We start from the raw sequence: 72,089 nt of genomic DNA, 5'->3' as shown, positions 1-72,089 counted from the left end.
CAATAGTAATGCATAAAGTGCATCACTGTGTGCTTTTTCTTTAAAAATAGGAATGTAATGATCTTGATGTTGCCGGAGTTCAAAGGGGCTTTATTCATTAGGCTAAGTAGATGACCAGAGCACTGATTCCCAATTAGAAGAAGACAGAGATAAAGCTGCTGTATAGTATTGGAGGCAGATGGTGAAACACAGCCACTGTGTACAGACCCTTACAAAGCTGAGTAACGTTATGTTTTTTGTACATAGGAACAGGAGGTGGCCATTCAGCCCCTTGAGCCTGTTCCCCCATTCAATGAGATCATGGCGGATCTGTGTTGTTTCTCCATCCAACTGCCTTGGGCTCCATATCTCTTTATACCTTTGTCTAGCAAAATTCTATCGATCTCAGATTTAAAATGATCAATTGATTAGGTAATATTATTACCTGAAACAATACAGCAATTTGATAGTTGACAGAAAAATGGTAGAATCAGAGAAATCACAGCACAGAAGGAAACTATTTTCACACTGGGCCTACTTTGATGCTAACTCGTAAGCTGAAACCATAATTTCTAGTCCCATTTCTGTGCCCTTTCTTACATGACCTTAATCACACTTGCATCAGTACGCTGTTTGCACATTTTGAGGTATATATGGTTTTGTTGTGGATTGTTAATGGATGCTTAATAATGCAAGTTACAGGGCAAAAAGGTGCAGAGGTTTCAACTAGAATTCAACACAGCTGTAACAGAATATTAAAATTTAAACCTAACAGAATTTTAGTGCTGTGAAAATCTTAATATTTAATACTTTTTCAATATGATGCCTTTTTTATTGTCAAACCATTCCTTATCTTTATTTGTTAAATTATGAATCTCTTTTTTTTTGCCACTTTCTCACCTCCCTTTTTTGAAGATCTTGAATTCTCACATTGCCAACCACCCTCTGGTGTCTTGAGAAAGAGGCCATTTTTCATGTGAGAGTCTTGCCATTGAGTATTATAGGAACCCATCCAGGAGAGGGATCACTGACAAGTCTGATCCTACTGTTGCCCATTGTCCACGCATACACAAGGGTTGCTGAGCAATTATGAGTTGGAATGCTCACCTGTATATCCTTCCACAACCCATCAGGGCTGAGGCCAACTGTCATATTTTAAGGTTGCCCTCGCTCAGGTCATCATAGAATTGAGGCTGTGATTTTCCTGCTGCATTCAGGTCACCTATGTGCTGGATAAACTGGCTGTGCTGTTGAGGAAACCTAAAGGTCGACTTTCTTTCCAGGGCACTTGTGTTCAAGCAGGCTGTGTACTGGCAGTCAGACATGTTGTACCCGGTAGATGGCACTTACTATCTTTAAACATATAACGATGCCTGTAGGACACAAGGTAGGTTCTGGGAATCTCTCAACCCAGTGTATTGTCAGTCTGACTGCTTAGTTTTGGCAGGAGGAGTGATGGATCATTGTCACTTTCTTTTTCTTACAATGGCCCGGATTATGCGGTCAACTGCGAATGAACGGCACTCGCCGTTCATTGTGGGCTTTTGTGCAGCAACTTACAGTCATTGGAAGTCTGATACAGTGCGGCATCCTCTACAGGGGATCTGGAACCTGTGTTAGCAGGGCAAGCCACGGTGTGTCTCCTTAACCGATCAGATTGAAGAATCTTTACTGATTTACTGCACGCAGAGTCTAAACCAGGAAGTGTCAGTTAGAGTAGTTAATTCAATGTAATATCCATGTACAGAAAGCAAATAGAGAGGGAAAGAAAGATGGAATTAAGAGAGAGAGATAAAAGGGACAAAGAAAAAGTTTTTAAAAATTGAATTTTTTAAATCTCCAACAATAATTAAAATCTGAAGGAATGAGACTCCACACTTGTAAAAGTACATTTTCAGTGCCAGAGTGTCTGGTAGTAATTAAGATTTATCATGCTGTTAAAAATTCACTTATGCTTGAATGGACAAGCCCTAACTTTTTCTGGCATGTTTCGTGGGTATCTAATGGGTCAGTACCTCAACTTCACGTCCTCATGTGTTTGAATGCCGAGTCTCTCGGTGAGGTACCGGTGTGGCAAAGTGTGGAGGAGCAGGGTAACTCAGACGGTAACTTCCTGATTTCCGTGATTAACTGCGCAAGTGCGGATGCCGGAATTTGCTGTCTGATTTATTCCATAATAACGGTGCGTGCTGATAGCTTCACCATTACTCCTACCAAAAAGCCAGGCCAATGTTTTTTTGTTCTCCATTGTTTTTGGGAATTCTTTTGTTTGTGTGTGAATTTTTTTTTTGTTTTCTTCCTCTCCTTCTGTTCCTTTATGTCATGCTTCTTACTTCCACTCCGCCTCCTTTTGTTCCTTCAATTTTGTTCAAATGTGCAGGAACTCCAGTGGTGTTGCAAAATTACCTGTAAACTAATGGAATCTGATGCACTTCATAGAGCATTTTTGAAGTATAGTCTCCATATAGGCGCAACACTAGAAGCGGACTTAGAATAATGTCGTAAAAATAGAAGATTATTCCAGAATCATCATTTAAAAGCCATTGACTCAGGATGGTTATTGAGCTTTTAACTCATCAAATGGAGATGGTATTTAAAATTCCTGCAAAAATGAAGCAGGCATTATCTGCCAATATCCACACCGACTTTGTTTTTTACACTTCTATATTTCTATGTATTTATTTATTCCCCATGAAATACTAACCTCTGCAGTGCTAAGCTTTCTCAAGTAGCCAAGAAGGTGCAAGTGTCTGTGGCACTGACCTATTGTACCCACCCACCTTCTGTGCCTTCAGGAGCTGTATTTCTATTGGCTGGTATTTTCTTTTTGTTCCCAGGGCTAGCGCATGCATCCAATGAACTGTCCCATGATCTTACATGTAAAGGAAGTAGGGAGCTGATCTGCCCCAGAACAATACATTCGGTTACCATCGATATATACATTGGAAACCGTAACTCCAACAGATGAACAAATTACGCTACAGCTATTTCAGACCACGACTGCAAATTTTCTAAATCAGGTTTATTAAGAAATAGCAACAAAACTTGCATTTATGTATAGTGCCTTTATCATAGTAAAACATCCTGAGGCACTTCAGAGGATGATAATTAGACAAAATTTGACACTGAGCCCAAGCAGGAGATATTATGACAGGTGACTAAATGCTTGGATAAAAAGATAGGTTTTAAGGAGCATCTTAAGGGAGCAGAGAGAGCTGGAGAGACGGGAGAGGGTTAGGGAGGGATTTCCAGGGAGGGAATAGTTTAATCTGGAGGTAACAAAGGCACCAATAAGGATTTCAGCAGCAGATGGACTGAGGCAGTATGGAGACGGGCAATATTACAGAGGTGGAAATAAAATTAAGTGACTTAAAAATAAAATTGAGGGAAGCAAGAGTCGAATGACAGCTAACTTACAAAATCTGTTACACAACAGTAAAAGTCAAGAACATGTAACAGGCACGAGGAGCTGAATGTTCTCCTCCCATTCCTAATGTCACAGGCACGAGGGGCGAAATGGCCTGCTCCTGTTCCTAATGCTATAGGCTCGATGGACTGAAAGGCTCACTCCTGTCCCTAGTGATAAAGGCTCGAGGGGCTGAATGGCCTCCTCCTGTTCCTAATGAAACAGGCATGAGGAGCTGAATGTTCTCTTCCCGTTCCTAATGTAACAGGCATGAGGGGCGAAATGGCCTGCTCCTGTTCCTAATGTTATAGGCTCGATGGACTGAAAGGCTTACTCTTGTCCCTAGTGATAAAGGCTCGAGGGACTGAATGGCCTCCTCCTGTTCATAATGAAACAGGCATGAGGAGCTGAATGTTCTCTTCCCGTTCCTAATGTAACAGGCACAAGGGGCGAAATCAGATCAGCCATGATCTTATTGAATGGTGGAGCAGGCTCAAGGGGCCGAATGACCTACTCCTGCTCCTGTTTCTTATGTTCTTAAGAAGGCTTTTACAGTTCTCTGCGGTACCCAAACCAATTTCTGTCCTTGGCGAAATGCTTTTAGGGGAGAAGGAAAAGCTCATGGCAACTTCTGGTTTCCTTTACCTGTGTGGCACTGCAGAGAAAAGGGAATTAGTGACCTGAGGAAAGACTCTGGTAATTATCTTACTGTAGGGCAGGATCTTAGCATGAATCCATTGATCAACATGAACAGCAAAACCCCTGCTGCAGCAAACACTCAACACCTTTTAGGCCAGCTGTGAAAGAGCCAATTTAAAAAGACGACCAAATGCAAACTCTCCAAATAATAGTTAAACATCGAGGCCTAGAAATTCAGTTAAGGCCCGCCAGCAGGCTAACGCCCAAAAGTTAGCGCTGCGCGCGGAGCCAGGTGCGCCCGTCAGATATTCGGCTTTTGCGCCCCAAGTCGGAACCGGGCGCTATTCCAGGGTGTGCCCGCCCCCGCTTGGGGCGCTGAAACTGAATTTCTGCGCTGTAGGCCCCGCTGCGCCACCCGCTGCGGAGCGGCAGGCTGCGGTTAGCAGGCCTCCTCCTTCTCTTAAGGGGGAGGTGCCTGCAACAGTGAGATCGCCGCTGGATTATGCCGGCAAATGAGCCCAGCACCACGGAGAAGTGCCGGGCTCGCGGAAAGCAGCCGGCAATGCCGCGGGGGGGGGGTGGAGGAGGCCGTGGAAGGAGGTGCGGGCAGGCGGCCGCCGAAAAAGCGGCCCGCCCCAGTAGCGCAGCAGTATGGCCCCGTTTTTCAATCGCTGTTTGCGGCCGCTGCAGAAGAGGCGGCCGCAACTAAATATGGGGTTTGGGCCGGAAGCGGGGCGGAACCGGGGCACTGCGCACACCGATGACGTCATCGGTGTCGGCGCAGCGCTACTGGCTACCGCCGCCATTACCGCAGCGCTGAATATCAGCGCACCCTCTTACACTGGCGCAGAAACCCTATTTGGGCGGTAACTGGGCGCAAAGCCCACTGAATTTCTAGCCCCGAGAGTCTTTGGAGCTTTAAAATATGACAAACCTCCAATTTGTTACATGGAAATTCTGTTTCTTAGGATGGGGGTGTTCCAGTAACAAGACCACAATCTTACGAGGAGATAAAAGTTATAGGCCCAGATTTTGCACCGATAATAACAGTGAGACTAACAGCGCGCACCGTTAGAAGTAAATCGGACAGCAACTTCCGAAGTATGCGCGTGCGCATTTAAACGCGGAAATCCGGAATTTGCAGTCAGAGGTACCCTCCGCCTGCACAGTCTACACTGTAACAGTCCTCGCCGATAGACTCGCCACTAAAATCAATGTAATGGCGTGAACTTGGGGCAGTTGCCCACTATTTCCCCGCTAAAGATGCTAGAAAAAGTTAGGGCAGGTGCATTCAGGAGTAAGTGAATTTTTAACAGTGTGATAATTACTGCCAATCATCCTCTATGGCCCTGTTAATATACTTTTACAAGTCTGGAGTCTCATTCCTTTAAGTTAATTGGTATTGAAGATTTTTTTTAAAAGCTAAGGGCATAATTTGTAGATAATGTAAAAAAAAAGTTTTACTTTTTCTGTCTGTCTCTTTTATCTCTCTCTTGATCCCATCTTTCTTTGCTAATCTTTATTTTGCTTTCTGTACATGATTTAAATCGAATTTATACTTTCGGCTTCATGCTTCCTGGTTTAGACTCTGCGTGCCTGTGAGGACTCTTCAGTCTGATTGGTTGAAGAACCTCGCTGTTTCTTGACCTGCTCACAGATGCCACACACGCCCTGTAGAGGGCACTGTGCTGGATCAGATGCCGGATTAGAGCAAGTCTCCGCTGCTGACTGCAAAAGCCATAATGTTTCTTCCTCAAACATAAATTGCTGACTCCAAAATGTAGATATGTTAATTTATTTCAGTATTATTTAAGATAAATCTCCATGATGACATTAGAGTAGCAGTAATACAACATTGACTATTGCTCATTCAAGAGGGCAATATCCAGTAACATCCTTTTCAAAACCATAACTCTAACTTAAAATTTTGGAATGTTTCTTCAAGGTTTCCAAGAAAAATTGAAGACACAAGCTAAGGGCATAATTTGTAGATAATGCATTTCAAAATGTTATTAAGTTCTTTAGAAGCCTGGTCCTGCAGATGGTGTTTCTTAAACTGCAAGTAGAAGTCACGTGTTAAATAATCTCTGTTACACTGATTGCTGCTTTTATGACTGATCTTCAGTTTGTATATTGTCTTCTGAGTTTGTAGTATGTGGGCCTCTGATTAACTAGCCGATATCTTGAATGACCTGTGTTTCTGTTGGAGGACTATCCCTGCCGCAGTTTGATTAGCTCCTGGCTGTTTTCCAAGGAACGTATTCACTTTTGGACCGCAGTAGCTGTTTTGCAAACTTTGGAGTTAGGCACTCCTTTTTCATTGGAATAATCTTTCGATGAGTAATAATGACCGTGAAAACTCCTCCGGTATAAGAATGGAAACGTAGCTCACTGTTTGAAGGTTGAAGTGAGGAACCATCTTGCAAGTGAGCATAAAACCTGAAGAAACATGTCAGAAGGAAGAATAGACATTAACCTTTTAGTACTGTATTTTAGAATGTATTCACACTGTGGCTGGGACTTATCTTTGGTCCCCTTCAGTGTGAAAGTTGTCTCCTGTCCTTGTGATGCTACAGCTAGGCTGTGTGTTCAGTCATGCTTTCATTTTAAGACAAACACAATTGAACAGGAGATGAACATTTTACATGGCAGAGTACTTCCTCTACAAAGTACTTCCTGAGCCTGTGATTACAGATACATACTTTACTCCATTCACAGCAGTACTGGTCTCCTGCTTCACTATGTATTGAATTAAGCTGTTCCCTGCATTGGGATGGGTGGATTCGGTCGATTGTTGGGGCTGCTGTACACAATGTTAGAGATCTGAATCTCTTTACATTTGAAGGTAGGGCTGTTTCTGGCACCGACATCTGTATTTAAAAAAAAATACTACATTGGCTGGAAAATGGTAGGGTTGTTTCATGTGTGGCTTCCCTTTATATGCAAATAATAAAATACAGCACTTCATTTGGCTATAACTCATGTCACAGGAAATGCCATTTGGACATCTAAGTGAATAAAATATTCCTTGTTCCTAGATGTTTTATGCATTGGTTCCCGATAGCCTCAATGGACATTTCTTTAAATATCTTGATATGCGGGTGAACCTGCTTGTTACAAACTTGGGGCAGGTAGACAATCAGAACTTTGACTTATTGAGCTCCACAATGTTCCCCTGTGATGATGGGCATTTTACCTAAACCACCGTGTAACTGCTGAGTTTGTTACAATGAGGTTTCTAAGTGACCCGTCTCCTGGCCAAGTTTCAACCCAACTGGTCACTTAAGCCAGTGCGCCACCGCTAGGAGCAAGCTTAGCCACCTCTCAGTTGGTCAGACACTTCCACTTGTGGGAAGGCGAAGGCCACTGTTACTGACTTATCTGCAATGTTGTCTGATCAAATCACGAGTTATTCATTAATTTTTTTTCCAGTGAAGGGAGTATTCCTCTCACTACTTAGCGTATAAAATAACTTGAAGATCTCCAATAATTCTCTGTGCCCAGCTGTAGCTGGAGTCATCTTCTCTGTGAGGTCCTAATATAATGCAGCCTTCTTGCAGCTCTATGTTGCTCAATAATTACATCCTTCATGAATTCAGTGAAAGGATTATCACTGCTACAATAATGTGAAGTGGGTCAATAACATTCCATAGAATATGTTGATAATGATCACCAAGGATCTTCAAAATATATCAGTGATTCATGCCAAATCACTCTCTTAAAAGCCGCTGGGAATTATAAATATTTAAATAGTAACTCCATCTAATTTTTTTAAAATCCTAAATTTTGATAGTTAATTCAAGATTCCCTGTTAAGTGTTCAGCCAGACTCATTGATTACTTTCCAGCAATCTGCTGTGTTTTCTTTGTAATGAGAATGTACTACACAAAAAAACCTGTCCAGCTTCACTGTTAAGAGCTGAATTTCTCCATAGCTCAGTGCAGTTGAGAGGATGTAGGTCTGTGAGTGACCTACAGAAAGCAAAGACATTTCATGCATCAGTACTGAACCTATGAGATTTGGCTGCTCTCACCTGGTTCCCTTAGCAACCAGGATGTCTGTATATGTTAAGAATCTGTAAATGTTGGAGTGAGCGACATGGCAGAAGAAATTATTCAGAGGCCGATGGGTTGAAATAATGTGTCTCGGCAGTGAAAACATTCTATTGTGAAAGGGTTGCTCAGAAACATTCCTAATGTCAATTTAAACAAGCTAATCTGAGATCAGCCTCCCCAAAATGCAAAATTTCCCCCCCTTTGTTCCTTCTTTGCAGTCCTTTCACTTAATTATTAGATCAGAAATATTAAAGTAGTCTGTGTGTTTCAGGCAGTTTTATGTTCAGTTTGTAGCTACTGTATATGAATATGTAGGACTGGAAAAGACCATTCCCATCTATCTGGCTGTTATATGTTGAAAAATGCTGCCTGCTCCCTTTACTAATGTTGTGGGAGTTCTATACTCAGCTAGCAAGAGAAGCAACATTTACACAGCAAATCAACAAGAATCAGCAGTGTTACGTGGCATTGGAGGAGCCTGAGACTAGCTCAAACTATACCAAAAGTGGCACTACATTGGCACCATACTACCTATTCTTTTGAGCAATGAAAGAATCTGTGGCCAGGAGTTATTGCTTCTGCATTCATCTGCGGCCAAGAAAATTGAATAGGCAGAGAATCGTGGCAGGCAAACACAGAAGTGTAAATTCCCAGTCCTTATCCCCATTTGTCTTTTATAGATCAGTGCGAAGGAGAAAGCAGAATAACAGTTTTAGCAATTCGTGTGATAATACTTCCTTGGCACTTGAGTGGGGCAGAAATATGTGGCAAGAATATTTCAATTTAATTTGGTTACCGGCTCGCAGCAGAAGCAGAGTGCATCGTTCAGAGTAATTTGACTGCACAGTTACATGGAGCTGTGTGTGCAGAACTAATCTGGAAACCTTTTGGTTTATTTCATGGCCAAGCCTGCAGCATTTAGCTGGCAAGAGGAGGACGGTATTCACACTCAGGGTAAAGGTCTTAAATAAAATACGTAGAATATGGAACATACGGCACAGAAACAGGCCATTTGGCCCAACCAGCCTATGCCGGCATTTATGCTCCACTCGAGCCTCCTCCCATCCTTCCTATCAGCATAACCCTCTATTCCCCTCTCCCTCATATGCTTATCTAGCTTCCCCTTAAATATATCTATACTATTCGCCTTAAGTTCTCCCTGTGGTAGCGAGTTCCACATTCTTACCACTTTCTGGGTAAAGAAGTTTCTTCCGAATTCCCTATTGGATTTCTTGGTGACTATCTTATATTGATGGCCTCCAGTTTTGCTCTTCCCCACAAGTGGAAACATTCTCTCTGTGTCGATTCAATCAAAACATTTCATAATTTTAAAGACCTCTATTAGGTCACCCCTCAGCCTTCTCTTTTCAAGAGAAAAGAGACCCAGCCTGTTCATCCTTTCCTGATGGGTATAACCTCGCAGTTCTGGTATCATCCTTGTAAATCTTTTTTGCACCCTCTCCAGAGCCTCTATATCCTTTTTATAATATGATGATTTCTTCTTGGGATGTGGGTGACACAGGCGAGAAAGTGTTTATTACTCATTCCATTGAATTGAGAATATAGAATGGCCTGGACATAGCAGTATATTGATATAGGGAAAGTAGATAAAACTAGAAGAGAGGCTGATTAAAAGTATACATTAGAACTGACTGCAAAGAAGTACACGACAATGAGCCACTTTTGCACTGATGTTTCCCTTCCCCTTTCGGTGATGCCATTTTCCAATTTCTGTCTCTCCACAGAAATGTAACTGAATATGGTGCTGACTCGTAATAGATGTCATATATTCTCTGGTAACTCACCCAAGTGGCTGTTCTATCTGTGTGAGCCTTGGCATTAAGTGTCAGTAGGCTGCCTGACTGCGGAGAGAATCACAGTTGATCCCACATCCTGTCTTCACCTGACATCCATACATGAACATATTCCAGCAGTGACAAGCCAGGCTTTTTTCCCCCCCCTCATTTCTAGTCTAGAGACATTTAGGCCAACTATAGTCGATGCACTGCTGCCCTAGTTAATGTCAGCCAACAAAGCAGATTTTCCTGGTTTGTATGACTTAGCGCTGCATCACACATTGCATCTACCACGAAGCCATCAATGGAGTCTGACATTCTCAAATGAAATTTCAGTGAAGAGGTATGTCTTTTTATTGTACCATGATGCTTTACATCATTACTGAAGGTACCAGGGATGGTTTCACTCAAAGACACATAAGAAACCTGGGCTTTCGAGATTTGTAGCTAGATTTTCGTGCTCTGACCTTGATCTTTTGTGATAAACTCAATGAAAGTGAAAAAGGACATTTGGGTGGCCTTAATGTCTAGAATCTTGAAAGCAACTTATTGAGGCAGGAAAAAGCAACCCGTCTCCTGAAGCAGTCATTAGTTAACTGTGCTTGAGTGGTTGTTGACTGTTATTGACTAGTTAGTCCTTGAGATGCCAAAACAGAGAATTTCAAGCATTAATCATTCATTATTTTGGAATAGATTTATCGACTGCCTTTGTTGTGGTTCTACACATTGGATACAGACAAAAGTGATTTTATTTTCCCTCGAACGGGAACACCTTGACAGATTAGATTTGAAATTAAAGGCAATATGCTTTCTTTTTTATCACTGCTAATACAAAAGAGTAACACCTCTGTTGCTAGCACTTCCTAATGCACACAGGCCAGATAATTTTCCTGGAATGATCAGCAAATGACTTTTTAATGAACTTGCAGCAACAAGGATATCATTATTAATTCAGCAGTGAGAATGTGATGACATATGCAGCATACTGGCAGTCAGTGTCCACAAACACAGCCAATGGAGTCACAAAGGTGTACTCAACACTGAAATGCTCCTCTTCTACTCTCCCACTCTCTGCCCCCTCCCAGCATAAAAGCACTTGGATTATATAATAACCATCCAATCTCATATAACCCAGCAGATATGGGCATGGTGTGGTGTTACGGGGGCGATTTTGCCAGCCCTGGGGATGCAGATATGAAGGCAGGACTGCCGGGAAAATGGCAGAATCTGGGGGCGGGTATCCATCCCGCCTCCGTGCCATCTTCCCAGGAGGCGGGTAGCCGACCCGTGCTGGGAGCTGCCTCCTCAAGGCGGGAAGCAGATTAGTGCCAATTAACTGCCTGTTAACAGGCAGTTTTTTTTGATAATCCCTATTTTGCCACCTAAAGTGTGGGCTTCCCGACGGCTCCGAACCTCGCCAAACTGCCGGGCGGGCTTAACAAGGTCAATCAAGGGAAAATAGTGTGGCTTGGCCGGACGTCGATGGGGGCGGGACTAAAACCCGACAAGCAGCAGTCCCGCCTCCATCACGTCCCCATTGGCAAAATCACCCCCCTTGTGTTTATGGGGCTGAACTAGCAACCCAGAAGTCCTGAGTTTAAATTCCAGCATTTTAATAAAATTGGTGGTAGTTTATGGGCAAGCACCAGTGGAACAAGCAAGCAAAAAAGCTGCCAGATTGCCATAAAAACTCAAGTGGTTCATTAATGTCCTTCAGGGAAGGGACCCTGCCATCACTACCCAGTCTGGACCATCTCACTCTTGATGCCTTCAGGGCGAATAGAGATGGGCAATAATTGCTACCTTGTTTCCATATCCCAAGAACAAATTTTTAAAAAGCTCAATGTTTTTTTTCAGATCTTCGCATCAGAAATTTGGATTTGAACTGCTTAGTTAATTTTATCTAGCTGAAACATCTGTTGCATGTTTATTTTGTTTTAAAATGGAGCACAAAACTCATCCTTAGCTTAATTTGACCCCAGCTAGTCAGAGATGCAAACTGTCCCAGTTCAGATTGATTTAATTTACTTTGTAGTGGATTCTTCAAATCCAGGGCTTCTCGGGGTGCCAGTGGGGCAGGCAGGTCAGCAAAATCAAGCTTATTTGTTGACCTTTGAGATGGACTTCCTGGCCAGTGATAGACATATTGCATATTAGATTTGATAATACTGGAGGGAGATATCGTGGTATTGGTAATGTTCTCAGAGCAGTTGATATTAAAATCACCAAAGAAGATATTACAACTCTTGGTTCACAACTTTCCTCTCAACTTTTGAAGTTTTGAAAATTATTTCTGTGCTTAATAAATCATTGAAAATTATGGTAACAAATAACACCATTCGGCCCATCAAGTTTGTGCCAGTGTTTTTCTCCATATGTCATTTATTATAAATCCACTCTCTTTGCTCACTGCATCATTTAACATGCATATTTTTCAAGCAACTCTCTAATTACCTTTTACAAAGTGTATGGACTCTGCTTCATCTCTGTTTTGCAGCAGAGAATTCAATGCTCTAACAACCCTCTGGGTAAATCATTTTGTCCCACCTTCCCCTTTAATTCACTTTGTGCACTAGTGCCCATTTTATTGACCAGTGGGCTCCATCTATCACTATTTGCCTGATCCACTTTGGTGGCAAAACAGGAAGGAAGATTATTATCTGAACGGCAATAGATTGGGAAAAGGGGAAGTGCAACGAGACCTGGATGTCCTTGTGCACCAGTCGCTGAAGGTAAGCATGCAGGTGCAGCAGGTGGTTAAGAAGGCAAATGGTATGTTGGCCTTCATAGCGAGAGGGTTTGAGTACAGGAACAAGGATATCTTGCTGCAGTTGTACAGGGCCTTGGTGAGACCACACCTTGAGTATTGTATGCAGTTTTGGTTGCCTTATCTGAGGAAGGATGTTCTTGCCATGGAGGGAGTGCAGCGAAGATTCACCAGACTGATACCTGTGATGGCAGGAATGACGTATGAGGAGAGATTGGGTCAATTGGGCTTATACTCGCTGGAGTTTAGAAGAATGAGAGGGGATCTCATTGAAACTTATAAAATTCTAACAGGGCTAGACAGACTAGATGTAGGAAGGATGTTCCCGATGGTGGGGGAGTCCAGAACCAGGGATCACAGTCTAAAGGTAAGGGGTAAGCCATTTAGGACTGAGATGAGGAGGAATTTCTTCACCCAGAGAGTGGTGAACCTGTGGAATTCTCTACCACAGAAAGCAGTTGAGGCCAATTCATTAAATATATTCAAGAAGGAGTTAGATATATTTCTTAAGGTTAAAGGGATCAAGGGGTATGGGGAGAAGGCAGGGACAGGGTACTGAATTTGGATGATCAGCCATGATCTCATTGAATGGCAGAACAGGCTCGAGGGGCCGAATGGCCTACTCCTGCTCCTATCTTCTGTGTTTCTATCATAACCCTTAATAATTATGAAGACCTCCATCCTGACCTCTAACCTTCTTAGATCTGCTGAAAAAGATTCTCAAATTTCTCTCCAACATGGTAATCCCTTATTAATTTCTGAGTGAATCTGCACTGCATCTTACTATTACTTTTATATCTTTTCTATAATGGGGTGGCCAGAACTGCACTGCCTTCCTCCAGTATTATCAAATCTAATATGCAATATGTCTATCACTGGCCAGGAAATCCATCTATAAGGTCAACGAATACGCTTGATGTAACTGTCATCTAGGATTAATATTAACTCCTTGATTTTTAATGCTGTGCCTCTAGATACAAAACCAAGGATTCTATTTTTTTTATGGCTTTATCTACTTGTGCTCCCACTTCTAACAGCCTGTATAGCTGCACACCAAGGTCTCTGTGCTCCAAGTGGACTTTATGCATAGGAAGTTAAAGAAGTGGCTCGGAAAATGATTCCCATTCTTACCAGTATCTTTTGGGAATTATTAGAAACAGGCGTAGCGCCCAAGGATTGGAAAGTAACTAGCGTAATGCCAATTTGTAAAAAGGGGCTTGGGGACAACATAGGAAACTACAGGCAAGTGATCCCTTGGTCCATTTTAGGTAAAGTATCAGAAGGCATCCTGAAAGAGGGAATAATGAAACCTAAACAGTTATGGTATGTTAAGAGGGAGTCTTCCTGAACAAATTTATTGGAGTTCTCTGAGCAAATGATGGATCTTGTTGACAATGGGAGCTCGATTTAGATTTCAGCAAGGCTTTTGCAACCATACTTCACAAGTCCACAGGGCTAGTCCACAGGTAGGACAGTGTGGATTAGGAGACAAGCTTCGCACAGGAGACAAGTTTGAACATTTGCTCAACTGAAGAAAGCAAAGTGTGATTGTGAATGGAGTTATGTTAACATGACACTAATTGAGTATCACAGGCATCAGTGCTGGGACCAAAGTAACTTTGTTGGGCAATATCTCCCTTCCATAAATCCATGCTGACTCCTACTTGCCATTCCATAACTATTTAGGTGCCATATGGATCAGTGCTGAGGCAATTGCTATTTACAGTGCATATAAATGAGGTGGAGCTGGGGCCAGAAAACAAAACTGTCCAAGTTTGTAGATGACGTCCAAATTTGGAGGGTAGATTCAAACAATAGGGTAGAGGAAAGACAAATACAAAGGGATCTGGATAGGTTGAGAAATTGGGCAGATGATTGGATAATGGATATAATAATTATAATGTGAATAATTGAGATGAAAAAGGGAAATTAACAGTAAAAATAAAAACTAAACGGAAATATTTAAGGGCGAACCAGATACATATTGAGGGAGTGGGAAATCGAGATGTATTACTTTTTGGGACACATCCGGTACATTGTATAACCTTTACTAGTCTTGTATTTTCCTATGATCACATTTTTTTGTGTATTGGACTGTGATACAAAACAAAAAGAAGGGATGGTACTGCTGAAAAAGAGAACAGACTTTCACTATGGGCACCCTATCATCAAGCACTCTGTGTCATGTATGACTGGACAAAAGCAGATTAGAATTTCCTCGATTTGCCTCAACAATGCACCTAACTCCAAGGTTAGAAGAGCATTCCCTGCTGTATTTTTCCAATTCCCAACCTTATGTGCAAGGATACAAAATTTCCATGGCTCATTTTCTTATTTGTTTTTATGGGATGTGGGCATCGCTGGCAAGGCCAGCATTTACTGCCCATCTCTAATTGCCCTTGAGAAGGTGGTGGTGAGCCGCCGCCTTGAATCAACAACAGAAAATGCTGGAAATACTCAGTAGGCCAGGCAGCATCCATGGAGAGAGAAACAGAGTTGTTGTTATTTCAGATTTCCAGCATCCACAGTATTTTGCTATCGCTTTCTTGAATCGCTGCAGTCCGTGTGGTAAAGGTACTCCCACAGTGTTGTTAGGTAGGGAGTTCCAGGATTTTGACCCAGCGACGATGAAGGATCGGTGATATACGCCTAAGTCAGGATGGTGTGTGACTTGGAGGGGAACTTGGAGGTGGTGGTGTTCCCATGCGCCTGTTGTCCTTGTCCTTCTAGGTGGAAGAGGCCGTGGGTTTGGGAGGTGCTGCCGAAGAAGCTTTGGCGAGTTGCTGCAGTGCATCTTGTTGATGGTACACACTGCAGCCACGGTACGCTGGTGGTGGAGGGAATGAATGTTTAAGGTGGTGGATGGGGTGCCAATCAAGCGGGCTGCTTTGTCCTGGATTGTGTCGAGCTCCTTGAGTGTTGTTGGAGCTGCACTCATCCAAGCAAGTGGAGAGTATTCCATCACACTCCTTACTTGTGCCTTGTAGATGGTCGAAAGGCTTTGGGGAGTCGGGAGGCGAGACACTCGCTGCAGAATACCTAGCCTCTAACCTGCTCTTGTTGCCACAGTATTTGTGTGGCTGGTCCAGTTAAGTTTCTGGTCAATGGTGACCCCCCAGGATGTTGATGGTGGGGGATTCGGCAATGGTAATGCCATTGAATGTCAAGGGGCGGTGGTTAGACTCTCGCTTGTTGGAGATAGTCATTGCCTGGCACTTCTGTGGTGCGAATATTACCTGCCACTTGTAAGCCCAAGCTTGAACGTTGTCCAGGTCTTGTTGCATGCGGGCATGGACTGCTTCATTATCTGAAGAGTTGTGAATGGCACTGAACACTGTGCAGTCATCAGCAAACATCCCCATTTCTGACCTTATATTGGAGGGAAGGCCATTGATGAAGCAGCTGAAGATGGTTGGGCCTAGGACACTGCCCTGAGGAACTCCTGCAGCGATGTCCTGGGGCTGTGATGATTGACCTTCAACCACCTTCCTTTGTGCTAGGTATGACCCCAGCCAATGGAGAGTTTTCCCCCCCCGATTCCCATTGACTTCAGTTTTACTAGTGCACCTTGACGCCACACTCGGTCAAATGCTGCCTTGATGTCAAGGGTAGTCACTCTCACACCACCTCTGGAATTCAGCTCCTTTATCCATGCTTGGACAAAGGCTGTAATGAAGTCTGGAGCCGAGTGGTCTTGGCAGAACCCAAACTGTAAATGCCGCTTGATAGCACTGTCGATGACACCTTCCATCACTTTGCTGATGATTGAGAGTAGACTGATGGGGCGGTAATTGGCCAGATTGGATTTGTCCTGCTTTTTGTGCACAGGACATACCTGGGCAGTATTCCAATTTGTCGGATAGATGCCAGTGTTGTAGCTGTACTGGAACAGCTTGGCTTAGTTAGTTCTGGAGCACAAGTCTTCAGCACGACAGCCAGGATGTTGTCAGGGCCCATAGCCTTTGCTGTATCCAGTGCGCTCAGCCGTTTCTTGATATCACGTGGAGTGAATCGAATTTCCTTCCTAACTCAGGCACACTGAGGCCACTGAACAAACTCAGCACAGGCAGGGATCAAAACTTGAACCTTCATGGCCTGTAGGGCTCAGTACAGGTACACTATCCCTTATCCGAAAGCCTTGGGACCAGCTGAGTTTCGGTTTTCGGAATTTTTCGGATTTCAGAAGGTATTATTATAAGACTGGGAAATTTGTATTTAATATAAATTTTTTAAGTTCAGGCTACCTCTTGCGACTGTTCCGTGTCTCATTCCCCTGCCTGCTTCTCTGGAAAGCCGGATATCAGCTGACTCCAACTAAGCTGGCCCGCAAATCAGGTCGGGTGGGGTGGGAGAAAAGAATATCAGATGGGCCGTGGTTCAGGTCGGGGTCGGGGGGGTCTGAGGGGGGGTCCGGGGAGGGTCCGGGGGGGGTGGTCGGGGGGGGTCCGGGGGAGAGGTCTGGGAGGGGGACCGGGGGGCGGGGGGGTCGGGGTCGGGGGGGGGTCCAGGGGGGGGGGGGTCGGGGTCGGGGGGGGTCCCGGGGGGGGTCAGTGGGGAGAAAAGAATATCGGACGGGCCGCGGTTTGGGTCGGGTCGGGAGAAAAGAATATCGGACGGGTCGGGGGTCGGGTCGGGTCGGGTGTGGAGGGGGGAGAAAAGAATATCGGACGGGCCGCTGCAGCTATCGGATCGGCCGCTGTATTGTTGGGTTCACCCTCCCGGTACCTCCTTCACACTGCCCGGCTCGGCCCGCAATCTCCTACCCAGGAGGGAACTCTGTGACCCTCTGCCCTGCTCAGCGTAAGTCGTGCGCCACTCTGGTCATGTCGTGCGCACGACTTACGCTGAACGAAAAAACTTTCGGTTTTTAGAGGTTTTCGGTTTTTGGAAGTTCGGATAAAGGATAGTCTACCTGTACTGCACTGTGCAGTGCCTTTACCCAAGAGCTATTACGGAAGCTACAGTTAACCTTTAAAACATTGCTGGGCTTCTGAAACCGTGACTTTGAAATTACCCAGTTCACCTGGGAATTGGTTATCTGTAAGAACACATGAGAATATGATTTAATTTCCTTCTCCTTCACTCTTGCCTTCCATGTTTAGAAGAGGTTGTCCAGTATCTTGCCATCAATAGGAAAGGTTTGATCCTCCCATGGACTCTTCGCTGGTTGTCTGTATACTTGGAATACGGGGCAAGGCAGCTCACGGGCCTTGTGCTTGTTGCTGTGTCTTGCCAGTATGTGAACCTGGAGTGGGTGATAGAGTAATCTCTTCTGTTGTGGCAAGTGCTTTGCAGTGAATGAAGAGGAGCAGGTGATACAAGCCACACAATTAATGAACACATTTTGTGTTCTAGAGAAATGCTAATCTGGGATGAATATTTAAAATGACAAACCTGACAATCGGTATTACTGTAGCTGCATTGTATTTGCAATCATTGCAGGGGATTAAAGGAAAATAGATCTTTGATGTCATGCTTGTTTTCAGGCATTGCCGCTCTGATCTCCTTCCACACTGTACAGAGCATTTACAACTATAATGTTTTTTATCTTCCTATTCAATCTACTGGAGAAAGAGAGAGAAAAGCAAAAGTTGTTTGTCAGAGTTCGCACCTGCAGTGCAGTAACTGTATAATGCGGGTTTCCTTCTCTTCAGTACTGGCAGGCTCCATTACAATCAGAATCTACATTGATTCAGGGCCGGATGCCTAACTTATGCAGGAGCATGTAATCTAGGAGCAACTGAGGTCTGCTCATGATTCATAACAAAATGACAGGCATTGGAGTTTCTCTTTCACCTCCCAGTCCAACCAGCTGCAAAGACCGTCAGGATAGTTTTCAGATTAACTTAATGAAACAGTGATGCTGGAAATTCCTGGCAAGCCAGAATATTTCCTCATGTAAACAGCAACTTGCAGTTACGTTACAGAAGGGTTAAAAAAAAAAGAAATATATATGCACCAGCGCTGATCCATGGAAGGAAGTTAGGAGGCCTGACGAAAAGCGTATTCGGTAAGATGGGTTTTGAAGGCTTTAAAGGTGGAGAAAGAATTTGAGAGGCAGAAGGGTTTCGGGAGGGAGTTCCAGAGAGAAGAGCTGCAGGTTCTGCCGACAGTGCTAGGTTGAAGAGGGTGCAGGCGGAGCAGGGTGGGGGAGATGGAAGAGGCACAAAAGGCCAGTGTTGGAGGACCAATTTGTGATTTGAGGCTGGAGGAGGTTGCAGTGATAAAGTGGAGTGAAGCCTTGATGGAATTTGATGATGAGAATTAGACTTTTTCAATTCAATGCACTAGGGGTTGGTGAGCCAATGTCAGTCAGCGAGGATAAGGGTGATGGACAAGTGGACATTGTCTTGTTTTGCACACTTTGTACAAAAATAATACATTGCAGGACAATGGAGTATTACAGTTTAAACTCTTTTAATGAAGCATCAGGTCTGTGCTTACCCATATCAGTACAGCACCGTGTGGACCAGATGGAGTCAGGACCCTGGGTCCTCCAAAACAATAGGTATTCCTTACAGATGCCTGCGGGCCAATGATAAATCAATATGCAAATGTTGCATCCCCTCTCTTTTAAAAGAAAAATGTTATGCATTACTTTTGAACCTTCTACATAATGTTCTCAGTAGCATCAACATATAAGTAAACTCAACATTTAACTAGCACTGAAAACATCTCAACGTTTCAATAACGATGTAGTTTTTTTAGGGCAGCGATCCGCCTACACCCTTTGGCAGTTCACAAGTCAAGGATAACTCTAGGCTTGACCTCTCGTCAGAATGACGGTGTTGTTCCTTGGTGTTCAGGAGGTGCCTACGATTGCGGCGGTACACCTGTCCTTCTGGGGTGCGGACGTGATACGATTGCTCAGTGTCAGCTGGCTGGATGACGACTGCAGGCTTCCAGTAGTCATGCTCCTGGATTCTGATGGATTCTCCATTGTGCAGCGGCAGCAGTAGTCTAGCTGACCTGTCATAGTATCTCTTTTGGTGTTGCTGTCTCTGTACATGTTTTGCATGCACTTGCTTGCAGCTGACGACCTGCCAGAGCCTGTCTGGTATACGGTGAGGTATCATGGGCTCTTTGACATTTGATGGGCGGCGTTCTAGACAAATGGAACATTTTCCGACAATGTCCTCAATGTGTTTGCACATTCCAGGCCAAAACATAATGTCACGTGCTCTTTGTTTGCATTTTTCCATGCCCATATGTCCAGCATGAATTTTTGTCAACATCTCTTCTCTGAGACTGGTAGGAATGATGATTTTCTCCCCTTTGAAGACGATTCCGTTGATTTGTGACAGTTTGTCTCTCTGGTTCCAGAATTCAGATATGCTCTGAGGGCATTTCCTCCTTTCCTCAGGCCATCCTTCATGTATGACTTTGCTCAGCAGTGTGAGTTGTGCATCTTTCTCTGTTCCTGCTCGGATCTCCTTCAGTTTTGAGTCACTCACAGGTAAGCTGTTGTACACCATATGCACCTGCACATCCATGCCTTCACTGAGGCTGCTGTCCTGGTAGCTAAGAGACTTTCTGGAGAGCGTGTCTGTGACAGGAATGTCTTTGCCTGGACGGTGAATGATTGTGAAGTCATACTTCTGCAGCTGAAGGATCATTCTCTGTAGCCTTGGTGGGGCTGCGGCTAGTGGTTTCCTCATGATTGACTCGAGGGGCTTGTGGTCGGATTCCACAATGACTTGTCGGCCATAGACGTGCTGGTGGAAACGCTTACATCCGAACAGAAATGCATATAGCTCTCGATTTGAGCATAGTTGATTTCACTGCCTGAGAGAGATCTGGAAGCATAGCCGATGGGCTTTCCTTCTTGCAGTAATACTGCACCTAGTCCGTACTTTGACGCATCCACTTGTAGTCTGAGCTCTTTGTTGGGGTCGAAGTAGGCAAGAACTGGTCCTGGTTCTCTGGTGATTAGGTCTTTTATTTTCTGAAATGCTGTGTCATGTTGTTTGTCCCAGAGGAACTCATTGGATTGTTTGAGCAACTGACGCATGGGTGCGTTGATTTCGGAGAGGCTCGGGGCAAACTTGGCTAAGTAGTTAACCATGCCTAGTACTGTCTCTAGCTCTGCGCGGTTCTTCGGCGGCTCCATCCTCTTGATGGCGGCGATTTTCTCTGGATCCGGCTTAATGCCATCAGTTGAGAGGCGATGCCCGAAATAACTGATCTCGGTGGATCCGATTATGCTTTTCTCGGGGTTGAGCCGGATACCTTGCTCCGTGATCATTGTAGCATCGCACGGAGGTTCCTGTCATGTTCCTCTCTATTCCTGCCATAGATGAGGATGTCATCTATGATTGCGACTACTCTGTCGAGGCCTTCATAGGTTTCGTCGATCTTCCGCTGGAATTCATCCTGAGCTGAGATAAGACCAAATGGTAAACGCAGAAATCGGTAGTGTCCAAATGGTGTGTTGAACGTTGTTAGCTTAGATGACTTTTCCGTGAGCTTGTTATTCCAGTATCCTGATCGTGCATCCATTACACTGAAGTAACGTGCTCCCACTAGCTTGGGTGTGATGTCATCTAGCATTGGTAGAGGGTAGTGAGGGCGTTTGATAGCCTTGTTCAAATCTCTGGGGTCGAGACAGACTCTGAGCTTGCCTGTACATGGTTTCTCAACCACTACTAACGCGTTGACCCACTCTGTCGGTTCTGTTTCCCGGACGATGATTTCTGTATTCTCCATGCTCTGCAGCTCCTCCTTCAGGCAACTACGTAGAGCAAGGGGTATCCTTCTCGGTGGGCAAAGCACAGGGGTTGCTGCTGGGTCAAGGTGAATAGTGCATTCACCTGGGAATAGTCCGATTCCTTTGAAAACGTCAGCAAACTCCTCCATGACTGTCTGCTTCTCAACTGGTGCTGTCAATGATAGCACTAGCTTGACGAGATCCATGTCTAAACATGCCTTTAGACCTAGCACTGGAGGTGCTTGAGTGTCAATAATGTAAAAGTTCAACATCATGTCGCTTTCTTTGTACTTGCATTTCATCACGCATGTGCCTTTTACAATGAGCTGCTCACCCCCATAGCTGGTCAGTCTGTGTGAGGTGGGCTGTAGCTCACACTCATCCTTCAAGCTGTGATACTCACTCAGAGGAATTACGTTAACCTGAGATCCAGTGTCTAGTTTAAACTTAAGCTCTTTGCCCTGTTTTCCTATCTCAATATCGGCATAGGCTTGCTCAGTCCCTGAAATCTGTTTTTTCTGTGACACAGAATCAATAAACAGTTCCTCTGCATTTGGCTCTCTATCTGGCATTTGGCTATCACTCACTGTGTGTACTGCTTTTCCGAAAACAGTCTTGCAAACTTTAGCAAAGTGGTTCCGTTTACCACATTTAGTACATTGCCTTCCTTTGGCAGGGCAGTACTCCTTTTTTCCATGCCAGTTGTTTCCACAGTATCCACAGTTTTTGAAGCGTTTTATGTCTGTGTCGCCCATTTTCAGAACTCTCGCTGTTCTTTCTGTTCTGAAACACACTCTCTGGGCAATGTTCTTTGGTGTGTATCTATTAACTGCGTGCACTGTCTGTTCACTCGAGCTGCTCATGGCGCCGGTTATGGTTTTCAACTGTGCTTGGGCTATCTCATGCGATCTAGCTATGTCCATAGCTTTGTCCAGCGTTAGCCCGGACCCAACATTCAAAAGTTTCTCTCTCACTTTAGCTGAATGTATTCCAAACACGATGCGGTCTCTGACCATCTTATCTTTATCGGCATATTCACAGTCTTTTACCAGTAGTTTTAACTCAGTCACGAACTGTTCAAACGACTCACTAGCTCCTTGTACTTTCTCCTGAAACTTGTACCTAGCGAATATCGTATTTGTCTTGGGCATCACATATGCTTCAAAACGGTCAAAATAAATTTTCAGTACCTTTGCTTCATCTGCGGTGAGAGACCATGTGTTAAAAATGTCTCTCCCTTTTTCTTCGACCCACAGGAGTAGGTAGCTGCATTTTTCTTCCTCTCCTTTTCTTTTCAACGGACCCGAGAACATTAATTCCACGTGTTGCATGAACTTGCACCATTCTCTATGTAAGTTCAAGGATTCCCAATTCATTCGAGGTAAGGGAGCTCCAACGATGTCCATTTCAAATCCCTGTTCTGACACCATGTCTTGTTTTGCACACTTTGTACAAAAATAATAAATTGCAGGACAACGGAGTATTAGGCCTAGAAATTCAGTGCCCTTAGCACCGATTTTGCGGCGCTAGAGGGCCTAGCGCTGCAATTGGCGCCGGTTCCTAAATTGCCTGGCGCCCTTCCGCGGCGGTAGACCGGTAGCGCTGCGCCGGCACCGATGACGTCATCAGTGTGCGCAGCGTCCCGGTTGCCGTGGTAACCCGGCCCCAAGCCGAAATTCAGTTGCGGCCGCCTCGCCAGTGGCAGCCGCAACTAAGGCTCCGGCAAACGAGTGTTGCCGGAGTCTGCGCCGGCGCTTTAAGGAGGCGCGGCGGCCGGCCGCTTTCCCGCCGGCCGCCTGCCCGCAGCTCCCTCCCCGGACTTCTCCCCCCCCCCCCCCCCCCAGAACAGATGCAAGCCCGGCACTTGTCCGAGGTGCCGGGCTCATTTTTGAAGAGATTTGCGCGGGCCGCGGCCGGGTGCAGGCAGCTCCTCCTTAACGGAAGGAGGAGGCCTGCACTTCCCGAGCCTGCCGCACCGCAGCGGGCGCCGCAGCGCCGGAATAGCGCCGCAATGCGGCGCGTTGCACCAGTTTTCAGGCGCTAAAACCCTTCAGTGGCGCCGGCAGCCGTTTGGGCGCGGCGCTACTGAATTTTTGGCGCGCGCAAAGGGACTTAGCGCCGGCGCTAACTTCCGGCGCTAAAGCCCTGGCGCAGCGCAAACTCAATTTCTAGGCCTTACAGTTTAAACTCTTTTAATGAAGCATCAGGTCTGTGCTTACTCATATCAGTACAGCACAGTGTGGCCAAGATGGAGTCAGGACCCTGGGTCCTCCAAAACAATAGCAGTCCTTACAGATGCCTGCAGGCCAATGACAACTCAGCATGTGATCACATGTGAATATAACAGGTATTCCTTACAGATGCCTGCGGGCCAATGATAAATCAATATGCAAATGTTACAGACATTAGTGCAGGGCAGCATACATGGCTGCTGAGCTTCTCATTCACACTTGAGAATCCAAGTTTCATGAGGAGATTGGAGAAATTGATGAGAGGTGACGAAGGCATAGATAATTGTTTCCGCAGTGGTGAGACCGAGGTACCGAAGTGTAACTAAGCTGTCTTGGTCATAGATAGGATGTCAGCTTTGAAGCTTGGAACAGATAGGACTGAAACCATGCGAGGGCAGTCCCATGAAGTTGGACAATGGAGGTGGATGTTATGGTTGCTTGTATTGTGAGATTTAGGAGGACAAGGAGGGATACCACACCTTGGGCACAGGAACAGGAATGTGAATTTGAGACTTAGCCCAGTGCAGTCTCAACACTTTGGGTCAGCTGGAATTCAGTCAGTGAGTTTTTGGAGAGGTGGATGTGGAGCTGGAAGGCATTTGAGAATTTGACGGAGGTTACACATGGGTGGTCGTCAGAGAGGATGGATGGCTTGAAGGTGTGCTTTTTGAGGGGAGGGTCTAATATGACAGCAGTTTTGCAAAGGAGGGGAATAAAGGAAGCTATTAACCAGTTCAGCAAGCATGGGGGCCAGCAGGGGTAGTTGAGTGGTCAGAAGCTTAATAGGAAGGTGATCAAGGGAGCAGGAGTTGGATCTCAGAGAGGACAAGAGGTTGAAGAGTATAGGAGATAGATGGGAGTGAGCCTACAATGTAGGGGATTGGAGCTAGATTAAGTGGGAAAATGGAGGGAGGGTCAAGAACAGAGGGGAGAGGAAAGGGGGATAGGGATAGATGCAGCTGGATGGATGGCCTCAATCTTGGAGACAAATCTATGAGCTTTACGCACTTGGCATTAGTGATGAGGGTTATGAGGATGAGGTTAGGAGGATGAGGGATAGGGGTTTGATGAGGAGGTGGTTAATCATGGAGTAAAGAAGCCTTGGGTTCTCCTTGCCCTCCAGTGTAATCCGTAGTAGGAGGATTTGGCCAAGGTACAGTAGTGGTTGATATAGTCAAGCCAAATCAAGCAATGAATGAAAAGATTAATTGTGTACCAGGTATACTCAAGTTTGAGGCTTTGGATGGTCGAATAGTTGGTGCACATCTGAGTCTGCTGACATTTTCACAGCAATAATATTTCTGAACATCTTTAGCACAAGAATTTATGTGAAAAATGTTTGGATTCCTGGAATGGTTTTAATGATTTCATTTTGTATGCATACGAAGTTGAATTTGTGGTCCAAAAATTTCCACCAAACTTAAGGTTAACCAACCAGATTAATGTCTTATTTGGGTAGAAACAGAAAAGGCTGTGTTTGGTATGGGTTTTATTACTCAAATGAATGTTGAGTCGACCATAGAGCAGAGCCAAGTGCTAAAATAGACACTTCACGAAGAGCTGTACTGATTTAAGTTTATTTGTATTCCTTAATGGCAGAGCTTCTGTCTATGTGGGAAAGCTACATAGTCCCCTAAGAGCCCTGAATTAAATACAAATGTGGGAAGAATTTTAAACAAACACTAAGCCAAAGTGTTTTTTATGATGGGAAAACTTTTTAAATAATGCCATTCTTTAGGGAAAGCACCTTTCTATTTCATTTTGTTGCATGTTATATCTCTGCCCCTATTGGCCAACTGTCGGTGAGCGTGGAGAAACAAAAAAGGGAGTAAAAGCGAGGCAAGGCTATGAGAACGGCAGTAAAGAAACATAGGAGAAGCTAAGGGCTGGATTTTCTCAATGGGGGTGCGTTGGGGGCGGGACTGCTGGTTTTCAGATTTTAGTCCCGCCCCCAATGACGTCTGGCCAATCCACACTATTTTCCCTTGATTGACTTTGTTAAGCCAGCCAATTAAGGGAAAGCCGGTGACAGAGGACGTCAGCGTATCACGTTTCATCTGTCAAAGATTTTTGACAGATGAATTGTCAGCGTTTGACAGCTTTGAGAAGCTGTCACTCAAACACCGACAATCTCTGTTCTAAGGTGAGCCCTTCTACTGAAGACTCACCAAACCTCTTTCCTCAGCAGAAATCAGATGGCTGCTACATCTGAGAATGCAGCAGCCATTCTGTCATCTCTGCCGTTGAGATGAGGCACCTCCGGATCCCCAAGGGTTGAAGCCTGCAGGAAGAAACAAAGGTAAGTAAACTTTTTCTAACACTTTACATTCACCTCTCATACTTACCTCTCCACACTTGCATCCATCACTCAGCTCCACAGCGAACTTTTCGATCCCTCTCACCCCCGCTGACCCTGGCGGGGTTTCCCGACGTCGGGAAGCCCGCACTTATGTTGGTAAAATGGGGATAATCCTCTTAACTGCCTGTTAACAGGCAGTTAAATGGCTGTAATCCCCTTCCCGCCTTGAGGAGACGGGTCCCTGCATGACTCAGGGACCTGCCTCCTGGGAAGATGGCACGGAGGCGGGTTGGGAGCGGGTTCGGTACCCACTCCCAGTTTCTGCCATTTTCCCGGCAGTCCCGCCTCCATACCCGCCTCCCCAGGGCTGGCAAAATTCCCCCCTTCGAGACAGAATTATAGGAAAAAAGACAATCATCTGAAAGATTTTCCTGGATACAAGAACGCACACACACCAGGGAAACTACACTGAAAATCAGTCGGGAAACAACTACGGTGAGATGTGTGATGCACGTGTTCTGGTCTCCTAATACAGTACTACTTATATTTGGGAATATTGCTGTGCAAAAGTTGGGTTGGGTTACAAGGGCATAATCTAATTAAATGGTCCAAAACCAAAGTGATATATAAACCTCATTAAAGCTAATTTATATGAAAATAAAGACAATTCAGCACTTCTGTTCCTTGCTATTGCTGGGAGAGTTGGCGTCCCTGAGTGCTGTGAGCATAGAAAGCTCTCTTGTGCCTTCATTAGTGTAGCATTCCTAAGGAAGTATTTTACTATAATTTAGAGAGAAGTTCTCTGGTATGGGCAGTAATTTGGAAAGAAATCCTCCTAAAGTATACGCTCTATATATTATGCATACAACTGTGATTATCCAACCACGAATAGCATTGTTGCCAAAGATACGAGCATTTGCTTGGGCCGAATGGCCTCTTTCTGCGCTGTGAACTTCCATGACTCTACTTAGGGCTCCTGCTGCTCCACCATACAATATTCTAGTTCGACAGTGACTTTCGTCGTTATATTGGGGTCTAGTTTTAGAAATTTGACTGTGGCGAATGTTTGAGGGCTAACAATTTAAAAGTGGAGATTTAAACAAAAATGGAAATGCTGGAAGTGTGAAATAAAAAACAGAAAAATAGTGGACATGATAAGCAGATCCATAAAGAATTGATCAACTTGTTTTTAGCTTTCAGCCACTGACTGACCTGCTGTCATAGAAACATAGAAGATAGGAGCAGGAGTAGGCCATTTGGCCCCTCGAGCCTGCTCCGCCATTCAATGCGATCATGGCTGATCATCCAAATTCAGTACCCTGCTTTCTCCCCATACCCCTTGATCCCTTTAGCCATAAGAAATATATCCAACTCCTTCTTGAATATATTTAATGTATTGGCCTCTACTGCCTTCTGTGGTAGAGAATTCCACAGGTTCACCATTCTCTGGGTGAAGAAATTCCTCCTCATTTCTGTCCTAAATGGCCTACCCCTTATCCTTAGACTGTGACCCCTGGTTCTGGACTCCCCGACCATCGGGAACATCCTTCCTGCATCTAGTCTGTCCAGTCCTGTCAGAATTTTATAAGTTTCAATGAGATCCCTCTCATTCTTCTATCCATTAACAGCAGTTTCCGTGTTTCGTACGAAAAAATTGCAGTAATTTACAGAGGCGCCTCTGATATTCTTGACACATTGCGTATCTATTTGCAACTTTGGCAACGACGCCCAAACTGGCCCCATGTCAAAGTGCCCAGCACTTATTTTCACTGACCAGCTGTTAGAAACTTTAACCTGTTTTTACCTTGCTCATTAAAAAAGGTACAAGCATTCATTTAATTACATTCAGACAATTGCAAGTAGTTTAAAATATTTATCATATTCTGTTATCTCTGTAATTATTTCCTGCAAATAATTAATTAGTGAAGATAATTGCCAAGTCTGACAATGTGGCACTTTAATTAGCAATGCTAGCTGCTATTATTTTTTACAGAAGTGAGAAGCGCTAGTGAATTATACATTACTGATATGACCAGAGGTCAGTTTGAGTAATTGCATTTTCTAATTAGAAGTGTTGAAGGAAAAGAGAGAAGATATTGTATTCAGATCTCCTGCAATAATGTATATTGGGTATTGACACACAACTCCTGTGTGATCAGTGGCTGTAAAGTTTTGGATGATATGGCAAACAGTCCTGGTCTCAACAGGGTCATACTTGGTTCAGCATGTTCTGAAAATTCAGTGAAAGAGCTTTCATTTTGGCCGCTTGGGAATAATATTGCTTTTGTTTGTTTCTTATCCTCCATCCTTCTTGTGGGGACTACTTCACTTCTGTGTGCCCTTGTCCACAACAGTATGGCTGGGCTTGAAAACCTGTCATGTTGGGAATCATTAGTGTCAGCCACTCTCTGACTGGATTTTGCCACAGCACATTTTAGGAGAGCCTATTCATCTTTCAGCTGCAAATTGAGATGTAGAACTCTTCAATAATGTACAACTGGGATGAAATTGAAAAGAGCAGTTAGATGGACCATTAATATAGTTTTGGGGAAGCTATCACAGCCTGGCAGGTTTAAAAGAGCCTGTAGAATTGCTGTGGTGAAAGGAAAATATTCGATTTGTCCCAGTAAAAAGAATTTTACTTCCGGTGTACAAAACAAAATAAAGAGTTGAACTAAAATGATACAAAATAATCAACAGAAATTATGCCGTTTGTTGTACTTCCAAGACCAATTCGTATTCAAATGTAATGTATTTTGCCTTAAAACATTTCTTGGCACTCTGGAATGTGAGCCAGTGAAACACATGGAAGCCATAAATTTAAATTCAACAACTTGAAGCTGAGCATTGTTGCAAGGGCAGTGCTGCCCAAGTCGAGCCATTACTCTTTCATTAGTCGTTATACTTCAAATACACTCCTACCTTTCAGGAATAATCCCTTGGAGAGGGGGAGAGGTTCCTCAGCATTGCTTATCAGACTGAGGTTTTACAGAAATTCATGTTGGGCAAATGGGTTTTCCCAGCTTCAGTGAGAGCTTCCTTGTTGGTCTGTTCAATAAGCTAATCGCTAGCTGCTTTGACACTGAGGATCTATTTCTCTGTTATCTTTTCCCCTTCCAGTCTCTCCAGCCTCCAAGTACTCATCTCAGTTGCAAGGCTCCCAGCTCCCAGATCACTACTGAAACTGGCTACCAGGCTTTGTACAAGAGCAGCCTGATCCAAATCTCCCTCCCCTTTTGCAGACAAGTGCCCTGCCTCTGTTCAGTTCCCACATGGCAAGAATGAGATCAGAAACTCAACATACAGTGGATCATGGGATCCAGCTTCATGAATGTATATATTAACTGAAAATTGAACAGGAAACATCTTTGAAAGCCATGTTACGATCCAATTGATATCACATAGGGCTGTAAAAAGTGATTGAAGTACACGTCATTTCACCTGACGAAGGAGCAGCGCTCCGAAAGCTTGTGATTTCAAATAAAGCTGTTGGGCTATAACCTGGTGTTGTGTGACTTCTTACAGAAGTACACTGAGGCAGTGAGGGCTGAGCTCATGGACACCTGTGGTGAGATATCAATGGAGCCTATTGTAAGCTTAGGTATTCTGATGACAAATTGACCTTGATGAGCTCTGTGTCTCAAGTCAGTCACCAAATTCTGAACCATATAATGCTCCCTTATTGAAATATGAACCGCAGACAGGTTTTTGAAAGAGCAGTGTGTTGGTGTATAGAAAATATGTGATTTTTGAACAAAGGACCTGAGGTCTCCTGGTACATCTAGAAATGAAGAGTGCTTCTTTCAAATGCACTTTATATTACAGCTCATTCCGTGCAACTGCAGAGGGTGAGGGACAGAGAATCTGCTGTAAAATTTTATAGCCCCATTTCCAACCCGTGCTCCCTTCAAGCGTGGCTTTCCCAGTGGGAGTGGCTGGTCATGGAACTAGCCCATGTTGAAGAGCAAGACCTGCAGCTGGGATGAGTTACCTTGGTTGAGGAATGGCTTAATACACTCATAGGAACAGGAGGGAGGCCATGCAGCACCTCGAGTCTGTTCCACCATTCAGTGAGATCATGGCTGATCTGTAGCTTAACTCCGTCCACCTGCCTTGGCTCCATATCCTTTTATACCCTTGTCGAGCAAAAATCTTTCAGTCTCAGATTTTAAATTATTAATTGACCTAGCGTCTACTGCTTTTTATAGGAGAGTTCCACACTTCTACCACCCATTGCGTGAAGAAGCATTTCTTAACTTCTCTCCTGAATGGCCTGGCTCTGATTTTAAGGTTATGTCCCCTTGTCCTAGACTCCCCCCACCAGCGGGAAATATTTCTTTCTATCAATTCCATTGAAAATCCTAAAATCCTCAATCAAATCACCCCTTAACCTTCTATATTCCAGGGAATACAAGCCTAGTTTATGTAATCTCTCCTCATGGTCTAACCCTAGGAGCCCTGGTAACATTCTGGTGAATCTGTGCTGCACTCCTTCCAAGGCCAATATATCCTTTCTAAGGTGCAGTGCTAACCAGGGCTTTGTATAGATGTAGTAAAATGTCCTCCCCTTTATATTCTAGCCCTCTAGTTATAAAGGCTAACATTCTATTAGTCTTTTTGATTTTTTTTTGTACCTGACTATTACATTTTAGTGATCTGTGTATGTAGACCCCTAAATCTCTTTGGTCTCAAAGACCAAGGTACAATATAGCTCAAGTGAGATAGTTTAGAAGTGCTGATGGGAAAGGATATTTATTCCAAATATATTTATAGAATGTGTGTGGTGTTTTCTCACTTGCTTTACCAAATTACACTTGAAAACATGTAGGCACGCAGACCGTCTGTAAAATGCAAATACTTAAGGGGGAATTTTCACATTCGTCATGGGCAGAAAACTGCCAGTAGCAAATTAGCCACCTGTTCTACAGCTTGCTCGATGTTCCTTTCCATTGACTTCAACGGAAAAGAAAAGCGGCAGGGTCGTCTTCTCCTTCTTCTTAGGCAGTCCCTCGGAACTGAGGGTGACTTGCTTCCACACTAAAAATGAGTTCTCAGGTGACTAATGAGTCCAATTCGGGACCTACAGTCGCTGTCACAGGTGGGGCAGACAGTGGCTGAAGGGGCAGGTGGGTGGGGTGCTTGGGTTGACGTGCGCTCCTTCCGCTGCCTGTGCTTGGCTTCCGCTTGCTCCCGGCGAAGAGACTCAAGGTGTTCGGCGCCTTCCCGGATGCTTCTCCTCCACTTTGAGCAGTCTTGGGCCAGGGATTCCCAGGTGTCGGTGGGGATGTTGCACTTTTTCAAGGAGGCTTTGAGGGTGTCCTTGAAGCATTTCCTCTGCCCACCTGGGGCTCTCTTGCCGTGTCGGAGCTCCGAGTAGAGCGCTTGATTTGGGAGTCTTGTATCGGGCATGCGAACGATGTGACCCGTCCATCGGAGCTGAGCGTGGTCAAAGCTTCAATGCTGTGGATGTTGGCCTGAGCGAGAACACTGACGTTGGTGTGCCTAGCCTACCAATGGATTTGCAGGATCTTGCGGAGGCAGCGTTGGTGGTACCTCTCCAGTGCTTTGAGGTGCCTGCTGTACATGGTCCATGCCTCTGAAGTATATAACGGGCGGCTGATCCACTAGCAACAGTTTTCCAACCCCGCCAAGGTTTAAAATGACACCCTATATGCTATAAAATAGAAGAATGTAAATGTAAAAAGTCTGCCAAAAATGCAACTTTATTTGGTTATTAAATATCAATAAAAGGGCCATGAGGTTTTCTTCCCTCTTTTTATCAGCTGCCTCTCCTGAAGCATTGGCGGATGGCTCCATCAGCTCTCCAGTATTTCATATCAGTGGCCGATTTTCATGTCTGAGCCTGGGCAGTTAAGGCTAGCACATTAATTACTCAGTACAGGAAACTTTGGTTTATCCGGAGATTAACTGTCCGGAATGCTCGACCCACCGGCAAAAATCAGGAGCCGTTTCGTTAGTTTTTTTTTCTTCTCGTTGCTTTTTTTTCACCAGTCAGGCTCTGCAAGGTCTCGCTGAAGCTGTTGCTAAGCTACAGAGATGCTTGCAAGGTACGGCCAACTGTTTAGAAGCTGCAACAGGGTTTGTTGCCAGATACGGAGCTCAGAGCTCCGTATGTTTCAACATTAGCGCTAGTTTGTCCAGCAGTTTTGATGGGACGGCAACAGCTTGGTCCCGTCGGTGCCGGATATCACAAAGTTTCCTGCAGGTGGCTAGAGGAGAAGGATTACAGCTGAATCTTGTCCTCACTCGCCAGTCCGATTACTGAGCTGATTTTATTTCTGTAGCCTAATAGTGCTCTGGCTGATCTCTGCTAACTGAGCACCAACAGGGGCTGGGGCCTTTCCTGATCTGTATGACTTACTTCTCCATTAAGTCATCGGGAAGATGCTGTCCACAAAGTTTTAAATTGGATCTGTTATGCACACATACATTTCTATTCTGCAATTGCAATTTTCCAGGGTTGCTGAAGATCCCTATGTAAAGAAAGAAAAATCTAAAAAACATGCTCTGCCTGTTAAGGAACCACTGAAACAAAATGTGACAGAGTCTTGGAAGAATTACAGTTTGTTTGTATTCAATCTCTTCTCGTTGCTGCTAACATTGGTGAGATGGGGGCAGCAGAAATAAGTCAGTTGTGTTTTAATGCCACTTTTACCTTAATTTTCAAGGGAAAATGTTCTGTGTTGATAGAATTGAACCCTTCAGTCACAGAGAGACCATGGGGTAAAAATTGGGGGCACTACCTTCGCTGAGGCACTAACTTTAGCGCCCCGAAAAAGTTAACGCCCCCGCGGCCGATTTTCCCAGGTAGCGCCCCGAGAGGGAGGAGGGGCGCTGCTGGAAGTGTCCCGCGTCCCATTTGGGAAGCTGCGGCACGTCGCGCCGTGGTACTGCAGGCCTTCCTCCCCTTATTAAAGGGGAGGGGCCTGGCGCGACACGTCCTGGCGCCCAGCTGGGCCACCAGGGATCGGGAGTGCTAGCAAACGAGCCCGGCACTCAAGAGGAGTGCCGGGCTCACGGAGAGCAGCCGGCACCCCGTGTGGGGGGGGGGCTTCATGGGGGCCGTGGACAGCAACGGGGGCAGGTACTGGCAGGTGGCCAGCAACAAAAATGTCCGCCCGCCACCTCCCCTTTAACTAGCGCCGCCCCGACCGCAGGTAGGCCCTCCTGACCCCGGCAGACATAGCAGGAGGCGTTAGCGGCGCTGCGCCCAGGTGCTAGTTAATTTGCGCCCCGTTAGCGCCCCCTTAGGGTGCTAACGGGAGGCGCAAATCAACTGAATTTAGCCCCCCACAAATTTGAGTATTATCAAAAGCTTTTAAGCAACAATTATACTTCAGTTTCAAAACAAACTCAGTGCAACACTGTTTGCATATGACCCAGATTCTTCTGCCCTGTAAATACTGAACGTTTACATCTGAATTATGTAATACTGTTTCTCATATATGCATTGTAGTTGGATAAAAGTTATTGTACATTTTTGAAAGGCAGTTTTTCAACCTCAGCTCAATCATCTGACAATCTGGCTCAAAGGCTGATCTGACCCAAGTGTCAATTTAAAAATCATTTTGGCTTCAACAAATTGCTTTGTCACTCCAATAAATCAGTGAAGGACAAAAAAAATTCCTCTGTTGAATGTTTGTGAGTAGAGTTGTGGGAGTTCATGTGCAGCCGTTGAACCATCTGCCCACGTATTCATAAACACATCTTATAGGCACAGTAATAATTGTAAAAATAAAATTGCAAATCAACGCAGTGCCACTAAGCCTCAAAACAGAAATGTTGAGTGTCATAGAGTGGAACAATCCAGGTTGGATCCTGCTTTCTAATTAATTCCAAATACAGGAAACTTTGGTTTATCCGGAGGTTGTATGTCCGGAATACTCGATCTAATGGCAAAAATCAGGAGCCGTTTTCTGTAAGTTTTTTTTAGATCTCATTCTTTTTTTTTCTCAGTCAGCCACTGCAAGGTCTGTAGCTATAGCAACAGCTTCAGCTACAGACGCTTGCAGCTGCAGCCGACTCTTTAGAAGCTGTTGCTAAGCAACAGTGTTTGTTGTCAGATACAGAGATGAAAACCTCCGTATGCTTCAACATTAACTTTGTATGTCCGGCAGTTTTGATAGATCGGCAACACGCCGGTCCCGTCAGTGCCGGATATCACAAAGTTTCCTGTAGGAACGATGGAGGCCTTCAGGCCACCCTACCAGGATAAAGAAAACCAGACTGGATAGTCCCACTTGGTGGTGCACTCAGTCTATAAGTGAACAAGCTGCTTGCCCAACCTTTGGACAACAACCATTACATTAATATAATAATTCAAAATAAAAGCAGAAAATGCTGCAAATACTCAGCATCTGTGGAGCGAGAAAAGGGGCTAACGTTTCAGGTCGATGACCTTTTGTCAGAGCTGGTAAAATTAGAGATGTAACAGGTTTTAAGCAAGTGCAGAGACAGGGAAAGAGGGGGAGGGGAGGAAAGAACAATGGGGAAGGTCTGTGATAGGGCAAAAGGCAAGAGTGATTAAAAGACAAAAGGGATGACGGTACAAGGCAAAAGGGGGTGATAATGGGACAAGTAAAGAATCAAAAGATGAGCACAACTATTACCAACACCTGCTGTCCCCAAAAAAATGGGAGCCATGGTTATGAGCTGAAATTGTTGAATTCAGTTTTGAGTCCGGAAGGCTGTAAAGTGCCTAATCAAAAGATGAAGGTATTTAAACACGAGGATGAGGATTTGAAATTTGAAAAATGGGCGACCTATGGCCAATGTAGGTCAGCAAAGACAAGGGTGAGGAATGAGCAGAACTTGTTGCAGGATAAGATACGGGCAGCAGAGCTTGGGATTGATTCTTAACCCATGATCCCTTCACAAGGGCAGTTAGGGGTGGGCAATAAATACTGGCCTTGCCAGCGACACCCACATCCCAGGAACAAATAATTTAAAAAATCCATGATCGGTTCTAGGCGCCAGATCTCAAGAAGGATATGAGGTGGGGGGGGAGGGGGTTCAGTGCAGTCACCAGAATGATACCGGGCCTAAAAGGGTTAAATTCTAAGGACAGGGTGCATAGACAAGGCTTGTATTCCCTTGAGTATAAACGATTAAGCCATGATCTAATTGAATGGTGGAACAGGCTTGAGGGGCTGAATGGCTTTACCCCTGTTGCTATGTTCCTTATCAATGATGAAACCACCCAATTTTGAGTGGTTCTATCTTTGCTAAGGGCATGGGTAAGAATAAAGGCTATTTTCACATCTTCAATGAACCATTCTACAGAAGATGACCAACTATTCATCAAAATATGCTGTTGTATCGAGTTTATTCTGCCTCAGAGTCATGGATTTGAAAAGGCACTGACTTTACTCTATCTAAAGGGATAACGTTCCAGTTTAAAATTGCAGTTATAAATCTCCATGTCCTATTCTCATTACACCCAGCCTTTGATGCAGATCAATTATGTTTTCATTTTGTGCAAAAATGCTAATTTCTTCAAAGTATAGCTTTAAGTCCAATTCTACTGTAGAGATGGGTGGACCCTCTGGGCTTCAGAACAGTGACTTGACAAATAAACTGGTCTGACGAGTGAAATAATGGGACAGCCCACTTAATAGTCAGAAAAGAGAAGTAACACCTTTGGTCGTTGATCTGGGAAACTTACTTTGGGAAAATTCTTCAATTGGGATAAAAAAAAATGACTTGGGTAAGGTGGTACACTGCCACCTGCGGGACCTGGAATTGAACCTAACCCTTGTGAAGGGGATAAAAAGCTCTTCTATAAGCTGACTGTGGGCCATATGTGAAATGAGTTTGGGTAGTGTCAATTCAGTTGTTACTGGGCATGGGTCTGCACACACATGCTTTTCCTTTTGCACTAATTCTTCACTCAGGGAGGGCTGGTATGAGAAACAGAGTGGGTGGAGGTTGGAGAGGAGACGACTGATGCAGGGAGGAGGTGCTCTTTTGAAGTTGTGATCGAGTGACTCAGGCTGGTGAAAGGTGGGAAGTGGTGTTCACCGTTTACATAAACGACATGGACTCTGCAACCAGATAATTTCAAAATTTGTGGATGACACCAAATTGGTGGGATGTAGGGCTGCCACAAAATACAGGAAGACGTTAATAAACTTGCAGAATGAGCGTGTAATCGGCAAATGAGCTTCAATATAAATAAGCGTGAGGTGTTACATTTTGGTAGGAAGAAAAAGGAGGCCACCTAATCCTTGGAAAATAAATGTCTAAATGGTATGTTGATGGGGTTAGAATAAGAAGGGTGGGAGGAGGCTCTCGTGTGGAGCATAAACACTGGCATGGACATGTTGGGCCGATGGCCTGTTTCTGTGCTGTAAATACTTGATAATACTATGTAGCCTTACTCTGCACCTGATCTGGGATTGACTGATGCTGACACTTGGGCCTCAGTTTTAACTCGGTGAGGGGGTGGTCGCCGGTTGGGGGTGGGGTGTGGCGGCAGTTAAAATGGAGACGGAAACTTACCCACTCGTTTCTCGCCCCAATTTGACTGACTGCAATTTTAAATTGCGGACGACAGGGCCACCCACCTCATGCCGGCCAGATCCTCTCTAACTAAGCAGATTGGGCGGCGATGATGTCATCAGGGCCCGATCTGTGATTTTTAGCCTGAGGACTGAGCGAGGGAGCAGTGTTGGCTTCCACGCCAGGTCAAACCTGCCAGGGGCAGGAGCCGGGGCCAGAAGAGGCTCAGTAAGGTGAATTTTTTTCTCTCGCTTCCCTTGTGGGCCAGGAGGAGCAGGAGTGGTCCTCAGGGTCACACGTGGAAGCCTTGCGGCTCCCTTGCATCAGGATTCGCCCCTCAATTGGGAATTCCCCCCCACTGTTAAAATTAGCCCAGTCTGATGCTGCCGCACCTGAACGGACATACCGTGAGCTTTGTCACTTTCCTGCCTGGGAATAAAAATCGAGGCTTCAGTGTCCAAAGTGGAAAGCACTTCATTCCACAGACTAACATCCCTCACTTTGAGGACAACATTGAAAATAACAAAATCGGGGAAAATGTCCTTAAAATTATCGAAGTCTCTTCGATCTGTATCTTCAAAAAAATCCAATCTCTTGCATTGTTTGAGTGAGTGGGATATGCGGGAAGCCAATACCACCTTAAGTTAGGTTTAAACATTTTAAATTTCCAGGTTGCATTGCACTGTGGTATCTGCGGAGGCCAGGATAAAAGCCCAGCATTGCTCAATGCTGCAGTCACAGAACCAGTCATTATCAGCCTCACGCTGTCGTGTAAGACAGATTTTCCTCACTCCAACAGACAGCAATAAGATCCCAAAGGAGCCAAAAAAAACAGTGAGTGGAGATTAAATTTTGAGGCACAGCGCAAACAGAACAGGGAGGGATTGATATTTGTTGGCTGGCCAAGTGAATTCAGTGGTTGCTTTGCAATCTTATTACAGCAGTGCACTGATCCAGAACAGCAGCAAGAGCCATTTAGTGGTAGGGAATGAAGACTCACAAGTGCAAAGCGATGGGGTCTAATGTGTTCATTTCATTGTGATTACAGTTGATGTTGTTAAGGTTTGCTATCCTTCAGGCAGTATTTTTCCCCTTTTCCTCTTCCTTGCAATTCATTTCCCCTGCATCATTTTGATTTCCCTTATTGACACTTCATTTACATCTGCTTTCTCTTCATTTTGCTCTTGACTTTATTTTTAGGACGAGTGGCGTCTCATGCGAATCATATCGATAATGAATGCAGTTATACCAGGGATTGTGCATGGCCACTGCATAGTGACTTCAGATGCGCTGCCGAACTGCGGCTGGGCCAGTGTCAGGCCTGCTGCTGCTGCTGGTTGGAAGACTACCTTTCTCCGGCAGTCTCACACATTTGTGGCACAACTCTGAAAAGTTCACTTTGCTCCAGTGAAAAGAGAAAGTTAAAAAAAAAACCTGTTTCCAATATTGGAAAAGCGCTGACAGGACAGCCAGTTGCAAGATGGTGAGAAGAGTTTTATAGCTTCATAAATAGGTTGGAGTACATATAAATATAACAGATGCACTGTATCGAAGGAGAAGGGAGTACATTTCCTTCCCTATGATCAGAGAGAAGCAGCACGAGTGTGCATGCGGGTTGGTCAGGATAGCGGGCTTCCCAATGGTGCTGAGCGCCATTGAATACACCCACGTCGCCTTGCGGGCACCTCCGAACAATCTGGAGATATTCCGCAACCAAAAAGGCTACCGCTCGCTGAATATTCAGTTGGTGTGTGACCACACACGCAGATTCCTAACTGTCGATGCCCACAATCCTGGAAGTAGCCATGATGCTTTAATCCTATGCCATATCTTTTCCAGCCACTACATCGAGCTCGCGGGTGGCTGCTCAGTGATGAGGGCCATCGGCTCTCCACCTGGCTGATGGTCCCCTACGCAACCCAAATACTCCTGCCCAGCACTCCTACAATGAGAGTCATGCCGCCACCAGGAGCGTGATTGAGCAGGCGATAAAAGTGCTGAAACAGCAGTTCCGCTGCCTTGACCGCTCGGAAGGTGTCCTCCAGTCCTCTCCTCATTGAAACTTATAAAATTCTAACAAGACTAGACAGACTAGATGCAGGAAGGATGTTCCCGATGGTGGGGGAGTCCAGAACCAGGGGTCACAGTCTAAGGATAAGGGGTAAGCCATTTAGGACTGAGATGAGGAGGAATTTCTTCACCCAGAGAGTGGTGAACCTGTGGAATTCTCTGCCACACAAGGCAGTTGAGGCCAATTCATTAAATATATTCAAGAAGGAGTTGGATATATTTCTTGAGGCTAAAGGGATCAAGGGATATGGGGAGAAGGCAGGGACAGGGTACTGAATTTGGATGATCAGCCATGATCTCATTGAATGGCGGAGCGGGCTCGAGGGGCCGAATGGCCTACTCCTGCTCCTATCTTCTATGTTTCTATGTTTCATCGGCTCTCCCAGTTTGTTGTCGTCTGCTGCATGCTGCACTACCTCGCTATTATGAGGGCACAGCCATTGCCAACTGGCATAGACGCACCACCTCAGGAGGAGGAGGAGCAACGGCAGGAGGAGAACGTGGAGGAGGAGGAGCAGCGACGGAGGAGGCATCTGGTCAGTAGGGCTTCTGCAAGGGCAGTCCGCGACCGTCTCATAGCAGCTCAGTTCAGCTGAATGCCATCCCACTACCACGTTCCTCTGGACTTCCTCAAGACCACATCACTATGGCCTTCCATAACCAAGCCCATAAGTTACATGAAACACAACAGTAAACATTTAGCTTTCCAATTTAAATTTATGTTATAACATTTGATTCTTAAATACATTTTTTGTTTATTTTACAATCACCCTTGTGCATTTCCTTCCAGCCCCTCTTTGGCTTAACTATTCTAGAGCTCCTCTGCCTTGAGTCCCATGTGGCTGCAGCACCGCTGGTGGAAGGCTGCTGTGTGTGAGGGCTAGAGACTTCAGATGGCCTTGCGGGACATCCTCGACCAGCTCTGGGCCTGGAAGGCCCACTATAGGCTGCACCACCTCAGGCTGGGCAGTGGCAGTCTGGACTGGCTGGATGACAGGCAGCGACAAGGGCAATGGCGGAGTGGTAGTGGTGGGATCAGGAATGCTGTCCTGCTGAGAGAGGACAGCAGCTTCTTGCTCCACTGACCTACTGACACTGCCCCAGGGCAGCACCTCAGCTTACCCACCAATCTGCTGCAGCACAGATTGCTGGGCTGCTGGGACACCATGAGATCCCCGGTGGACTGTGGTGGACCCTGCGGTGATGGCAGCAGTCAGAGCTTGCGTGGCATCCAGCTGAGACTGGATGAGAGCCATCTGAGCTTCGATGCCACCAGCCATTGTCTGCATTACAACACTAAGACGTTGCGTTGCTTCCACCTGTGCTGCAATGGAAGCTGCCACGTTGCCCATGACACGTGTCCTGAGGTCTGGATCTGCACGCTCTCTCTGGGAGTCCACCATCGTCTGCAGACTGGCAATGATGGGCTCCATGGTGTGCGCAGAGCTCTGTGCAGTGCTGGAGTTGGACTCCTCCACGCTCCTTACCACTGCTGAGAAGCTCTCAGGCACCCTTGCCATTGCACCTATCATCTTGGAGTACATGGCCATCACCGTTCTCCCCACCGAGGTCCTCATCTGAATCCTGTGCAACAGAACTTGCGCGCAAACTCTCCCTCCGGGGAGATGGCTCCTGAGGTTCCCGTTCCCCTTGACCTTGCTGCAGCCTGTTAGGCCCCGGTGCATCACCCAGTGCGAACCCCTGTACTAAGCTAACCTCTAAGAAACGTGCAGTGCCAGTCTCTGAGCTGGTGCCTGCGGGTGAGAAATGCAGTGACACAGTGCTTGGCTCCTCCTCCTCCTCTTCATCCTCTTCCTCTCTTTCCTGAGTGTGTTAGGGGTGCTCAGGTACAGGCTCCACATCTGCTGGGAGATTATCAGAAAGCATAAATGGCACAAAACTCACGTTAAGGTGAGGGCAGAGGGGCAGGTATGGAGCAAGGGAGGCAGACAGTATCAGGAGGTGGAAAGTGATAAATGCTTCTGCTTTGACGGGGAAGTGGGATGAGAAAAGGAGAGGGGATAAAGATACCGTTGTTGTCCCCAACATGGTCGATGTCTCCGCTGGCCACGGTACCCACCACTTGCAGGCCAATGAGCCTCAGCACTCACTCCTCAAGGTCAGAGAGGTCTTGCAGTTGAGGTTCCCCCTCCAGTCCACTGTTGCTCCCTCGTATTATGTGTCATCTTGGCCTGTAAAAGAAAGGAACTTGTGTCAGTGGTGGGCCAGCTATGTCTGTGGAAGATATGCCTATCGTGGTTGAATAGCTTTGAATGTAGGCAAGGGGTGAGATGAGGATGTGAGTTTGAGTAGATGCAGATGCTCGGTGGTTGAGTGGTGGGGAAGTGGTGGTTTGCACAGTGTGCCCAGACAGTGGTTCAGAGGCTGGTATGTAGGAGGTCTGCAAGCGTGTACTCACCTTCACCACCCGACTGAAGTCATTGAATTTCTTCTGGCACTGTGTAAGAGTTCAGTGTGTGACAGTGCTGGCCGACACCTCCTCGGCCACTTCTCGCCAGATGGCCCTGAGTATCTGTGGCGATGGCCTTCTGCCAGATGAAGGGAACAGCGATTCCCTCCTTCTCTCCACTGCCCCCACCAATGTCTCCAATTCCACATGGCTGAATCGAGTAGCCCTCTCCGTCTCCCTTGCAGCAGCCATGGCACAAAGCTGTCTCAGTAGCTGAGAGGCCGCACTCAAGTGCAGCAGTGCTGATACTGAGCAGCTGCAGCTGGAAATGACCTCCCCTTTAAGAGCTGGAATAAGCTGGAGTCGAGGCTTGAAGGCTGAAATTGGGTAGCGCTCTGGCAGTAGCGCCCCCTGCAGCGCTCTGGCAGTAGCGCCCCCTGCAGCACTCTGGCAATAGCGCCCCCTGCAGCGCTCCACTGGGAGCATTAGCGCCTCATTTACCGCCCCACTTCACTCCTGGGGTGAAAGCGCCCAATTTTGCAACATTTTTTTCAATGGATTTCGCCGGGCGCTAACTTTTCAAAAAGTTAAAAGTTCCTCCCTAATTTCATGCCCCTTATGTTTTCAAATGTCACACAATGTCAGGTCAATTGATTCTTAACATGCTTCTATTAGTTCATGTCAAATACACATGGACCTGTATTATAAAAACAGATAGGAGGGCAGCCCAGTTGCAAAGCTGGCTGGCCTCTTGCCAACCAGACTTAAAGCTGGAGGGAAATAGTTAGAAATATTTATTTCCTCAACATAATATTTTGAGTTTCTGTGCTAAAGATTCCTTATGCAATATAGTCCTGTTTAAGTCTAGCTATGAATGGGAGTCCTGTAAGACTGCCATTCTTTCTAAAACTAGCATTTCCACTCATTCATGGCTTTGAGAGCTGTTCTATTGCATATATATGTTATATATAAAGAAGAGTAGTAGAAAAAGAGCAGGGGAGTTCTCCCCGGTGTCCTGGCCAATATTTATCTCTCAACCAACATAACAAAAACCAGATTATCTGGTCATTATCACATTGCTGTGTGCAAATTGGCTGCCGTGTTTCCCACATTACAACAGCGACTCCATTTCAAAAGTACTTCATTGGCTGTAAAGCGCTTTGAGACGTCCGGTGGTCATTAAAGGCGCTATATAAATGCAAGTCTTTCTTTCTTTCTTAAAACAAAGGGTATTTCTTGCATGTATGCAAATTTCCAGGCCATGCCCCATTCTACAACAGTCAGCTTTATCAAAATGAAGCTCTGGTGAGTGAAATTATGCAAGAAATTGTCCAACTGGTAGGTTTCCAGATACAACTGCAACACAGATGGAAATCAGTAAAGTTCATGTTCTGAAGAAACTCTAAGAATGTCTACAAGATATTTGAGATAGATGGAAATACACCTGAAACCTTTGAGTGAAGGCTGCAGTGAATAATTTTGGAACCACATAAACACTGGAACTGGAATTCAAGACTGGAAGCTGGGTATTATTAAGCTGATGTTGGAAAAAAAGAGTGACATATAAACCTGGAAATTATAGGCCAATTGCTTGAAAGAAGTAGTGGGGAAAATACTCTTGAGCTTTATATAAGATGCTATCAGTGTTTGTCAAAAGAACACAGATACTAAAAGGAGTAGTCATCCTCAATGAATGGGGAAAAAATCTGTCCTTCGAGATGCCATGAGCTAATGGTCAGAACAGACTGTTTCTTGCAGTGTGCTTCTTTCAGTTCTCACTATTCTTTAATAACTTGGAAGAGAATATTGTTGCAATATTATAAAATTTACCATCAGTGTAGTCAGGTGGCAAATTTAGAAGAGAAAAACCGCATGTAAGAGCTAAATGCAGATTGGAGCAGAAACTGCAAACATGTGCACAGTAAAAGGGTATTATTTTGGGACAGGACCAGCAAGTAGAGGAATTAGCCAAATGCAATCTCACTGGGAGACGCCATCAATGATGGGTAGGACACCATTAACATCATCTTAAACCGCTGTTTCCGCTATGATAGATAGGATAGTACAGACATTTTCAGGACGGGGTGGTCCATCCAATCGAAGATTTCAACCTAAATTAACAATGTTAAAATCCAACTGTCAAGACAGGTGATGCAGGTGTCCTGTGATGATTAACAACCGCAGAATACATCCAGTGAGCATCTCCACTGGAGGGCATAGGTTTTCAGGACGATAAGGGTTACCTAGGCAAATGGTAACACTCGAAACATGGGCAACAGTCTGACGAGCCCTACCTGAAGAAGAACATTTGCATCATTGATCCTTTAGGGAAGGTGGAGAAGGGAAAGGTTCTGGATGCGAGTATGCCCTGTCAAACCCTTTCATAATTTTAAATACCTCTATCAGGTCACCTCTTAGCCTTCCCTTTGCTAGAGAAAAGAGCCCCAGCCTGTTCAATCTTTCCTGATAATTATAACCCCATAATTCTGGCATCAGTGCTGGGCTCTCTCCATTAATTCTCCCAAATGACTGGACTTCACACAACGTGGCTCAATCCTGTCCTTACCCAGCAGCTGTATGCACCCACTTCCAGCAGGGGCTGGGGTCACTGGACAGGAATCAGGAGTGAGGACCCAGATTACAGTTCTGCTGTTTAACCCAGGGGCACCAAAGCGAATTGGATCACCCAACTGAAATTACCTAACTCTGTACAGATGTGGTTTGACGTACATTTCAATGCACTGGAAACTTATGTGGCTCAATACCAGTCCAGTACGACGATTACACTGTCTTTTATTACATAGAAGGTACAGCACAGAAACAGGCTATTTGGCCCAACAGGTCAATGCCAGTGTTTATGCTCCACACAAGCCATCTCTCACCCTACTTCATCTCACCCTTCAATTCCTTTCTCCCTTGTGCACTTATCTAGCTTCCCCTTAAAGGCATCTCTGCTATTCACCTCAAGCTGTTAGTTAGCTAGTTCCACATTCTAACCATTCTCTGGGTAAAGAAGTTTCTCCTGAATTTTATATCAATTTACTCAGGATGCCAAATGGCAACCAGGTAGAGATACTGCAACAGATTCTCTTTCATCAGGTCCCCATCAGCTTTGATACAGTTGGCAGTGCTATTCTGTAGTTCTTGTTTTCATATCTTCACACCATCGGAGAATAATGTGAAGCAGTGGGAGGACTCGCAGGCTGATTAACAGTCTGACAGGTGGCGACGTGAACATTCCTTCCATGGCTATAACCAGACAGAAAGGGTAGTGAGTAGGTCACCCACTGGACACGAGTATCCTACTGCACGTCAAACCAGAATTCAGAGCCGGAGATCCACTTGCCAAGACTGCCTGGAGCGAGTTTCGAACTCGGCACCTCCTGACTCGGAGGTGGGAATGTTACCACTCGGCCAAAGGCCCGCTCGGTCTGCTGCTTTTACCAGCTGACAGAAGCACTTGAAACAGATGAGCTGGGTAGTCAGCTGGGACTGGGTGCCAGGTACAACATGGTAAATATTCCACTCTCCAACACCATCATCCAACCCTCTGAAGTGCAAAAACTTGGACTCAAAAGAAATGCCTCATCCAAATGTTTCCCCAAAGGCAGAAAACGCTTCGACTCACCCTGTTTTCTATGCTTATTTGCTTGTCACTCTCCTGCTCCAGTAACTGTACCAGCTGAGTGATCTGCTTTTGCAGGTCTATGATCAGCTGCTCTCTGGAAAGCACAAGACTCAAACATCACAGAGATGTCGGAGGTGCTGACTTTTGGGTGATATTGTCTGCCCTGTCAGGTGGATATAAACGATCCCATGGCACGATTCGAAAAATAGCATGGGCCTGTGTCCGGGCCAACATTTGTTCCTCAAGCAACACCACTGAAAACAGATCATCCTATCATTTATCTCATTGTTATTTGTGGGACCTTGCTGTGTGCCAATTGGCTGCCCTATTTGCCTGCATTATAAAAGTGACTGCAGTTCAAAAATACTTCATTGGCTATGAACCCATTGGGACATTTTGAAGTTGTGAAAGAGGCTATATAAATGTAAGTTCTTTGTTACACCTCACACTGAAGAGAAATCTTCTCAGTCCAATAATAAATTATGTACAGGATTTTATTTTTACATGATTAATATTGGTTTTACATCAGAAATAAGTTTCTAATACTGTGTTTGAGATAGTTATTGTATGCATTTGTGTTTATGAAGATGACACCAGTGCTGCCAATCAAAATGAGTTCAGCAATGCTTGCTCTTGATGTTGATTAACAGGGGAGCGACAGGCAAAGATAGGGTAAGCAGCTCTGGAACTGTGCTTACAAAGGTGTTACTGATCCCTATTGGAAAAATTAGAATGCATTGGATTCTTCCTTATCAGGTCCTGTTTAAGAAACATAGAAAATATATGTAGTAATGTGAGACATGTTATAAAGATTAAATACAAACTGCAGTTGCAGGAATTGTGAAAAGGAAAAATTTATAAATGGACAGTAGGTCAGTCACCCTCTGAAAAGAAATGACAGGTTAATGCTTTGGGCGGAGTCTTTTCTCAGGATTGATGAAGGGTTACTCCTGAATTATAAACCTTCCACCTTCAGGAGCGGACAGGCCTGTGAGGCATTTCCAACATTTTCTGTTTTTAGATCGATGGGAATCATTCATTTTGACTTTAAAATGTCACCTATATTGATATATGCCACTCTTAAAAAAGAAATCCAGCTCCAATCTTTAAATGGGTTTGCAATCTGGGTTGCTGTTGCTGATGATAAATGTCACTTTGAACATTTGTTGGCAACTCTTGTTGCATTGGAGCTTGTGGTGAATATTAAACAAGATGGCTTTGTGGCTCTCCCAATATGGAAACCATCTCAAACAAACCATCATTATGCAAAGTTTAAAAACTGCATGAGAATCACTCACACCCCTGCAGTTCGATGTCACTGTGGCAAGGAGAGGGACACATTGAAAGCATGTCACAAATTCTGGTGAATGATTATCGTTGTATCATGTGGCTACCATGATGGTAGAAGGCAAATGAGATGGACCTTGGTCTTTCTTCATCTAGCAATTCCTATGTTGGCAAGGGAAATGGTATCTTTCTAAACAAAATATTGTAGGAATTGACGAATTCCTACGAATAACTGAGATTGACACAGGAGAACAATGAAACAGGTCTTTACTCAATGGAGATGCCACGAGGACTGCGTGGGCAGCCCCGTGGATTGCGACGTGACGTCATCGCATTTACGACGTGACATCATCGCGTTTTTCCGCGCTCTTAAAGGGGCCACGCCCCGTACATGCAAACTCTATATACAAAACACAGTAATGCCTAACACAATGGTACAGGCTTAGGCTGGTGTTAGAACATCGTTAAAGAGAATTATGTACAGTTAGCCAGAGTCATTCAGTGGTTCTGCCACACGTGCCCCCCCAGAATTCGCTTTAACGGCCAAAGTCAAATGGTGAGGGGGTCTGACGAGCCTGTCAGAACGACTCCTGTACTCCTGAGGCGGAGGCTGCAGGGCGGCTGGCGGTCTGGCGATCTTGCGGGCGGTCGTGCTTGGTCTGCCGTAACGCCGATGGGTGGCCGACCTCGTCTCGGCGGTTGTGCTGTCTCGACGGGGCGGTCGAGGTCGAAATGTGCTGGCCTTGAGTGGATCCCTATGTGCGTCATGGCGAATAAAAACGTATTCAGCCATATGAAGCTCCGTGGGAACGTGCGACCTCTATAGCCTGTGGTGCGAAGCGGGCACCGCGAAACGGGTGATCCAGGAGGGAATGAACGTGGGTCTTGTCAGGTCGGGGAATGCGCCGATCAGTCGAGCAAACTCATCAGGAGTCGGAAATGCTCAGGACGGTGCGTGATGTAGTGTTACTGCGGTAACACGGAAGAGCAGCAAAAGTTGCTGCGTTGATGAGCTGTCGGTTCCGAACGTCGACCAGGAGGCTGTTGGCACACAGGAAAGCCACACCGAGGAGGGGCTGGGAAACTCCATTGGCCGCTTCAAGGGTGGGGCCGTGATTCCCCGTCCGCACGTCGAGGGCGGTCGCGGGGTGCCCGTTTTATGGAGAAAGCTGCAGGGAGGGTGGCAAGACGCCTTCGCGCCGAACTGCGCGTGGTAGAAAACACAGCTGGGGTGGCGTCTGCGGGGGGGTGAGTCATCGTGGCAGCCCTGCTGAGGGTTTCATACTTGCACTCCATTGGGGGGTGTTCGAGGAGGCTGATGATCCGAGAGGCGGTAGAGCTGTCGAGTGCGGAGACCAGGTACGTGGTGTGATCCGCATCAATGTTCCTCAGGGCGAACTGGGCTTCTACCTGAATAAACCACGAGGGCGCTTGCTGCTCCCAGAGCTGCAGTAGCGTTAGTGAAACGACATTTGCTTCCATGCTGTGCTCTTCTTTTGTGAAAACGTTCACAAAAACGGGGTCACCAATGTAGGAATTGACGAATTCCTACGAATAACTGAGATCGACACAGGAGAACAATGAAACAGGCCTTTACTCAACGGAGATGCCACGAGGACTGCCTGGGCAGCCCCGTGGATTGCGACATGACGTCATCGCGTTTACGACGTGACGTCATCGCGTTTTCCCGCGCTCTTAAAGGGGCCACGCCCCGTACATGCAAACTCTATATACAAAACACAGTAATGCCGAACACAATGGTACAGGCTTAGGCTGGTGTTAGAATATCGTTAAAGAGAATTATATACAGTTAGCCAGAGTCATTCAGTGGTTCCGCCACAATATTGCATCTACCCGAGACAGCTGCAAGGTGCCAATTGGAAGTGTTCTACCCCGCCCTGAAGAATGTAGCAAATTTGTAGTGATGTTTATATGATTTTATTGACATTACTCTGATAGTACAAACAGAGGCACGGTGGCATAGTGGTTAGCACTGTTGCCTCACAGCGCCAGGGACCCGGGTTCAAATCTGGCCTCGGGCGACTGTCTGTGTGGAGTTTGCACATTCTCCCTGTGTCTGCGTGGGTTTCCTCCGGGTGCTCCGGTTTCCTCCCACAGTCCAAAGATGTGCGGGTTAGGTTGATTTGGCTATGATAAATTGACCCTTAGTGTTAGGGGATTAAATACGCGGTGTTACGGGGATAGGGTGGGATATGTGTCGGTGCAGGCTCGATGGGCCGAAATGGCCTCTATCTGCACTGTGGGGATTCTGTGTATTAACGCTTGCCTGAGGGAAAACCATTGCCTACAAGGAGTGAGAATTCATCTGGGAATTGATTCACAAGTCTATCAGTCTGAAACAGGCCGGGAGAGAAGCATCAAACTGAGAGTGTACTTTCTCTTGATATGGGTGGAATCCTACTTTCCCTGCAGAGTGCTGGATGGGGTATCGAAAAATGGAGCCAAGCTTCAATATATTCCGATCATGCCCAACATTTAATGCTTTTGGCACCTGATAGCAGCTGAAATTAATAAAGCATTTCTCAAGCCCCAGAAGATCTCAATCCACGGTACTGCCTCTGCAGACTCCCAACTAGGGGTCTTTTTGGACCTCTGTCAAGGTGGATTAATAGAATTTATTTTAATTGCATTCATGATTAAGCATCTCCCTAATAGAATGCCATGGAACCCACCAACCCACAGGATATGCAGCCAGATGCTTTATTGGAGAAGACTTGGTGCATGTCCAACTCAGCCAGTGTATCTTCCTGAACAAAATCTTACAGAAATGCCAAAAACAAGCAAATGTTCATCACAATGGGTGAAAACAAAGCCAACGCTAATGGTGGAGCTCGACAAGCACTGAGTAACTCTCCACAGAAACTAGTTAAACATATTTGTTTGCTCTTTAACATACGTATCAATTTTATATTGTAAGTCCATGTGTGCAGATCTCCGAGCTCTACTGGATGACTGCTACTTTTTCAGGTCATTATACACTGTTTTCTTTTACATGTACACAATATCAGTCATGGGTGCTCAGATCAAGTGTATTCTTCAGGTGAAAGGAGGTTAGAGAGTGGGGGATGATTGGACCGTGGTGTGCAGATGTATTTCAGTCCCCATTTTAAAGTCATACATTTTTTATACAGTATTTTGATTTTATGTTATTATTTATAATTAACTTGGAAAAAGTTTGAGAAGATTGGGAAGCAGAAATAGAGTTGGTTGGAACACAGGAGTTTTTGTTGTACATGGTGAGGAGCTGGGAGATTGCCACCACTGGCAGGAGCGTGTAATTGTAGCATGACAAGTTTACAAATGCAATTGTCATTAAAAATATGGCCACGGCCATGCAGTCATCTGCAAAGGCCCTGCTCAGGCCGCTCACCGGCTTTTCCATTGTAAATACCACGTGTATGCAGATATTTAAAGGGACCGCGCATTAAAAGAAACAGGCCACGCAGAACAAAGTGCAGTTTACAGGGAACATGGGATGTAAGAGTTTATAATGGGAAAAATTTAACATGGAAATGTGACACAAACCTGACAACAGTAAGGTTTTTTTTTTAGGCCGGAAATGCACACAGACGTAAGACTTTTTAATATATTACTAGTCGACCTCCTAGTGCATACAATAAATTGGAGAATATGATTTCTCTCTCTTGCCTGTCTCTGCTGTCTTCTGTTGCTGTTTCTCTCTGTGTCACTCCTCATTTGGTTTTGTCTGTCACTCTCTATTCTTCACCAGCTTTTCTCCCCTTCTGCTTCTCTCTCTCTTCTCGTCTACTTTCTAGCTTTTCCTCCTTCTATGCTTTTGAAAGGGAAGTGATGGGGGCTGTGCTGGGGAAAGGAGCCACCAAAGGCTTCATTTGGGGTGGGTGTTATGGACCCTCAGTGGGTCCTTTCCTATCTCCTCCTCCGATCTCTCATGATTCCCCCCACCTAACCACTTCACATATCATTCCTTTTACTTTTCTTGTGTACGTGGTCATTCCCCTACCCCCACCGCTTTTCCCCTGTTCTGTCCCTCGTTCCAAGGTGTCCATCTGCAATGCGTTCCCATTCTGACAAAGGGTCAATCAAAGAAAACCCATCCAGGGCATCTCCCATTGCCACGATCTGGCTGTGCTGCCAGTTACATGCATTGGGCACTGTCGCCATGGAAACATTGGGCTTCACTGAAAGAAATAGCTCTATTGCAATCCAAAATACAATGCAGACACCTTCCATTTTATCATACACATCTATCTATCTATCTATCCACTTACAAGGAGCTGCCAAAGAATTTTTCATTACACTGAGAAACCGAGCTGCAGTGCCAAGTGCGGTGCAAGTGATCACCAAAGATCAAAGGGGTATTAGATAAGATGTAGTAAATCACTAGTCAGTCATTAGGTGTTCTTAATTAATCTTATCAGTTCTGAGAAGTAACTCTTTTTTTGAATGAGTGTAACTGATCCGTCCTGATGGCCCCTTCTTGTAACTGACGGACTCGAGTATTGCTTCCCAGCAAATTATTCAGTAGATGACTCCTGTGAATAACAATCATGTAATCCAGTGTAATCCGAGAGCAGTGGACATGTCTGCAGCAGCTACAGGATGACTTGAGAAATGCAAATAGTTACTGAGGATCAGTCGAAGTCCCAATAATATTGATGCAGCTTGTAGTCGGCACAGACAGGCAGAGGTTAAGCAGCTGCTCGAGTTAAAAGTATAATTAAGGTAAATACCTCTAGCTGGTTTGAGCCAGGGTTTTGTCGGTGTTTTAGCTTTTGTGGATGGAAAAGCTTTGAGCAGAAGTCGAAGTACCAAACAGTAACGAACCTACTGAATGAGTGCTGAATAGCGACAGCATTACTGTTCATTTTTGGAGCATTAGCATCACCAGTGTTACATTTCTTGTGTCAGGTCATGAACAACTCACTGCCGATGGATTGGAGGGTAGCTAACGTTACCCCACTATTCAAAAAGGGGGGTAGGGAAAAAGCAGGTAATTACAGACCTGTAAGCCTTACATCAGTTGTGGGCAAAATGCTGGAGTCCATCATTAAGGATGAAATAGCGGAGCACTTAGCAAATGGGGACAGGATAGGACAGAGTCAACATGGATTTACAAAGGGTAAATCGTGCTTGACTAATCTATTGGAATTTTTTGAGGGAGTAACTGGTAGAATAGATGGGGGAGAGCCAGTAGATGTGGTGTACCTGGACTTCCAAAAGGCCTTCGATAAGGTCCCACATAAAAGATTAGCATGGAAAATTGAGGCTCATGGGATAAAGGGGAAAGTTTTGGCGTGGATAGGGAACTGGCTGTCAGATAGAAAACAGAGAGTTGGAATAAACGGCTCATTTTCTGAATGGCAGGCAGTAACAAGTGGGGTACCACAGGGATCTGTCCTGGGCCCCCAGCTGTTCACAATTTACATTAATGACCTGGATCAGGGAGTCGGATGCAGCATTTCCAAATTTGCAGACGACACTAAACTAGGAGGGGGGGTGGGCTCAGAGGAAGAGACCAGGAAGCTCCAGAGCGATTTGGACAGACTGGGCGATTGGGCGGATAAATGGCAGATGCACTATAATGTGGACAAGTGCGAAGTTATCCACCTTGGGTGCAGGAACGGGAGGGCAAATTATTATTTAAATGGCAATAGATTGGGAGAGGGGGAAGTACAGAGAGACCTGGGTGTTCTTGTACACCAGTCACTGAAGGCGAGCATGCAGGTGCAACAGGCGGTCAAGAAGGCAAACGGTATGCTGGCCTTCATAGCAAAAGGGTTAGAATACAGGAACAGGGATACCTTGCTGCAGCTGTACAGGGCACTGGTGAGACCACACCTCGAGTACTGTGTACAGTTTTGGTCGCCTCATCTGAGGAAGGATGTTCTTGCCATGGAGGGGGTGCAGCGGCGATTCACCAGGCTGATACCAGGAATGGCGGGAATGACCTATGAGGAGAGACTATGTAGTTTAGGGATGTACACACTGGAGTTTAGAAGATTGAGAGGGGACCTCATAGAAGTGTATAAAATTCTGACAGGTCTAGACAGACTGGATGCAGAAGGAATGTTTCCCTTGGCGGGTGAGAACAGAACTAGAGGACATAATTTAAGGATAAGGGCTAAACCATTTAGGACAGAGATGAGGGGGAATTTCTTCACTCAGAGAGTGGTGAACCTGTGGAACTCATTGCCACAGAGGGCAGTGTACGCCAGCTCATTAAATATATTTAAGAGGGAATTAGATATATTTCTACGGGCAAAAGGGGTTAAGGGTTACGGAGAGAAGGCGGGGACGGGATACTGAATTAAAGGATCAGCCATGATCTCATCGAATGGCGGAGCAGGCACGAAGGGCCGAATGGCCTACTCCTGCTCCTATCTTCTATGTATCTATGTATCTATGTAAATGTACTCCTCAGCATCCATTTTATTTGTCTTGGAAATTAAAAAAAACTTTTGTTGTATGCAAATTGCAGTAAAGCCGATGTGTGTTCATATTCTGTGGCTGGATAAATGGGAGCTGTGCATACATATGTAATTAGGTGATTATAATTGAAGGATGAGGCGGAATGGGCTATGAAACAAATCATCACACAAAATATTTCAAAACCATTCTGTAAGGAAGCCAATTACGTGAAGAACTGGTTGATTTCCAGTGTAATTGTCAATTGGGAACAAAATTGACTCTAAGCATTGTTTTGTGGTTGAATTGATTAATCAGCAGGTAAGCAAAATGAACCAAATGCATTCATTAAGAATAATTTATGCCTTTAAATCCCCCCCTCCCGGTAATGTTGCTTATGTCATCATACCTGTGGCCATAATAAAGGTTTGAGGTTTTCAAAGAAATTGATGAGTTCATTAGTGTTAATTACATGTGATTGGCTCAGGGTTTTTCTATAACTTCCAACCCCGTCACCCGTTATTTCCAGGTATTGCTCGACTTCAGCAAGCGCTCATAAATAAGTGTTTCATTTGCAATGAAACAGCAGTTGAACCACAAAAATGCCAATATTTGCAACACAAGGTATCGATAACTTGTAATCCAACCCAATGCCAGGCATATTCTAAGTAAATCAGAGGAGTCATCCAACAAAATCTGCATCTGCTACTAACCCATCTGTGGGAAGTAACACCAGGCAAAGCACAATTCAACCTCGTGGGGCTGATGCACACTTAAGTTTCATGGTGACACTACCAAGACAGACAATTGTGCGTGGCTCCATGGCCTCGCCTCTCCCTATTTCTGCAACCTCCTCCAGCCTTACAACCCCCTGAGATCCCTGCGCTCCTCCAATGTTGGCCTCTTGCGCATCCCCGATTTGCATTGCTCCATCAATGGCGGCCTTGCCTTCAGCTGCTGAGGCCCTACGCTCTGGAATTCCCTTCCTAAACCGCTCCGACTCTCTACCTCGCTCTCCTCCTTTAACCCGCTCTTTAAAACCTAAGTCTTTGACCAAACTTTTGGTCGCCTTTCCTAATATCTCCTTATGTGGCTCGGTGTCAAATTTAGTTTGATAACGCTCCTGTGAAGCGCCTTGGGATGTTTTACTACAATAAAGGTGCTATATAAATGCAAGTTATTGTTGTGTGTGGGTTCCAAAAACTGATAATCCTGGATCCAGCTGGCACAACCTACAGGTAGGTCATGTGGTTAAATCCCCATAATAAATATTTCTCCAAGTTATTGGTTTCCCAAGTGTCTTCATTATTTAGCTTCAGCAGAAACCATCTGGCCCTGTCAGCGGTGCCCTCATCCCCAGAATGAATATTTCAGTGAATTCTGAATTGCTTTGTTCTGGTGGGTTTTGGACTCAGTCTAAGGACCAAGTTTTGTTTTTTAACACATTAAATTAATAAATAGTCTTTGGAAGTAGATCAAATCACTGTAATAGAGAAATCGTGCTTACATGTAAGCCCATGGGAAGTTACAAAACTGAAATAATAAAACAGATGTAAAAAAAATCCATGTCTTTGCACAGAGTAATAACCCTTGCAATGTAGAAATGAATCATTGTTTATTGCAAATTAGTCCAGCTCAACATTTTTTTTCAGTGTTTTCAATTTAAGGGATTTTGCCTTTTGCCTTTTGAGAACTGAAATGATTTTGCGTTCAAGTTGATACAACTGAGCACTGGAATAGGAGGAATGATCAGGATCTTTGATGCGGGAAAACATGGCTAGTGCAGTTTGCAGTGTAGTATATTGTGGTCACAGCAGTGACTAGGGCATTAATCGACCTTGCGTATATCAAATAAGCATAAACATTATTCTTCGCACTGGATTGTGACTAATAGTTTAATTTCTATGCAATAAACAGCAATAAGTGACAGATTATGTCAATGAATCACCAGCCCTGCACTTAGTTACTCCACATGCTCTTTCGGGTTTTGACAGATGATGCAGTTTTTAATTACACAACCAGTGTCACAAGATAGCTCGTTGCCACACTCTCAGGCAATTAATCTGCAACATGACAATTGTTTTTAATATTTTTGAAGTAAACAGTGTATTTCAGTGCTCGAATCCTAATTCATTGTGGTTTAGGATGGTTGCTTATCACCAAGTCAGTGAAAATTACACCTCTCAAATTCATGCCCGTCACAGTGCATTGGTAGAAGGAACGCTGTTTGCAGACGGAGCATCTCTTTGCATTTAACTTGGTTCTGGTGTCATTTTCTAGTGCAGCCAATTTCTCCTTGGCTACCAGGCGTTCCAGTTTGCTGTGCTAATTGATACCCAAAGGTGCTATTGATGCTCAAAAGAACACGCAGAACCGTCTGATCTTGCTCTTATCTGAAAGGTGAATTCTTGACGAGGACTAGCAAGAGTTCACCTTTTGCAGTACCATTTGCAGATCAGAAAGATTTGTACATGCGGTGAATTACTGCTAAATTACTTTTAAGTGGAGCGGCTTGTAAAATGCGCTGCAGCCAATGTTGTAAAGAGCTAAGTAACCGCTGACAGATGACAGACACTTAACTCGGAAACCTCTGTACACCCAGACGACTTGAACCAAAGTGGTAGAGGAGTTTGCTGTTCACTTGTTGCCCCAGGGTTGCCACTCTTCCAGGATTGTTCTGAAGTCTCCAGGAAGTAAAGATTAATCTCCAGGACAATCCTGCAAGCAACCCTGGGAGAAAAATCACAGGGGCATTAAAAAAATTGTGTGTTGATTTTCATTTTCTTTGAACACTTTCGTTTGTTAATTATAAAAATGTTGGAGAGGAGGGGAAGAAAAGCTGTTTGACTGACTGTCATGAAGCATCCAATTGGGTAACGAAGAGTCAGTTTGCTTTCCAATTGGCTGGGAACTGCGAGGATAGACATGTCGAGTGACCAATGGCGGGAGCGGGGCAGTTGGAGGAGGGAGGTCATGTGATGAGACTTCCAGGAATGTGTCCAATCAGAGTTGGCAACCCTGTGTTTGCAGCCTTGGCCACCAGAAGCAGTTCCAATGCTGGCAGCAAAGCTGCAATCTTCTTCTTCTTCTTCTTAGGCAGTCCCTCGGAACCGAGGATGACTTGCTTCCACATTAAAAATGAGTTCGCAGGTGACTGATTAGTCAAATGCGGGACCTACAGTCTCTGTCACAGGTGGGGCAGATGGTGGTTGAAGGGGCAGGTGGTGGGGTGCTTGGGTTGACGTGCGCTCCTTGCGCTTGCTCCCGGCGAAGAGACTCGAGGTGTTCGGCGCCTTTTCGGATGCTTCTCCTCCACTTTGTGCAGTCTTGGGCCAGGGATTCCCAGGTGTCGGTGGGGATGTTACACTTTTTCAAGGAGGCTTTGAGGGTGTCCTTGAAGCGTTTCCTCTGCCCACCTGGGGCTCTCTTGCCGTGCCGGAGCTCCGAGTAGAGTGCTTGTTTTGGGAGTCTCGTATCGGGCATGCGGACAATGTGACCCATCCATCGGAGCTGATTGAGCGTGGTCAGAGCTTTGATGCTAAAGATGTTGGCCTGAGCAAGAACACTGACGTTGGTGCGCCTATCCTGCCAATGGATTTGCAGGATCTTGCAGAGGCAGCGTTGGTGGTACCTCTCCAGTGCTTTGAGGTGCCTGCTGTACATGGTCCATGTCTCTGAGGCATACAGCAGGGCAGGTATCACTGCTGCCCTGTAGACCATGAGCTTAGTGCCGGGTTTGAGGTCCTGGTCTTCAACCACTCTCTTCCTCAGGCGACCAAAGGCTGCACTGGCACACTGAAGGCGGTGTTGGACTTCGTCGTCGACTTCTGCCCTTGTTGACAGTAGGCTCCCGAGGTATGGAAAGTGGTCCACATTGTCCAAGGCCCTGTCGTGGATTTTGATAATCGGGGGGCAGCACTGTGTGGCGGGGGCAGGTTGATAGAGGACCTTTGTCTTACGGATGTTTAGTGTAAGGCCCATGCTCTTGTACGCTTCGGTGAAGGTGTTTACGATGGTTTGGAGTTTGACCTCTGAATGCTAATGAAGTGGCACTGTTGTTTGCGGTGGTATATAATCCCACTTTAGAGCTGGTTTCTTCCATTCCATCAGAGGCAAACCATGGCCTACATAATAAATGGCTGTCATTTGCTTATACTGGGTGCCACTTGCTTGCTGTCTTGTTCTATTCTCAGGTGCGCTGAGCTCCGCCTACTCATAGTCATTTCTGCATTGCTGACCAGCGCGACTCCTCCCCGACAGCACAGAAAGTCTGTGACCAGAAACGTCAAGTTGCGAACACGGCTTGGAAACAACGGTACAAGTACAAGGATCGCTCCTCCGCTGTTGCTTCAGTGCTGCTCCGAAATCTGCCCTGCAGTGTGAGCTGGTTGAATTCAGAGCAGCAGTACTGGACAGGAGATAAAACAGATCCGGAATGAAATTTGAGTTTAGTTCTGATATCGTTAGCAGTTGAATGACCTGCTGATGTTCCACGTCGAGGCTTACACCTGAATAATGGCCACTTGCATGAGTTACCGAAGGCAAACAATTCCATGGAGTTGTCGGATCATAGAAATTGCAGTGAAGAATTCAGATCATTGGGCCCGTGTCATCTTGTCAACTGGAGCTATTTAGTTTGATCCCATACCATAGTAAGGGATTTGGTGTCTTCAGGAGAAGAGGGGAAAAGAGGAAGGAGAAATTAAAAGCGTACTAATTTTTAAAAACCCAAAGTCATGTACAGTTTCCAGCTTTCACAACTGCACTGAGTGGAGGAGCAGACGGCAGCACTCAGTTTTTAAGCACAGTTGTTGTCAGCATGTTATATGTTCCATCTGCTAGAACCACTCCAATATTGAAGAGGCACCAAAATTAAAAAACAGTCTAATTTATATGACAGAATAATGAATTTAGAAGTTTTTTCATGTCTCAGCTACGACTATGTCATTTTTTGTTCCTCTTCAAATTGTCAATCAAAATAGTTGAAGCATTTTTTTTTTAAGTGTCACCTTATATTGGTGCAGGAGGATGTGCACAGCACTGGGTACGTTGTCTGCAATGGAGAAGCAAAATTCTAGGCGGACATTTCTGAAGGGGTGGAAGTCACCACCTGATTAATATCCAAGGCCAGGTTTAATGGGACATAGTGTAATGCGAGTCCACCTGCCCCATCAGTGGAGGTAGGGTCAAAAAAGTTGCAATCTGTCGAAATGCAGCTTGCTGCTGTTCAACCTCATTCTAAAAAGCACCCAGTGACCTGGCAGTGATTAATGCACCATAGAGAAAGGAATTTTTTCTTGAATAGTTTCTTTCTCCTAGTCGGTTTGTACTGTACTGTAGGTGTAATACTTGCTCTATTTTCTGTACCCTTTCATTGCATCGTTGTCAAGTTTGAGAAGTTATTTCTCCTGACGTGTCCATTCAAACACAGCTACAGGCTGCTACTCACTGGTCTGTGAATGCCAGATTAACTTCTCAATGACGATAGGTGATGGCACAGCCATTAGTTGTGCTCTGTGGTACAAAGGGCGCCAGATCTCGCTTTAAAATGTAACTTTTCCAGCAGGACTTTCTAACATATATGTCTACCTGAGCAGAATAAATGTGTTATAGTGAAGTATGGCATTGGATCAACACCCAAAAAATGCTGCACTGACTTTAAAGATGCACTGTAAAGGCCAGGTAGGTCTCCCTGTGCATACACTGGCCTGTCCATCACAGAATAGTCAGGTAGGCCTTGTGTGGTACTGTTGCATAGCCAACTGCTGGGAAATGCACAGAGACCACGGAGATCAGGAGCTCACCTTGTGGGGAAGCCAAAATTTTGGATCTTTTAATGATTCAGAGTAAATAGACTTTAAATGTATGGCACAACATCTGGCTTTGGGGAACGCCATGGTGATAACATTTGCAGATGAAACTAAAGCCTCCTCTCTCAGAGAACTTTTTAGGATTCTAAATGAAATCATTTTGGGTAGTTTTTTGGTCCAGGTCCTAGGAGGGACATGAGTCACTAACTCAAGAGAAAAAAACCCAATGTGAAGGTATAAAAGATGGATGATGTAGGAAATGGATACCTGAAATGATGTGATGTGGAGATGCCGGTGTTGGACTGGGGTGGACAAATGTAAGAAGTCACACAACACCAGGTTATAGTCCAACAGCTTTATTTGAAATCACAAGCTTTCGGAGCGCTGCTCCTGACGAAGGAGCAGCGCTCCGAAAGCTTGTGATTTCAAATAAAGCTGTTGGACTATAACCTGAAATGATGTAACAGGCCCTTCAGAGACTGGCATCTACCCAGCCACCAAAACTTTTCTCAGAGGTTCTCTCGAATGGCCAACGTAGTTTTGACGGAAAATTAGCAGAAGCCCCATTTACAACACATCAATGAGGTTTCCACCAATCTTCCGCTGAAGCATCGTTGAATGAACTGAAGAGGAGCTGTGTCTAACCCCTTTAGACCTGACCTGGATCATTTAAAATCAGGTACAAAGAAAAAATGCAGTTTTCTCAACAATTTTTCCCTGCAAATAAAATTCATACAAAGAGTATGTTTTAAAAAAACATATTCTGAAAGTCTTGTCGGACTTTTAAGCATGCCACCATGTTGTAAAGTGTTCTCTCATTAGATAGCTGTCTCTGCTGAAAGCTATTGCCCTAATTGCAGTCCCCTCAACTTTCCAACAAAACACAAATACTCCTTTAAATTGTTTTGGGACTTTAGCCATAATCTGGGCGGACAGTTCAATGCAATAATGAAATGGTGCTGCACTGTCGGAAGTGCCTTCATTTGGATGCAATTTTAACTGGTCTTTAAAGGCATTGACATAAGAAAACTACTAGGCACTTGGTCTAAGCGTTAAAGAAAGCTTTAATCAACTGTTTTACAACATAGAGATCTAGTTGTGTCCTTCACTAGTTCCTGTAAACGAATGTCCTGAGCAAGCTGGGCCCGTGCCCGAGTATTTATACTCTCCCTGGACAGTGCCACCAGCAGGCCTCCCAGTATTATTTCATAAGTCATTTCCACGTGAATGGCTGATTCATGTCAGGCATGATTTGAAAAGAAGTAGGGAGTTCTCCTAGTGTCCTGACCAATACACATCCCTGAACCAACACCAAGAAAATAGATTCTTGTTATGTGCAAAATGGCTGAGGTAAACACCTACGTAATAGTAACTCCACTCATAAATATATGAACTGCTTTTTGGAAATTTCTGAGAAGTGCTAAGGTGCTAAATAAGTGAAAGTTAGTCCCCCTTTCTTTAGTTACTTCTTTCTTTCCTATTTGGTACAGTTGGGCCAAAAAAAGTCTGGCCAGACAAGAGAAACACATGCTTCAAATGGGACTACCAGGCTGGTGTTGCAGAATCCTTGGGAATTTTTTGAGACTCTGATTACTGATCAGGACAATTTTCACTCAGGACTTCTGCTTTAGTGGGAGTGGAAAGTGAGAAGTTGTGCCCAGTCACCCAGTTACTGTGATGTTTCATAGACTGCAATAAAACTTGAGTTTTCCGGTTCTCATTTCTCTAAAGAATAAATCTGGAAATCCCCGGATAAAGTGTAACCATGTTTAATCTTTGAATACGGAGCAGGTACATTGTAAAGTGGTTCAGCTATCTTTAGTAGACCTGCATATTTCTCATGCCACAGACACTTTGTAACTTTTGCCTTGTATCTTTTTTGACTTCTAATTGCTAAAATATTCCAGCAACAATACAAAATCTCTTCCCAGTGTTGGTTTATTTGCCCCTGTTCAACCAAATTCTTTTCACAGCACAAAGTTGCTATTCCGACCAAGGTAAACCTTGTAGTATTTGTTTACCTGAGAAACAACACGCATTATATTCAGAGTTTAAGGGAATCATTTTGATCTAATCAAGCACTTTTCCCATGTCTTGTTATTCTCAACTCAACAGTCTAGCTATTGTTGGTGATTGCTGGCTGCTAAATCAAATTAAGGGCTTCGATAACTGCCAGTTCTAACCAAGGACTCCTTGGCCTGTTTGAAAATTATGCTTGGGATACTCAGCCTCCAATAACATAAAATATGTTCTAGGTTATATCTTAGCCTGTTGACTCATCTTATCTGTCTTTTATGGGTTCTTGCAAATTAGCTGCTGCATTTGCTTACATATTGCACTTTGGGGAAAAAATGGCTTCAAAGTGCTTTGGGATATCCTGGGAACACATTAAGGCATAACACAATAGAAGTTTCTTTGTCTCTCTCTTTCCTGAATCAAAGTTGTTGGCATAATTGAGGTGCAATGAATGATAGAATCAGAAACATAGAAAAATAGGAGCAGGTGTAGGCCATTCGGCCCTTCAAGCCTGCTCTGCCATTCAGTATGATCATGGCTGACCCTCTATCTCAATACTATATTCCTGATCTCTCCCCATACCCCTTGATGCCTTTTGTGTCTAGAAATCTATCTATCTCCTTCTTAAATATATTCAGTGACTTGGCCTCCACAGCCTTCTGTGGTAGAGAATTCTACAGGTTCACCACCCTCTGAGTGTAGAAATTTTTCCTCATCTCAGTCCTAAATGTCCTACCCCGTACCCTGAGACTGTGATCACTCATTCTAGACCCCCCAGCCAGGGGAAACATCCTCCCTGCTTCCAGTCTGTCTAGCCCTGTCAGAATTTTATACGTTAGAATTTTATACGTTTCAATGAGATCCCCTCTCATTCTTCTAAACTCTAGTGAATATAGGCCTAGTCGACCCAATCTCTCCTCATACGACAGTCCTGCCATCCCAGGAATCAGTCTGGTGAACGTTTGCTGCACTCCCTCTATGGCAAGTATATCCTTTCTTAGGTAAAGAGACCAAAACTGCACACAGTACTCCAGGTGTGGTCTCACCAAGGCCCTGTTTAACTGTAGTAAGACATCCTTGCTCCTGTACTCAAATCCTCTTGCAATGAAAGCCAACACACCATTTGCCTTCCTAACTGCTTGCTGCACCTGCATGTTTGCTTTCAGTGACTTGTGTACAAAGACACCCAGGTCCCTCTGTACATCAACATTTCCCAATCTATCACCATTTAAATAATACTCTGCCTTCTGTTTTTCCTACCGAAGTGGATAACTTCACATTTATCCACATTATACTGCATCTGCCATGTATTTGCCACTCACTCAACTTGTCTAAATCGCCTTGAAGCCACTTTGCATCCTCCTCACAACTTACAATCCCACCTAGTTTCGTGTCGTTAGCAAACTTGGAAATATTACATTTGGTTCCCTCATCCAAATCATTGATATATATTGTGAATAGCTGGGGCCCAAGCACCAATTCCTGTGGTACCCCACTAGTCACCACCTGCCACCCTGAAAAAGATCCATTTATTCCTACTCTCTGTTTCCTGTTTGTTAACCAATTTTCAATTCATGCCTGTATATTACCCTCAATCCTATGTGCTTTAATTTTGCACACTAACCTCTTATGTGGGACTTTATCAAAGCCTTCTGAAAATCCAAATACACCACATCCACTGGTTCTCCTTTATCTATTCTATCAGTTACATCCTCAAAAACTCCGGTAGGTTTGTCAAACACGATTTCCCTTTCATAAATCCATGTTGACTTTGTCTAATCCCGTTGATATTTTCTAAGTGTCCTGTTATCATGTCCTTTGTAATAGACTCTAACATTTTCCCTACTACTGATGTTAGGCTAACCGGTCTGTAGTTCCCCATTTTCTCTCCCCCTCCTTTTTTAAATAGTGGGGTTACATTTGCCACCCTCCAATCTGCAGGAACTGTTCCATAATCTATAGAATATTGGAAGATGACAACCAATGCATCCACTATTTCCATGGCTACCTCTTTTAGTTCTCTGGGATGCAGATTATCAGGCCCTGGGGATTATCGGCTTTCAGTCCCATTAATTTCTCCAGGACTATTTTTTTACTAATACTAATTTCCTTTAATTCCTCCTTCTCACTAGACCCTTGGTTCCCTATCATTTCTGGGAAGTTATTTGTGTCCTCTTCCGTGAAGACAGAACCAAAGTATTTGTTTAATTGCTTAGCCATTTCCTTATTCCCCATTATAAATTATCCCATTTCTGACTGTAGGGGACCTACATTTGTCTTCACTAATCTTTTTCTTTTTACATACCTGTAGAAGCTTTACTCTCTGCAAGTTTACTCTCATATTCTATTTTTCCCCTCTTAATCAATTTCTTCGTCCTTTTTTGCTGAACTCTAAGCTGCTCCCAATCCTCAGGTTTGCTACTTTTTCTGGCAACTTTATATGACTCCTCTTTGGATCTAATACTATCCTTAATTTCTTGTGTTAGCCATAGTTGGGCCGCTTTTCCTTTTGTGTTTTAGCACCAGAAAGGAATGTATAACTGTTGCAATTCATGCATTTGTTCCTTAAATGTTAGCCATTGCCTATCCACCGTCATGCCTTTTAATGAAGCTCCCCAATCTATCATAGCCAACTCACTCCTCATACCTTCGTAGCTTCCTTTGTTTAGATTTAGGACCCTAGTTTCGGATTGGACTTCTTCACTTTCCACCTTAATGAAGAATTCTATCATGTTATGGTCACTCTTTCCTAAAGGAACCCACACAACAAGATTATTAATTAACCCCTTCTCATTGCACAATATCCAATCTAGGATAGCCTGTTCGCTAGTTGGCTCCTCAATGTACTGATCTAAAAAACCATCTCGTACACACTCCAGGAATTCATCCTCCACAGTATTATTAATATTTTGGTTTGGCGAGTCTATATGTAGATTAAAGTCACCCATGATTACTGTAGTACCCTTGTTACATGCATCTCTAATTTCCTGTTTGATGCCATCCCCTACATTACCACTACTGTTTGGAGGCCTATAGACAACTCCCACCAATGTTTCCTGCCCCTTGGTGCTTCTTAGCTCCACCCAGACTGATTCTACATCTTTATTTTCTGAGCCAATATCCTTTCTCACTATTGCTCTAATTTCATCCTTTACTAACAACGCCACCCCACCTCCTTTTCCTTTTAGCCTGTCCTTCCTAAATATCGAATATCCTTGGATATTCAGCTCCCAGCCTTGGTCACCCTGCAGCCATATGTTTGTAATTGCAATTATATCGTATCCATTTCCATCTGTTTGTGCTGTTAATTCGTCTACCTTATTACGAATGCTTCATGCATTCAGATACAGTGCCTTTAGATTTGTCTTTTTAACATTTTTAGACATCTTGACTTTTTTTTGTACTATGGTCCTATTTGTCTTATTACCATTGTTTCTTACCCGGACCCTGTTTGTTAGTGCACTCCTTTGTTTGTACGCTCGGTCCCTTCCTGACACAATCTGGTTATCCTTACCCCAATCACTTTCCTGCACTGCTTCCTTGTCTTTTCTCTTTAACATTCTAGATTTCTCTCCACCGGGACACTCTCCCCCCCCCCCCACCTTATTTAGTTTAAAGCCCTATCTACCTCCCTAGTGATTCGATTCACTCGAACTCTGGTCCCAGAACGGTTCAGGTGTCATCTGTCCCAACAGAGCAGCCCTCTCTTTCCCCAGTACTGGTGCCAGTGCCCCACGAATCGAAACCCACTTCTCCCACACCAATCTTTGAGCCACACACTCATCTCCCTGATCCTATTGACCCTATGCCAATTTGCTCGTGGCTCCGGTAATAATCCAGAGATTATGACCTTTGTGGTTCTACTTTTTAACTTAGTCCCTAGCTGCTCAAACTCTCTCAGCAATACCTCTTTCTTTGTCCTACCTATGTCGTTCGTACCTACGTGGACCACGACAACTGGATCCTCCCCCTCCCACTCCAAGTTCTTCTCCAGCCCGGAGCTGATGTCCTTTACCCTGGCACCGGGTAGGCAACATAGCCTTCGGGACTCACGCTCCTGGCTGCAGAGAACAGTGTCTATCCTCCAAACTATACTGCCGCCTACTACAACCACCTTCCTTTTTATTCTACTCACTGGAACGGTTTCCTGTACCACAGTGCCGTGGTCAGTTTGCTCGTCCTTCCCGCAGTCCCTGCACTGGTCCACAAGGGTTGCAAGAACTTTGAACCTATTGGACAAGTGCAGGGACTGAGGCTCCTGCAGTACTACCTCCTGGGTCCCCATACCTGCCTCACTCGCAGTCACATCCTTCTGTCCTTGATGTCTGAGTTATGCTACACGCGTAAAGTTAAATGCTGGCGCTTTTTCCATGCAGTCACATACACATCACATTATACGTCATGTATGTGGCTCGACCTGCATATGCTGCACTGGGGCTCACAGGAAGCAGAAGGGTCCAGTCCATATGGCTGATGTAATTGTTACCCCTAGACTTGACTATTCCAACGCACTCCTGGCTGGCCTCCCACATTCCACCCTACGTAAACATGAGGTCATCCAAAACTCGGCTGCCCGTGTCCTAACTCGCATCAAGTTCCATCCGCCCATCACCCCTGTGCTCGCTGACCTACATTGGCTCCCGGTGAAGCAATGCCTCAATTTCAAAATTCTCATCCTTGTTTTCAAATCCCTCCATGGCCTCGCCCCCCTCCCTATCTCTGTAATTTCCATCAGCCCCCCAATCCCCCGAGATATCTGCGCTCCTCTAATTCTGCCCTCTTGAGCATCCCTGATTATAATTGCTCAACCATTGGTGGTCGCCCCTTCTGTTGCCTTGGCCCATAGCTCTGGAATTCCCTGCCTAAATCTCTCCACCTCGCTTCCTATCATTCCTCCTTTATGACACTCCTTAAAACATACCTCTTTGACCAAGCTTTTGGTCATCTGCCCTAATTTATCCTTATGTGGCTCGGTGTCAAATTTTTTGTCTTAAAATACTCCCGTACAGTGCCTTGGGACCTTTTTACTACGTTAAAGGCGCTATATAAATATAAGTTGTTATTGCTGTAATCTGACAACCACCTAACAGTGTTTTCTGCTGATCTACCAGTGCGTCATCAGCCAGCTGGGGGGTGCTGGATACACCACGCCAGATGTTAAATTCCAGAGTGATCAGTACATGCAGCAAGCGACGATTCCCTACAGACAACAGAACAAGGCCTGCGGAAGCTTGGACCATAAACCACACTGGATGGGTTCGTCCCTGATGAAATGAGTCAACATGTAGCTGATTCCTCCTCTTTGATTCACATTCTTGGTTTCTCCTATTGGCAGTCAGAAGGATCGTCAGTCAGGGAAATGAAAGAAGTGTGACGGGGGATGAAATTCATTTTTAACAAGAGTGCCAACTGCTGTTAATGGAAAAGCAAGAACAATTAGCATGTGGTGAATTTTAATTAGTCACACCTCGGCACTTTTACAATGAAATGTGTCTTTTTACTTTCTGAATTATTGGTAGCTGTCAAATTTTTTTGTCTTATAATACTCCTGTGAAGCGCCTTGGGACGATTTACTATGTTAAAGGCGCGATATAAATGCAAGTTGGTGTTGTTGTAGCTGGCAAAGTATAACTTTTCAGTCAATAAATCACAGCCTGGGATTGCGTAGTTCCAGCCTGATGAAGCTCACAATGTCAACTTCATTTTAAAGAGGGACTGACATGGCTGCTGAGGTATGGGCAGTAGACTGTACCATACAGTGAGGCTGGGGCCCAGTCCCCCATTTGTGTTCATTCAGCCCAGATAGTAGCTGGGTCACTACAGTTTGCTTCAGTGCCTCAGGCTTACGGATGGCAGTAACAAAATTAATCCGGGTGCATACTCGTGATCACTATCACGGCGACTGTTAGAATCATAGAATGGTTACAGCACAGAAGGAGGCCATTCGGCCTGTCAAGCCCGTGCCTGGAAACTGTTTATGCATGTCGTGTGAGGACAGGGCTGAGCCCTCTGTGTTTTGCCAGCCCATGGATACTGTATAGGCTCACATAGCCAAAGAGGGGTTAAAAAAAACCCACATTAGTGGGACATGGGCTGCAGCCCACTGATCCTCCACATTGCAAGTCCCTCATCTCAGCGCCATTTTGGGAAGGGAGTTTGGGGGATGGAATTGATGGGGAGATAAAACTTCACCCTGTGCTGCTCTTGCATTCTCTCCTTCGTCCAGGTTCAGTCGGACTATGTAAGCCTCGGGTAGGCCTCTTGGCTAAGGGGTGGCACAGGGAGGCCTAAAAAGAGGTGGAATTTTTTTTTTTAAAGTACAAAGAAATATTTGACATTGATATTACACTTCAAACTCGAATTAGGGGAAGGTTCCCTCTCCCAGGGACTATGTGATCTGTCAAAACATCGCCGCGCTCCCAAAAGTAACTCTGTGAAGCACTTGGCAATGTATTCCAGAAATATAAATATTTTCTATTTCAATCTGGAGAACAGGTTTGTAAACAGAAACGTTTGCCGTTGTGCCTCTGAGGAGATGATGTCACTGCGTCACCAGTAACCTCCCCTCCCCCAGTAAATTAGTGACCCTGTATTCAAAATGGAGGAGCAATCTCATTGCCAATCTTGATGCAGTGCAAACTGACTTTGACTGTCAAATTGGTTGACATTGAACTGAGTTTTTGCAGTGACTCTTGGTAATGACGACTCCCCCTTTAACTTAATCAGCCGGCTCAAATTCCACGTCGAGCACTTCAGCATGTTCACACAGGGAGAGGATTAGCCAGAATTTATAGCTGTTGTTGTGCTATAAAATGAGAATGGAACACAGGTAATTTTATCCTCTGTATTTATTAACGTAATCGAGGCTACTGTTTATTTAAAGCTCTCAGGGAAACCAATTTATAAAATGGCTATAAATCAGAGCAAATCTCATCAGTATGTGGAGTCCCAGCGTTTGGAACATAAGAAGTGTTCACAGCGATACTTGAATTGTGGAGAGATGGAGCAAGCCAATTTTGCCAATCAGAAGCACGCGCTTCTTTAATATATACAGGACTGTGAGCTAATGGCTGGTTTTTCAGCAGGGACATTTTCCTCATTTTCTTCAACTCAACAGTTTAAATCAAATTATATTCATCAATATTAGAACATAAGAACATAAGACGTAGGAGCAGGAGGAGGTCATTTGGCCCCGTGAGCCTGCTCTGCCATTCAATAAGATCATGGCTGATCTGATCTTGGCCTCAACTCCTCTTCCCTGCTCGCTTCCCATAACCCTTGACTCCCTTATCGTTCAAAAATCTGTCTATCTCCACCTTAAATATATTCAATGACCCAGCCTCCACAGCTCTCTGGGGAAGAGAATTCCAAAGATTCACAGCCCTCTGAGAGAAGAAATTCCTCCTCATTTCCGATTTAAAAGGGTGCCCCCTTATTCTGAAATTATGCCCCCATTTCTAGATTCCTTCATGAGGGGAAACATCCTCTCTGCATCTACCCGGTCAAGCCCCTTCAGAATCTTATATGTTTCAATAAGATCCCCTCTGATTCTTCTAAACTCCTTGAGTATAGGCCCAATCTGCTCAACCTTTCTTCATAAGACAACCCCTTCATCTCCTAAAAACAGAAAATGCTGGAAATACTCAGCAGGTCAGGCAGCATCTGTGGAGAGAGAAACAGAGTTAACATTTCAGGTCGATGACCTTTTATTCAGCCTTTTTAGCAATTAAAAAAAATGAAGCGTAGCCAAGTCAGGTGTGGCTTTTGGAAATAAGTGGTTCGAATCAGTGGTTCAGTCGCTCTAGATATTGTGAACTTGTACTCTTGGGAAAATCCTATGCTCTCTCTCTCTCGGCCTTTCAATTTCCTCCCTCCCAACCTGTCCCCGTCTGAAGTTGGCGATCTTTGCTGAGGAATATGGTTCCACGGATGTTTGCGGCCCCCTCATGCCCCCTCCTAAGTGTCTATCCTTCATGTGTGAGTCAAGCAGGCTGTTTGACTGTGGCGGAGGTGGGGGGACGGTGGTGGGACTAATCTCACAACTGCATTTGATTCTGCCCTTACCAGATGCCCACAAGTGAAAACATTTTCCAAAAGAGACCACTTCTTAGTCATGACAAGCGAGAACCCTAATTGATTTTTCTCCATCCTTCCCTCCAGACCACGGGACCTGAGCTCTGTTGCAGTGGTCCAGCCCTGACTGAGATCGGCGAATATAGCACGTGCAGCTTTGCTGGTCATTGGGGCTCTGAATCATGCCAGGTGGTGCATATAAAACTGAGCAATCAAAGGAACTGAGTCCATAAGAACCAGTTCTAAATGATTTTTTTTTTGCTCACAGGAACCCTTTTTGCCACCCTGTGAGGTGAAGTCTCAATAGGGGAACTCAGGAGCCAGGATAGTGGCATTGGGGAAAAAGCAGTGACGAAAATGCAGAGCTCCCCAAGAAAAGCTCTGACATGAATCAGTCATTCATGAAAGAAAGACTTATGAAATAACACTGAGCGGCCTACGGATGGCGGTGTCTAGGGAGAGTATAAATACTTGGACACGGGCCCAACTTTTTTTTTTATTCATTGATGGGATGTGGGCGTCGCTGGCTAGGCCTGCATTTAGTGCCCATCCCTAATTGCCCTTGAGAAGATGGTGGTGAGCCACCTTCTTGAACCGCTGCAGTCCATATGGTGTAGGTACACCCACAATGCTGTTAGGAAGGGAGTTCCAGGATTTTGGCCCAGCGACAGTGAAGGAACGGCGATACAGGTCCAAGTCAGGATGGTGTGTGGCTTGGAGGGGAACTTGTAGGTGGTGATGTTCCCATGCGTCTGCTGCCCTTGTCCTTCTAGGTGGTAGAGGTCGTGGGTTTGGAAGGTGCTGTTGAAGGAGCTTTGGCGAGTTGCTGCAGTGCATCTTGTAGATGGTACACACTGCAGCCACAGTGCGCTGGTGGTGGAGGGAGTGAATGTTGAAGGTGGATGGAGTGCCAATCAAGCGGGCTGCTTTATCCTGAATGGTGTCGAGCTTCTTGAGTGTTGTTGGAGCTGCACTCATCCAGGCAAGTGGAGAGTATTCCATCACACACCTGACTTGTGCCTTGTAGATGGTGGAAAGGCTTTGGGGAGTCAGGAGGTGAGACACTCGCCGCAGAATTCCCAGCCTCTGGCCTGCTCTTGTAGCCACAGTATTTATATGGCTGGTCCAGATCAGTTTCTGATCAATGGTAACCCCCAGGATGTTGATAGTGGGGGATTCAGCGATGGTAATGCCATTGAATGTCAAGGGGAGATGGTTAGAGTCTCGCTTGTTGGAGATGGTCATTGCCTGGCACTTGTGTGGTGCGAATGTTACTTGCCACTTGTCAGCCCAAGTCTGAATGTTGTCCAGGTCTTGCTGCATATGGACACGGACTGCGTCAGTATCTGACGAGTCTCGAATGGTGCTGAACAGTGTGCAATCATCAGCGAACATCCCCACTTGTGGCCTTATGATGGAGGGAAGGTCTTTGATGAAACTTGCGCAGGGCATTCTTAACAGGAACTAGTGAAGGACACAACTAGACCTCCATGTTGTAAAACAGTTGATTAAAGCTTTGTTTAATGCTTAGACCAAGTGCCTAGTAGTTTTCTTACGTCACGCTCAAACAATTAAAATAAATGAGTGTCGGTGTTCGAAGTGCTAGCACACTAATGCTCAGTGTCACAGGCTGGGGGCGCCTGCGGATTTAATTCTTTGCTGCGTCAAGCAGAGCTCAGTGGGAGTCGAATATGGTGCCTGGCTCGTACCTGGTATCTCTCGGTGGTTGCATTCAGGAAGCATTGGCAGCAGCAATAACCTGCTTACTCACCAATAACCTGCTCACTGATGCCCAGTTTGGGTTCCGCCAAGACCACTCGGCTCCCGACCTCATTACAGCCTTGGTCCGAACATGACCAAAGTAGCTGAATTCCAGAGATGGGGTGAGACTGACTGCCCTTGACATCAAGGAGCCTAACAAAACTGAAGTCACTGGGAATCAGGGGGTAAAAACTCTCCACTGGCTGGAGTCATACCTAGCACAAAGGAAGATGGTTGTGGTGGCTGGAGGCCAACCATCACAGTTCCAGGACATCGCTGCAGGAGTTCCTCAGGGCAGTGTCCTAGACCCAACCATCTTCAGCTGCTTCATCAATGACCTTCCTCCAACAAAAGGTCAGAAATGGGGATGTTCGCTGATGACTGCACAGTCTTCAGTGTTATTCACAACTCCTCAGATAATGAAGCAGTTCATGGCCGCATGCAACAAGACCTGGACGACGTTCAGGCTTGGGCTGATAAGTGGCAGGTAACATTCGCGCCACAGAAGTGCCAGGCAATGAATATCTCCAAAAAGCGAATGTCTAACCACCTCCCCCTGACATTCAATGACATTACCATCGCCAAATCCCCCACTATCAACATGCTGGGGGTCACCATTGACCAGAAACTTAACTGGACCAGCCACCTAAATACTGTGGCAACAAGAGCAGGTCAAAGGCTAGGTATTCTGCGGCGAGTGTCTCACCTCCTGACTCCCCAAAGCCTTTCCACCATCTACAAGGCACAAGTCAGGAGAGTAATGGAATACTCTCCACTTGCCTGGATGAGTGCAGCTCCAACAACACTCAAGAAGCTCGACACCATCCAGGACAAAGCAGCCCACTTGATTGGCACCCCATCCACCACCTTAAACATTCACTCTCTCCACTGCTGGCGTACCGTGGCTGTACTGGCCGTGCTAGATGTGCTCCTATCTAGTTATCCAGCAAGTTAAACACTTATTCAAAGTAATTCCTCGTGAAGCCGTTTGCTGTTTTGAAGCTTTACTTGAACAAATTTGTGAAACTGTAAACAAAGACAAAGTATGTTTTGTACATAAACTGAGTACTATACATTCGATATTACATAGGATATAAAAATATTTACAACAGTAGAATAGATTAATTGTATAACCAACTAACATTTGGACTCACTTCTGTAACTATCAAATATTAACCTTTTATAAACATAGTGTTACCAAAATACTACTCTGACAACGTTGCTATTATGCTTACAAACAAAGGTACTCACAGATATTGCGCTTGGCTTCTTCGACAGCACCTCCCAAACCCGTGACCTCTTCCACCTAGAAGGACAAGGGCAGCAGGTGCATGGGAACACCACCACCTCCAAGTTCCCGTCCAAGTCACACACCACCCTGACTTGGAAATATATCGGCCGTTCCTTCATCATCGCTGGGTCAAAATCCTGGAACTCCCTCCTGAACAGCACTGTGGGAGGACCTTCACCACACGGACTGCAGCGGTTCAAGAAGGCAGCTCACCACCACCTTCTCAGGGGCAACTAGGGATGGGCAATAGATGCTGGCCTGGCCAGCAAAGTCCACGTTCCATAAACGAATAAAAAAAAGTCTGCCAGTAGGCCCACTCAGTTGCTAGTGTCAAGCCAGGCAGGTAAAGGAAAACCATAGCCCCAGTAAAAATCAAGTTTGAACAAAATGGTTTCTCAGCTGCTCTGTGCTCGCTGGGTTTGGTTAACTTTATAAATGGCTCAAGCTGCCCTTGTCACTTTATGACATCAGCCAAACCATGCAAGCTGTGTAAACACACTGCCAGCACCCCTGCTGTTTTCAGTGTCACTCAGTAATTCGGAAGTGAACAGACTGGTTCTTTTTCTCCCCCCTCCTTCCCAGGGAAACTGAGATTTACTGTTTAAGGGGAAGTAACTGTGCAGGAAATGAAACAAATCAATAGAGGGCAAATATTTTTGTGAAAGCTGCCGATTCCAAGAGGTGAAATAAGAGGAAAAACTGCAAATCTAAACAGAGAACAATAACAACAACTTGCATTTATATAGCGCCTTTAACAAACTAAAACATCCTAAGGCACTAAAACTGGAAATAAACAGCAGATCAGACAGTATCTGAAAAGAGAATAGGCAGGTTTATATTTTCTGGTTGAGACATAGGAACATAAGAGCGAGCAGGATTAGGCCATATGGCCCCTCGAGCCTGCTCCGCCATTCAATAAGATCATGGCTGATCTT

The sequence above is a fragment of the Somniosus microcephalus genome, chromosome 26 (genome assembly GCF_052327205.1).
Source record: "Somniosus microcephalus isolate GS21.2 chromosome 26, FLI_Smic_1.0, whole genome shotgun sequence".
NCBI lineage: Eukaryota > Metazoa > Chordata > Chondrichthyes > Squaliformes > Somniosidae > Somniosus > Somniosus microcephalus.
The sequence above is the reverse complement of the archived record's forward strand: the minus strand, read 5'-3'. Positions refer to the sequence as shown.